Here is a 72,089-nt window from a genome sequence, read left to right as displayed (position 1 = left end):
ACAAAACTAAAATGATTATTCAAAATTCTCGCAACCAATAGAATGTTATGTATATAGGGGATACAACCTTCCCAGCTCTGCAGATTTTGCTGTGAAGAGAGTCATTGGATCATTTATTTTGGTAGTGTCCATTTGTGGCTTGTTTTTGGTCACAGGTCCAGGAATGGCTGAAGAATTGCAACATTTACCTGGAGCTAACGCTGCACATAGCAATACTGGGTGATTTGATCGATGAATAATATAATACTTTTAGCAAAAACGTTTATTACATTTACATTTACATTTAAGTCATTTAGCAGACGCTCTTATCCAGAGCGACTTACAAATTTAGATGCAGAATAACTGATCCTGATGGAACGTATGGAAGTTACACAACTTATTCTTGAGAAATTTCTGAGTACAAGTGATCTTGATCTCGTGATTGTAAACATATTCAGATTCTTTGTCTGTATGATTTGGCACACACACTTAAACAAAAAAACAAAGGCCTCAATGGCAGGTTCTGAGTACATTGATAGATTGGTGTCCTAACACCAAATCATTACAGAAGGATAAAGATCAATTACTCTGTGTGTCATCCCCAGTCACCAGTGTAAAAGCATGTGTCGTCAGCGTAGGGTACGCTGGGGCTTGAAGCAGTCCCATCCTGGCTTGGGGCTCAGGGTGTGTTCGGGAAGCAGGTACTCCTTCCTTCAGTCTGTCAGGTAAAGGCAGAGCCTTCACCCTGTCGTCCAGGGGCCAGGGCTGCAGGTGATCCCGGATGAAGGCCCTGCAGAGGCAGCGCAGGGGGGGGGGGGGGTGGTCTCCTGCTCCACCACACGCCGATGGAGGTCCCGCAATGTCTGCGCATTGGGGTCTTGGTCTGGCATAGGCAGGTCCAGGGGCAGGGCCAGATTTGGGGAGGACACCCGGGCCAAGTCCAGGAGGACCTCAGCCTGCTCCAGGAGCTCAGCCGCCTGCTCTGCATCAGAACAGTCCAGCAGGGCCGTCTGGAGCCTCTGGAATACCAGCCTGTACCCTGTCCAGCAGGAGGCTCCGTGGCGAGAGCAGTGGAAGGAGGCACCACTCTGCAGCAGCAGCACTGCCAGGGGAAAGAGCCGATCAAAGTGCTCCAGGCTGGTCACTGTCAGGGAGGGTTCCCCATCCTCCTCCCCGTCGGGGGTAAGGCAGCAGCTGGGGTCAGCCCCGTGGGCAAGAAGCAGCCGCGTGGCCCTCAGACAGAAGCGGCCGATCTCAGCTGCATCCTCCACAGAGCCCTCCAGAGCCTCCTTCACCAGAAAGACCAGCGAGGATACAGCCGTCTCTCCATCCAGTGTGGCAGCATGAACATCTGCACCTCTCAGAAGTAGCAGCCGGATGTTTTCTGTGTTATGCACAGTGAGTCCATCACTGCTAGCTAGGGCATGTAGCAAGGGTGATTTTCCATTTTTATCTCGCATTCACGTCAGCACCCATGTCCAGCAGTGTGCACATACAAGGCAGTCTCTCTGCCTCTTCACTAGCGAGATCCAAGGGGCTACTTTCATGGATCCGATCTCGCTTGTTAATGTCAGCTCCATGTCCAGCCAGCAACCTCACCATAATCGGCCTGTTCCTCAGTACAGCAATGTGCAGTGGGTTGTAATAAGAGACAGGGTCCTCAAAGTTGAGATCTGCTCCATATCGTAGAAGGACTTCTGCTGCACAGACTAGTCCCCGTTCAGCATCCTTAAACAGAGCATAGCTGATCCCCTCCTCAAACACCGCTGACTGGGACTCCTTCTCCAGTAGCTCCACTAAAGACCCGCATAGACTGTCCTCATCCTCCGGGCTACGGCTCCTCTCTCCAGTGCTTGTCCCTTCCTCCAGACCAACAACACACAGCACGGCGTCCACCAGGGGCTGATACTCATATATAATCCTGCGAAAGCCATGGAGGAAAGGCATGCTCTTGGCTGATGTGCCACTCTCTGCTGCTTGCGCTAGAACACTTCAACACTTTAGTTTACAATCTGTAGAAACTATGAGAATAGAAAGGTTCAGAACTTTTGTAAAGAATCACAGCACACTTTAAAAATATATGACAAATATAAATCCAATAAGGATGGTGTTACAAGATAAATGTGTCACGTTCTGTCCATCGTTCGTATGTGTTTTCCTTGTTTTAGTGTTGGTCAGGACGTGAGCTGGGTGGGTATTCTATGTTGTGTGTCTGGTTTGTCTATTTCTATGTTTGGCCTGATATGGTTCTCAATCAGAGGCAGGTGTTAGTCATTGTCTCTGATTGGGAACCATATTTAGGTAGCCTGTTTTGTGTTGGGTTTTGTGGGTGATTGTTCCTGTCTCTGTGTTTGCACCAGATAGGACTGGTTAGGTTTTCACTTTTCTTGTTCATGTATAGTTGTCTTTATTAAAAACATGAATAACCACCACGCTGCATTTTGGTCCGCCTCTCTTTCACCAGAAGAAAACCCTTACAGAATCACCCACCAACCAAGGACCAAGCGGCATGGTAAACAGAGGCAGCAGCAACAGCAGCAGTAGGAGAAGCGACAGGTGCAGCAGGAGCAACAGCAGCAGCAGCAAAGGCAGCAGCAGGAGAAGCAACAAAGGAAGCAGCAGCAGTGGGAGAGGCTGCACTATTTGGATAAATGGACTTGGGAGGTGATCCTTGACGGAAAAGGACCCTGGGCAGAGCCAGGGGAATATTGCCGCCCCAAAGCCGAGCTGGAGGCAGCGAAAGCAGAGAGGCGGCATTATGAGGAGCTAGCACGGAAGAGCGGCTGGAAGCCCGAGAGGCACCCCCAAAAATGTCTTGGGGTGGCACAGGGAGAGTGTGGCAGAGTCAGGAGTCAGACCTGAGCCAACTCCCCCTGTTTACCGTAAGGAGCCATGTATGGAATTGGAGCTGTCGGCGAAGCAGAGTGCTGAGTCTGAGAGTGTGGAGGATGTATTGGACAGAGTAGAAAGAAAGCTGTTGGTTTGGCATGGTATGCAAGGCATACCAGTGCCAGCACCATGCATCAGGCCTACAGTGCATCCCGCCTGTCCAGCGCTGCTGGAGCCTTCCTCCTCTCCAGCGCAGCCAGAGTGTCCGGTGCTGTCAGAGCTACCGCCCCTCATGCCAGAGGCGCCAGAGCCCCTCATTCCAGAGGCACCAGTGCTCCTCAGTCCAGCGCTGCCAGAGCATTTTTCTCCAGTCTGCCCAACGCCGTCTGAGCAACCCGTCTGCCCAGCGCCGCCAGTGCCGCCAGTCTGCCCAGCGCCGCCAGTGCCGCCAGTCTGCCCAGCGCCGCCAGTCTGCCCAGCACCGCCAGTCTGCCAGGATCCGCCAGTCGGCCAGGATCCGCCAGTCGGCCAGGATCTGCCAGTCAGCCAGGATCTGCCAGTCAGCCAGGATCAGTTAGATCCGCCATTCAGCCAGGATCCGCCAGTCTGCCAGGATTCACCAGTCAGCCAGGATCAGTTAGATCCGCCATTCAGCCAGGAACCGCCAGTCTGCCAGGATCCGCCAGTCAGCCAGGATCTGCCAGAACTACCAGTCGGCCAGGATCTGCCAGGATCTGCCAGTCGGCCAGGATCTGCCAGTCGGCCAGGATCTGCCAGTCAGCCAGGATCAGTTAGATCCGCCATTCAGCCAGGATCCGCCAGTCTGCCAGGATCCACCAGTCAGCCAGGATCTACCAGAAGTGCCAGTCAGCCAGGATCTGCCAGATCTGCCAGTCTGCCAGGATCCGCCAGTCTGTCAGTCAGCCAGGATCCGCCAGTCTGCCAGGATCAGTTAGATCCGCCATTCAGCCAGGATCCGCCAGTCTGCCAGGTTCCGCCAGGATCTGCCAGGATCTGCCAGTCGGCCAGGATCTGCCAGTCAGCCAGGATCCGCCAGTCTGCCAGGATCAGTTAGATCCGCCATTCAGCCAGGATCCGCCAGTCTGCCAGGATCCGCCAGTCTGCCAGGATCTGCCAGAACAACCAGTCGGCCAGGATCCGCCAGAACTGCCAGTCGGCCAGGATCTGCCAGTCGGCCAGGATCTGCCAGTCGGCCAGGATCAGTTAGATCCGCCATTCAGCCAGGATCCGCCAGTCTGCCAGGATCCACCAGTCAGCCAGGATCCGCCAGAGGTGCCAGTCAGCCAGGATCCGCCAGTCAGCCAGGATCCGCCAGTCAGCCAGGATCTACCAGTCAGCCAGGATCTGCCGGAACCACCAGCCAGCCAGGATCTGGTAGATCCATCAACCTGCCTGAGCTTCCTCTCACTCCCGAGCTTCCTCTCACTCCCGAGCTTCCTCTCACTCCCGAGCTTCCCCTCGGTCCCGAGCTACCTCAGTCCAGTGGGGCCGTTGTTAGGTTTCCTAGGCCAAGGTTAGCGGCGAGGGTCGCCACTCAAGGGACACTAAGGAGGGGGACTAAGACAATTATGGAGTGGGGTCCACGTCCAGCGTCAGAGCCGCCACCGCGGACAGATGCCCACCCAGACCCTCCCCTATATGTTTAAGTTGTGCGTTCGGAGTCCGCACCTTGGGGGGGGGGGGGGTTCTGTCACGTTCTCACCAGCTGGCAAGTGTCTTCACTGACATTTTCAACCACTAGACCACCATAGTCCCTGTGCTCAAGAATTCCAAGGTAACCTGCCTAAATGCCTACCATCCCGTAGCACTCATATGTGTAGCCAGGAAATGATTTGAAAGGCTGGTCAGGGTTCACATCAACACTATCATCCCAGAAACCCTGGACCACTCCTATTTACATACCACCACAACAGATCCACAGATTATCCCACATACCCAAATCTACACAGAGTACACCCACCACCCCCTCACCTGGCAGTAGGCTGATGGGCTTAATACAACAGAGTACACCCACCACCACCCTCACCTGGCAGTAGACTGATGGGCTTAATACAACAGAGTACACCCACCACCACCCTCACCTGGCAGAAGACTGATGGGCTTAATACAACAGAGTACACCCACCACCACCCTCACCTGGCAGAAGACTGATGGGCTTAATACAACAGAGTACACCCACCACCACCCTCACCTGGCAGAAGACTGATGGGCTTAATACAACAGAGTACACCCACCACCACCCTCACCTGGCAGAAGACTGATGGGCTTAATACAACAGAGTACACCCACCACCACCCTCACCTGGCAGAAGACTGATGGGCTTAATACAACAGAGTACACCCACCACCACCCTCACCTGGCAGAAGACTGATGGGCTTAATACAACAGAGTACACCCACCACCCCCCACCTGGCAGTAGACTGATGGGCTTAATACAACAGAGTACACCCACCACCCCCTCACCTGGCAGTAGACTGATGGGCTTAATACAACAGAGTACACCCACCACCACCCTCACCTGGCAGTAGACTGATGGGCTTAATACAACAGAGTACACCCACCACCACCCTCACCTGGCAGAAGACTGATGGGCTTAATACAACAGAGTACACCCACCACCACCCTCACCTGGCAGTAGACTGATGGGCTTAATACAACAGAGTACACCCACCACCACCCTCACCTGGCAGAAGACTGATGGGCTTAATACAACAGAGTACACCCACCACCCCCTCACCTGGCAGTAGGCTGATGGGCTTAATGCAACAGAGTACACCCACCACCCCCTCACCTGGCAGTAGGCTGATGGGCTTAATACAACAGAGTACACCCACCACCCCCTCACCTGGCAGTAGGCTGATGGGCTTAATGCAACAGCTCAATGTCCTGGTCAAACTGATGGCCTGCAGTCAGAACAACATTAAGATGAAGACAGAGCAGTCTGAGAGGGAGTTGAACAACTATGAAGGATTCTGATAGTTTGTGGTGCCAGTGAGAATGCATACACAGATATACTGTACACACTCAGACATTGATACATATGTATATACAGTGGTTCTTCCTTTAAAAGTTGCGGCATACTGCAGCATAGCTTGCGGGCTGCCGTGGAATTCTATGGCACGTTATTTAAGTGTCAGCCATTGTTGCTAGAATGACGCAATTTACCACAATCTGCCACCATTTACCACAAACGGTCACGGCATAAGCTCAAAACTTTTAAAAGAAGAACCACTGTATGTAAAGAAACACACTTAAACAGAAGACAGCCCAGAAAGACGGTAACTGGAACAGCAAGGATTGGCAGCCCAATCTGCATTTCCCAAGATGAAGAAACCCACAACCAAGCTACTATTGACCAGGGGTGCCTGAGAGGGGGTAGGATAAGCACCCCAGATGAACGGACCAAAGGACACCGACTCTTGGCAAAAGAATAATGACTATGACTACAGAATGAGGTTGCAGCATGATCTGCAAGAACCTGCGTGGCCTCAAAATGCGTGCATGTGGTGCATTCGACAGAGTGCACAGGAACCACTTCTGTTGAGACGCAGGAGGAGTCATGGCTCAAACTCACCCCACAGTGCCAAAACCTCCAAATACCGAAAGCAGCTGAAAGTGGCTGAAAACTTAAAACTCCATGCAGACCACCAGAACAGTGGCGGGTTAAGTGGCCTCTAGCCAAAAGGGAGAAATAGTGGCTCCAGATTCATGAAAAGCTAACCAAGTCCTTGAAGCAACAGCCAAAAGGTGAAGCAGATAAACGTCTCCAGACAATGACAACAATCATTGTTACCCTGGCTGCAGAGAGGTTTGACACGGAGGAGAAAACCAAAGTGAAGGCCCCATACATCATGAACAACAGAGCGGCAAAGATAAGTCAGATAAGAAATCCTGACGAACCATCAAACAGGCAACGCGTCAGTACAGCACTAAGTTTGAATCCTACTACAACAGCTCTGATTTGTCCTATCGGGCCGGACCTACCTGGTCGGCCTACCTACCTGACCTACCTATCTGGCCAGCCAGCCGGACCTACCTATCTGGCTGGCCAGCCTGACCTAATTGACCTGCCTGGCTGCCCAAACCGGACCTATCTGGCCAGCCATACCGACCCCACCTATCTGGTCGGATAGATCTGGCAGGCTGGCAGGCCAGCTGGATATACTATCTGGCAGGCCGGCCGGACCTATTTGGCTTGACCTACCTGGCCAGACTGCCAGCCAAACTGCCGGCCATACAGGTAGGGCCGGCTGGCCAGATAGGTAAGTCAAATAGGACCTATACGGCCTGCCGGCTGGACCTTACCTGTCTGACCTACCTATCTGGCCTACTTATCTGGCCTAGCTATCTGGCAGGCTGTTCCTACTTTCCTGGCTGGCCGGGCTGACTTAACCATCTGTCCGGCCGGCAGGATAAAACTTCAAAGAAGCAGCACATTCTCTTACTTTTCAACTGTGGCTTCACTGCTTAATTTCAGCACCTCTGGCCATTGCTAATAACAATGCCACACAGCCAGTCCTATGGACAAAAAATTAGTTTGCATTGGTCATCTAATATGAACGGGAGAGCATGGTATCCCAAACACTTTTAATGACAGTCAACTCGGCCGGACTCCTCTCACTGTCCCATAGCAATCCAATCTACTTCTTCTGATTGGTTTCTACCTGACACCCTGCCGCTCAAATGCCTTTCCTTTCTAGGTCTATAACCTTCAGTGGCGTATCTCCAAGAGGATGATCAATGTCCAGTTTGTTTGCCTTTTGTGTGGCGTGCATACTACAATGAAAATGCAATACACATTTTGTTAACATTTGTTCTAGTTAATGACACTGTGGCACAGAGCATTGCGGCTGTGCGGGGGTTGCTGCGCCTAGACTCTGGGGTCTTCAGGTAGCCTACATGTGGTGACACGTGCAACACAGCACCAAAACAAAAGTGCTTTTTGCGTCTCATGTTTGACAAATACTTTAAGCTGCAGTCAGCGGCTTAGCCCAGCACAAAACCAATCAGAGTTCTTGCCTTGGCTTCCCCGGAATTAAATCAAAGCAGATGGGGATGGCAGTAGAATAGCCTACATTTGGAGGTGTTAGTTATTAGGCCTAATGGCAGTGCTCAGCTCAGTGAAACGCATGGCGACTGGTGATGGTGAAGTAATGCCCAGTCCATTGGCCATTGAGGTAACCCACCTGCCTCTTATAAGAGCAGATATTCAGAGAGTGGTGTTTGCGTCGAGGACCACTGCAGAATAATACATCTGCAAGAACAGAATGCAGCATGGGATCCTGAGAGGAGAATATCAATGGTAAAAATGTTTTTTTGCTCTATCTATTACAATGTACTACCAGTTTACTGGACATGACACATTCATCCACTCAATGTCAATCCACTGATCTTGTCATTCCACCAAGAAAGTGTCAGCTGGAATGTGAAACAGGAATCTGATATGATGACACCTCATTGTTTCACAGCCTGAACAGTGGCGTTCCAGGCGGACTACATTGCAGATGTCTGCCAGATCTCTGAACGCCTTGATAGACATGTGTTTAACATATCAGCTAATCACATCATATGATATAGCAATCTGGTGCCCGACTGTGTAGTCAATGATATGGCACGCAACCAATAGTTGATGAAATACAAAATCTGCAATGTAATGGGCCTGGAATGTAATGAATCATGTCCTGGGTTTCTCAGTTGGTAGAGCATGGCGCTTGCAACATCAGGGTTGTGGGTTTGATTCCCATGGGGGACCAGTATGGAAAAGTATGAAAATGTATGCAATCACTATACGTTGCTCTGGATAAGAAGTCAAAAGTAAAAAGTAGAGATATATAGAGTCTGCAGGTGAGCAAGAAGAGGGTCAAAGAGCCAGTCAGCCCAGTGCAGGGTGGAATAAGTCTAGCAGTCTCTCCCATGCTAATTCCTGAATGGGCTTAACAAAGATGTAAAAGGGAGGCCACTCAGGCCAGGCAGCAGCACCTGAAAGGGAGAGGGAGCAGTAGGGATCCTCCCCAGGGCTGAGTTATGGCTGTATTGATTTCACCATGACCTTTCTCCCCCCCCCATGGTGAAACCATCCATCTCACATCTCCACCTCCCCGGCGGCAGGATTCACAGCTAGCTTCAGCCTGGCTCGGCTGGCTTGGACGGCTCCTCTGTCACTATTTATACCTGCTCACATAAATAAGCCTGTCACTTAGGCACTCTGAAGGACCAGAGAGGGGGAGGGGGTCTCTCTCCCACTACTGCACCTCCCTCCAGGGGATCCTACCTGAGTCAAGGATATAGTGCTGTGAGAAAGTATTTGCCTCTATTCTAATGTTCTCTACTTTTGCATGTTTTTGATACTGAATGTTATCAGATCTTCAACCAAAGGGAATGTGATAAAGGGAATGTGAGTTAACAAATACAACAATGACCTACATATTCCATTTTTTTCATAATCACAGTTATGCAACACCCAATGCCCCTGTGTGAAAAAGTAATTACCCCGTTACACTCAATAACTGGTTGTACCACCTTTAGCTGCAATGACCACAACCAAACACTTCCTGTAGTTGTTGATCAGTCTCTCACGTCTCTGTGGAGGAATTTTGGCCCACTCTTCCATGCAGAACTGCTTTAACTCAGCGACATTTGTGGGTTTTCAAGCATGAACTACTCGTTTCATGTCCTGCCACATCTCAATTGGGATTAGGTCTGGACTTTGATTAGGCAGTTCCAAAACTTCAAATGTGTTGCTTTTTAGCAATTTTCATGTAGACTTGATTGTGTGTTTTGGATCATTGTCTTGCTGCATGACCCAACTGCACTTCAGCTCACAGATGAATGGCCTGACATTCTCCTATAGGATTCTCTCATACCGAGCAGAATTCATAGTTCCTTCTATTAAGGCAAGTCGTCTAGGTCCCGAAGCAGTAAAGCATCGCCAAACCATCACAATACCACCACCATGCTTGACCGTTGGTATAAGGTTCTTACCTCGGAATGCAGTGTTTGGTTTTTGCCAGGCATAATGGTCCCCAAGTCGTCCAAAAAGTTATACTTCTATCGGTCCATAGAACATTCTTCTAAGAGTCTTGATGATCATCCAGCCTCTTGGCAATCTTGAGTCAACTTTTGGGACGAGATGGGTCCAATTAGGTCTGGCGAAAACCAAACACAGCATTCCAGAGTAAGAACCTCAGACCAACTATCATGCATGGTGGTAGTATGATGGTTTGGCCATCTGCACCCATTCAACAGCCTAGATTGTATTTTTTATTACTTCGAAACAAAATAACTTTTTTTTTTGTGGGGGGGGGGTTCCTCATACACTTACAATTATGTTTTGATTCTTGCTTGAACAGTCGCTAAGATTATATTTGTTTGTGATTTTAGCAAAATAACTATTTTGGATGCAACAGTTGTTAGCTAGAATGCTAACGCTCATTGATATAGGCTGTATCAAAAGCTAGCCAAAGAGGCATTTTACTGGTGGAAGTGTTTTTTAAGTATAACGCAGGTGATTTGCGATGATGACACAAACATTATATTAAGCAGGACATTCACAAGAGCCTTAAAATCCGATTATAATCCAAAAGTGGTGTGAAATGCACTCATAAGCAACATGTAAATAGAGGCTTTTTTTGCAGGGATTCCAGAAGAACCCTACCTTGTTCTGCCACCAATTTGCTGCAATGCAAACACAGAAAGCGCTATAGCTCCCCCTTGTGGTCAGAGGGCTGCATATCATTTGCAGAGGTTGTTTGGTTTTGGGTCTGCCTTATATTCTTCCACATTGGCTAAAATAAAAAGTAAAATGATATAATTCAGACTGTACATAGGTCTACCCTAAAAGGTATAATTCACACAGTGCCTTTGGAAAGTATTTAGACCCCTTGACTATTTCCACATTTTGTTAGGTTACAGCCCTATTCTAAAATTGATTAAATTGTTTTTGTCTAATCTACACACAATACCCCACAAAGACAAAATAAAAACAGGTTTAGAACATTTTGCAAATGTATTAAAAATAAAGCTGAAATATGGCATTTACATAAGTATTCAGACCCTTTACTCAGTAACTTGTTGAAGCACCTTTGGCAGCGATTACAGCCTTGGGTCTTCTAGGTTTGACACTACAAGCTTGGCACACCTGCATTTGGGGAGTTTCTCCCATTCTTCTCTGCAGATCCTCTCAAGCTCTGTCAGGCTGGATGGGGAGCATTGCTGCACAGCTATTTTCATGTTTCTAGAGATGGGCCACTCAAGGACATTCAGAGACTTGACCCAAAGCCACTCCTGTGTTGCCTTGGCTGTGTGCACAGGGTTGTTGTCCTGTTGGAAGGTCAACCTTCGCTCCAGTCTGAGGTCCTGAGCGCTCTAGAGCAGGTTTTCATTAAGAATCTCACTGTACTTTGCTCTGTTCATTCTTTGTCTCCATCCTGACTAGTCTTCCAGTCCCTGCCGTTGAAAGACATCCCCACAGTATGATGTTGCCACCACTAATGCTTCACCATAGGGATGGTGCCAGGTTTTCTTCAGACGTGACGCTTGGCATTCAGGCCAAATAGTTCAATCTTGATTTCATCAGACCAGAGAATCTTGTTTCTCATGATCTGAGAATATTTAGGTGTCGTTTGGCAAACTCCAAGCGGGCTGTCATATACATTTTACTGATAAGTGGCTTCCGTTTGGCCACTCTATCATAAAGGCCTGATTGGCGAAATGCTGCAGTGATGGTTGTCCTTCTGGAAGGTTCTCCCATCTCCACAGAGTAACTCTGGAAATGAATGAAAATTAATTACTTAAAAATCATACAATGTGATTTTCTGGATTTTTGTTTTAGATTCCGTCTCTCACAGTTGAAGTGTACCTATGATAAAAATTACAGACCTCTACATGCTTTGCAAGTAGGAAAACCTGCAAAATCGGCAGTGTATAAATACTTGTTCTCCCCACTGTATATATATATATAGACAGGTGTGTGCCTTTCCAAATCATGTCCAATCAACTGAATTTCACAGGTGGACTCCAATCAATTTGTAGAAACATCTCAACATTAATAAATGGAAACAGGATGCACCTGAGCTCAATTTCGAGTCTCATGGCAAAGGGTTCGATCCCCGGGACCACCCATACGTAGAATGTATGCACACATGACTGTAAGTCGCTTTGGATAAAAGCGTCTGCTAAATGGCATTTATTATTATTATTATAAACTATTTTAAATTTGGAACAGGATGCACCTGAGCTCAATTTCGAGTCTCATGGCAAAGTGTCTGAATAAACTATTTTAAATTTGGATTTTTAATAAATTTGCAAAAATGTCTAAAAACCTGTTTGCGCTTTGTGATTATGCTATAATTTGTGTCGATTGCTGAGGATTTATTTATTTGTAATACATTTTAGAATAAGACTAAGGTAACAAAACGTGGAAAAACTCAAAGGGTCTGAGTACTTTCCGAAGGCACTGTAACTCGTCTGTTTTATCGCCTACCAACATGGTCCTATTTTACTTTGGTTACAACTAACATATTGAATGCAATGCAGGAATACAATACATTCAGTAAAAGTATTTGATGTAGTAGGCTAGATCAAAGCCTGATACAGTAGCGAAGGTCCTTGGTCCAATCAGATTCTCCACATTTGTTTGGCGTAGCAACCACCTGCATCTGGCAGGCACACGTGCTGCCAGGCTCGGTTCATTTGGGATGCGAGGCTGCGGTCGCATTCCCATTCATAGTTTACGTCTCTCGACACCGAGCCGACCTGGGATCAGTTGAAAGTAGGGACTAGGACGAGTTTAGGCTTTTTTCATGACGGTCCAGGCACAGACAACGCATATAAAGGATCTGCAGGCTCCATAGCCCATGGAGTGTTTGTTAGAAATAATGTATCTTAATTCCGACAAATGGTTCCTGCTTGACAGAGATCAGTATCAATGGAAGAGGCCGAGCACAAGCAGACAGCAATCGATGCCACAGAAGGATGACAGTTCAAAGTAAGATTCCCTAAATGCATAATTTTAAGCTTTTTTTCCTTCTGATTTATCACAACCAAAAGTTGGAAATACTTTTGCTTTGTGGAATTATTTAAAATGTTGTGATACGCACCTTCCACTGTGTAAGTATTTGTTGTTTAATGTAAAGTTGATAGAACTATGGAGGTTAATGAAAAAAACGTATCATGTGCAGATGTCTTCTGACCCCTTTATTAATTTCCTCATCAACTGGTCTGCTCCATCTGTTCAGATCTGAGTTGTTTTACACACATCGGAATAGAAGCAGAAGCACTCTTTAAATTCTACAGATTTGTTTTATTCCTTTGGACAAATCCAAAAATAAATAAGGGAGAGTTGACCATGGTTCATTAGTAAGCCACTGACCAAGTCTAAAACTACAGCTCTCAATATTTCATTTATTTTGTCCCTCAATGGCATCTTGATATGACTAATTAATACAGGGCCAATGTCAGAGAATCAAGGTGTAGTCTTTCCTTTGCCACAGCTATATCTAATTGCTCCATGTACCCTGATAGCATGGTTAAGGCATAGTTACGGCTTAAATACCCCCTGAGTACCTCTCTGTCTCAGATAATGAGACGAGGGACTGCTATTGCATTCACTTAATTTGATTTGAAAAGAACGTTAATGCGGGCTATAATTTTAATCAATAAGGCCCGAGGGTGTGTGGTATAAGGCCAATATACCTTGCTAAGGGATAGTATTGTTATTATTACTATGCACGACGACAACAGCCCTTAGCCGTTGTATATTGGCCATATATCACAAACGCCAGAGGTGTCTTATTGCTACGTATTATAAACTGGTTACCAACCTAATTAGAGCAGTAAAACTAAATGTTTTGTCATACCTGTGGTATACGGTTTGATATACCACTGCTGTCAGCCAATCAGCATTCAGGGCTCGAACCATCCAGTTTATAATTGTTGTTAAATAGTCTCAGTTGTAGCCATTGCATGAATATGGATTTAAGTGAAATCACGGCAGTAGTATGTCTGCTATATTTTGTGTGGTAACGTAATGCATAGGGGTTAGGCAAAGTGACGCTCCAGCAGTTTGATAAATGGTATTTTAGTGACCTCTTGTGAAAAGAATAGAGAATGAGGGCTCTGAACTTTTCAAGGGAAATTTAAAAAATTCATCATTTCCAGCAACACGCCAGTCAAAAAGAGAGGAAGATAAGTGTTTCCAATGACATCAACAACCAATTAGTAGACAATTAGAAGGAAATTATTGCTCATAATTGGTTAAAATCACATGATGCACATTAACAGAAAGTAGCCTATGGGTGAGAGGCTCGGAGCCATTTATGTGTTGTATATTTTTTGTGATGTCACTTTTTCCACTGCGAAGGGAAGGATATCTAGTCAGTTGCGCAACTGAATGCATTCAACCGAAATATGTCTTCCGCTGCCTTAATCGACGTTGACTGGAGAGCAGGATGTTGTTGCATGGGGTTAGTTGCCTTGCTCAACGGCAGAATGGCAGACTTATCCACCTTGCCTTCTCAGGGATTCAAATCAGCAACCTTTCGGTTAATGGCTCAATGCTTCTAACCGCCAAGCTAATTGGACAGTAATGCATAAGGTGATGGGTCAGGTCATAGGTTACGTTATCTTTAAAGGTAGACTCAGAGAAATGGAGATTTAGCTGCACCAAGTACACTAGTAGTAGTGGATACATTTCCTCAAGAACCAGGAGCACTGAAGCGCGAGGCTAAACTTCCCAGCTGTTTTGGTCCTGTAGCTACCACATTGTAACAGTGTGTTGTGCAGTGGAGGCTGCTGAGGGGAGGACAGCTCATTCAAATGGCTGGAATGCAGTGTAATGGAATGGGATCACACATATGAAGACCATGTTTTTGATACCATTCCATTTTCTCCATTCCAGACATTTATTACGAGCCGTTCTCCCCTCAGCAGCCTCCACTGGTAAATGCACATATCCCAGGTATTCTTTCTGACTGTGTGAGATGAAAGCCTTGCATCGTGCTCATCTCAATGGCCGCTTTCGAGCGGATCATTTTTGCCAAGTTGATGACCGTCGTCGGTTACCGCTTTTCAAGGAGTGTTGCATTCTGGGGAGAACAATTGTCAGACTGAGGACTGCGTAGCACATGGGGATGTGTAAAACATATTCCGCAGCCTGAATTGCTAGCTTTTAGCCTGGCGCAGACTGGCAACACACTTCAGAAGGCCGGTCACTAGTGCTAGCAAGGCAGAGGTCCTGGGGTCGAGCCTCGGTGTGAGCTGAATCATGAGGAAGCAGCGAGACATCCTTTACACCTACATGTACTTTACAAATATCATGCAATTAAAGGACATGATGTTTTGACTGCCAGTTTCTGCAGCTGCTTCTCACCAGCTGCACCATGCAGCCGTCACCTGCACTGTGGGAGGCTCTATTGTCACGCATTAGGGAGTCTTTGTATAACCATGTGAACGTGACCAAAGACATGACTGAAACAAGAACAGATTTGCAGGGATTTATGTGGACGGTGGATATACTGTATACAAATAAATGTAATATTTGAGGCGCTCTCTCACTAATTGATTGTACAATGTACACACATACTATTATAATTTCAGTTTGTGAGTGTGTGATATGTTTATTTCGACGCCATCTTGCTGAGTCTACATTTTAAATGACAAAGTCAGTGTCCATGTGACCCGCCAGACTAAGAAGTTTGAAAACCCAATCAGAAAAAAAAACTTGAAAACCCCATTTGATTTTTGCCCCCTAAAAAAACTGAAAATACTTAATTTTGGTTTTTATTTTATTTGAATGGTTTTAGTGCCAAAGATAATAGTTTCAGTATAGTTTTAGTTATTCAAACCGGTTTGTTAATCATTTTATTTCAGTTAACTGAATAGTTTTATCATGATTTACTTTTCGTTTTCATTTACTATAATAACCTTGGTGGTCACTCAATTGACAGAAAAGCAGATATGGAGCAGCAGAGATCTCACAGGGATGGTTTCTCAAGCCCTATGAAATCACTGTACTATTGTTGCCTCACAAAGGCCTGGGAGAATATGACTCCATTTCAATTAGGTGGGCCTTTCTGTACCTGTGCTGTTGCTGAAAGTTTGATGAGCATGTGTTGGCTGGGTTGTGTTCGGCTGGGTTGTGTTCGGCTGGTTTGGCATTTGCTCTGTGAGGGAAATGTGAGCTGTCTGACTGCGACGTCCACCCTCCTCTTTGACCTCCACCAACCGTTAAGCCGCCTGCATCACTCTCTCGCTAATTAGTTTTCCTTTGCCATCCATACCACACAGGAGGGTTTTTGTTCTTGTTTACTAGAGGGTGGTAGTGTGTGGTGTTTACAGGAAGTATACAGGATCCCCCTCACATTCAAGTTAAGTTTGATTCCTTTTGCGGAAATGAAGCTTTTCCCCCACATGCATCTTTTTTTCTGTGCATTTATTATTTTAATGAACGAGCTTCTAGAAACATGATGAGGACAGCATTTTCTTTGTGCTGCTAGACTCTCTGCCCAGGGGGAGAAAATGACAAAGATAGCAAGGTGTGGTTTTTCCACATGAACGCTCTACTGAACCACAGGTGGGACCGACCGGTCTTCCACTCACTGGGGCTCAACTGTTGCTGTGGGAGCCAAGGAAATAAGGAAACAGAGAGAAAGATGTATGGGTAGCATTTGTTGCTATGGGATGGAGAAGGATTCAGGGAGAAAAGAATGAGAGAAAGATGTATGGGTAGCATTTGTTGCTATGGGATGGAGAAGGATTCAGGGAGAAAAGAATGAGAGAAAGATGTATGGGTAGCATTTGTTGCTATGGGATGGAGAAGGATTCAGGGAGAAAAGAATGAGAGAAAGATGTATGGGTAGCATTTGTTGCTATGGGATGGAGAAGGATTCAGGGAGAAAAGAATGAGAGAAAGATGTATGGGTAGCAATTGTTGCTATGGGATGGAGAAGGATTCAGGGAGAAAAGAATGAGAGAAAGATGTATGGGTAGCAATTGTTGCTATGGGATGGAGAAGGATTCAGGGAGAAAAGAATGAGAGAAAGATGTATGGGTAGCATTTGTTGCTATGGGATGGAGAAGGATTCAGGGAGAAAAGAATGAGAGAAAGATGTATGGGTAGCATTTGTTGCTATGGGATGGAGAAGGATTCAGGGAGAAAAGAATGAGAGAAAGATGTATGGGTAGCATTTGTTGCTATGGGATGGAGAAGGATTCAGGGAGAAAAGAATGAGAGAAAGATGTATGGGTAGCAATTGTTGCTATGGGATGGAGAAGGATTCAGGGAGAAAAGAATGAGAGAAAGATGTATGGGTAGCAATTGTTGCTATGGGATGGAGAAGGATTCAGGGAGAAAAGAATGAGAGAAAGATGTATGGGTAGCAATTGTTGCTATGGGATGGAGAAGGATTCAGGGAGAAAAGAATGAGAGAAAGATGTATGGGTAGCATTTGTTGCTATGGGATGGAGAAGGATTCAGGGAGAAAAGAATGAGAGAAAGATGTATGGGTAGCATTTGTTGCTATGGGATGGAGAAGGATTCAGGGAGAAAAGAATGAGAGAAAGATGTATGGGTAGCATTTGTTGCTATGGGATGGAGAAGGATTCAGGGAGAAAAGAATGAGAGAAAGATGTATGGGTAGCATTTGTTGCTATGGGATGGAGAAGGATTCAGGGGAGAAAAGAATGAGAGAAAGATGTATGGGTAGCATTTGTTGCTATGGGATGGAGAAGGATTCAGGGAGAAAAGAATGAGAGATGTATGGGTAGCATTTGTTGCTATGGGATGGAGAAGGATTCAGGGAGAAAAGAATGAGAGAAAGATGTATGGGTAGCATTTGTTGCTATGGGATGGAGAAGGATTCAGGGAGAAAAGAATGAGAGAGAGATGAGTGGAAACAGAACAGGAAAGGGTAGGAAGAGAGATGAAGACCGGATGCCAGACAGGAGACATAGCAGTGATATGATGTACTAGTAAGTGTGTGTGTCTGTGTCTGTGTGTTTGCACGTGCATGCAACTAATGAATCACTGAACTGCCTGTCACCAGCAGACCAATAGACATAGAAGAGACAGCAGGAAGGGGGAGAGAGAGGAAGAAGGGGGGGAGGATAGATGGAGGGAGGAGAGGGATAGATGGGATGAGAGGGATAGAAGGGAGGAGGTGATAGACGAGAGGGGAGGGATAGACGAGAGGGGAGGGATAGACGGGAGGGAGGGGGAGGGATAGAGGGATAGACTGGAGGGGAGGGATAGACGGGAGGGAGGGGGAGGGATAGACATGAGGGGGAGGGTTAGACTGGAGGAGAGGGATAGATGGGAGGGAGGGGATAGACGGGGGAGGGGAGGGATAGACGGGGAGGAGAGATAGACGGGAGGGAGGGGAGGGATAGACGGGAGGGGGAGGGTTAGACTGGAGGAGAGCGATAGATGGGAGGGGAGGGATCGATGGGAGGGAGGGGATAGACGGGGAAGAGGAGGGATAGACGGGGAGGGGAGGAGAGATAGACGGGAAGAGGAGGAGGGATAGGAGAGGGAGGGATAGACAGGAGGAGTAGACGGGAGTAGGGGGAGGGATAGACGGGAGGGAGGAGAGGGATAGACAGGAGAGGGAGGGGAGGAGGGATAGACGGGATAGGAGGGGGGATAGAAGGGAGTAGGGGGAGGGATAGATGAGAGGGAGGGGAGGGATAGACGGGATAGGAGGGGGGGAGGGAGTAGGGGGAGGGATAGATGAGAGGGAGGGGAGGGATAGACGGGATAGGAGGGGGGATAGAAGGGAGTAGGGGGAGGGATAGATGAGAGGGAGGGGAGGGATAGACGGGATAGGAGGGGGATAGAAGGGAGTAGGGGGAGGGATAGATGAGAGGGAGGGGAGGAGGGATAGATGAGAGGGAGGGGAGGGATAGATGAGAGGGAGGGGAGGGATAGATGAGAGGGAGGGGAGGGAGGGGGGGATAGGAGGGGGGATAGACGGGATAGGAGGGGGGATAGAAGGGACTAGGGGGAGGGATAGATGAGAGGGAGGGAAGGGATAGATGAGAGGGAGGGGAGGGATAGACTGGATAGGAGGGGGGATAGAAGGGAGTAGGGGGAGGGATAGATGAGAGGGAGGGGAGGGATAGATGAGAGGGAGGGAGGGATAGACTGGATAGGAGGGGGATAGAAGGGAGTAGGGGGAGGGATAGATGAGAGGGGGGAGGGATAGATGAGAGGGAGGGGAGGGATAGACTGGATAGGAGGGGGGATAGAAGGGAGTAGGGGGAGGGATAGATGAGAGGGAGGGGAGGGATAGACTGGATAGGAGGGGGGATAGAAGGGAGTAGGGGGAGGGATAGATGAGAGGGAGGGGAGGGATAGACTGGATAGGAGGGGGATAGATGAGAGGGAGGGGAGGGATAGATGAGAGGGAGGGGAGGGATAGATGAGAGGGAGGGATAGACGAGAGGGGAGGGAGGGATAGAGAAAGAGAGGAGAGACGTCAGCAGGGAGTTTCAACCAGGGTCAGACCGTAAGAAGGTATCAGAGTCATCTGGTGATCTGAAGGTGGGGCGTCGGAGGTGGGGGGGAAGATGAGAAGACCGTCACCTTGTGCGTGACCAGCACCCTGGGGTTTGCTTTGACCTTTACTGTACCAGCCAGAGAGGAGGCAGGAGAGGAGGCGGGGGAGGAGGAACCTTTGGCTGGAGATGCGTGAGTGTGGGCTGAGGTGTGCCGGGCAGAGTGCTGGGGTGGACAGCCGGGTCAGACAACTGAGGAGGAGGCAGTGGACAACCCCTGGCTCTTTGGCTCCAGGCACCTCTAGGGAGGGAGAGTAGATGCCTGCGGCTGCCGTTACCCAGGGTGTTTCCCTCAACCTGGGGGCCCTGCCTGGCTCCAGCCTCCCACTGCTGGTCCACCCGCTCCACACGGACTACTGTAGGCTAGGGGAACACAGCAGGGGCAGGGCACTCATCGTCATAGGGTAAGTCAAGTCATGTTTTTTTTGTAAGGAAGCTATAGTTAATTGATTATAAAAAAATGCATATTTGAGACATTTATCTCTACTCCATTCATCTGTATCACCTGATGGCGTCTAGTTTCAAAGACATTTTGTTCAGTGCTTGACTTGGGCAAGAGATCACCGGAGTTGAGAACTGGCACCTGACATTTTCCACAGCTTGAGCTCCTGTTCCTCTTTATAGAATATTAGCTCAAAGTATTTGTGTACCTCCTGCACCTAAATATAAATAGTACCAGCACCCAAAATGAGTACCGGCACCTATTTCAGCCAAGTCGAGCACTGATTTGGTTTCAGTTTCCATCTTGTAATGACTTTTCAGCGGTTTAACAGTTCCATTGCTCTATGACATAGTTCATTGTAATATTTGTAGTATGCTGTGTATGTTGCAATAGTGTCAGGACACGCTGTTCATTATCCCAGCCGAGAACTCAGCAGGGACTAGAAATGGCATTATCAGACAGTGTACATTTACCTCACACCAGTTTGTGCTATTCTCTCCTTAGATTACATTGTGTACAAGAGACATTTAAATGGAAATCCAGGGACATAGTATGCAAGAAATTGAAACAATATGACATGTGGATATGAATTTGAAATATATATTTCAATGTTTTTATCCTAATTCTGTCTATCCATCTTTATTTCAAACAAACAACAAAAGATGAAGTAGTAGACTAACTCATTCAGGCATGTAATTGTCAGCATATTTATTACCGTGCCTTGTTCAGGTTGAATTATTGATGTCATAACTAGCAGGAGGATTAGGGGGGTTAGTCAGTCAGTGGAAGAAAGCTGGCTGGGGTGCTGTTGTACGTCCTGGGTGGGGGTTTGTTACCATCAGTGTGCTAATGTTGCCGGTGTCCTTTTGAACGGGACATCTGTTTGGCACTGTCAACTCATCAGGTAAGTATGGAGGTGACGTATCGGGTGTGACTTGACTGTTATGTGGTATGTATAATGTATGCAAGATAATCACATAGGTATGGAACTTCCTCATCTGCCTTCCATCTACCTACCTACTATACTTCCGCGCGAAGCAAAAATTTTAAACATTGACAGCTTTTCTTTGCATTTGTTCCAGGAAAAAGCTGGTCAGCGAGAAGAGCATTTTCTCAAACCCGTCCCTCTTCACCCGAGGCAGTCAAGGAGTGGCCATTGCAAGTCAGCTAAGGTACTGTGCTTCAAATCAATCATGTGTTACGTTGTAATTTTCCATTGATAGAAATCGGTAGTAAATGTTTTAACAGTAGATTTAACAGCCATAAGTAACATTTTATATAACGACTTGTTTCATAATGGACAACCAGGTCTGCTTCTCCAATGGCACCCTATTCCCTCTATAGTGCACTACCTTTGACCACTACTTTTGACCAGAGCCCTTGGTCAAACATTGTGCACTATATAGGGAATAGAGTGCCAGTTGGGATGCAACCATTGTGGGTGAGGTCTTCTCTGATGCTAATGTATTCCTCCAGGGAGTTGTCTTCATACCAGTCTTCCTGTGGAGGAGTGACCCCTGAGAGACTCCTCACCTGCTGGTCTGAGACTCAGAGCTGTGATACAGGCCTCTCTACTGAACAGAGCTCTCTCTACTCATGGAGATATGATGTATGAGCACACACACACACACACACACACACACACACACACACACACACACACACACACACACACACAGGGTAGCCTAGTGGTTAGAGTGTTGGAAAACACTCCCGAGCTGGCAAGTCTGTCGTTCTGCCCCTGAACAGGCAGTTAACCCACTGTTCCTAGGCCGTCATTGAAAATAAGAATTTGTTCTTAACTGACTTGCCTCATAAAATAAAGGTAAAATAAAAATAAAATAAAAAACACACACACAGAGCCCTTTGCAGTAAAGAAGGTCTTGTGAGTGTGGTCCTCCTGTGGTTTATTCAGGAGTTTGACAGAGTGAACACCCAGCGTGTGCGTCAGCTATTCAGTGATGTGGACGAGCTGCTGTATGAAGGGAGGGTGAACAGCAGCTCCCTGGGACTGCAGGAAGAGTGTCAGGAGTGGAACGGACACTCCCCACACCTCAGGTACACCAACAGCATGGACATGTCCCAAATGCCTATCTATACTGCACTTCTTTACCCTATGGGCTCCTGTCAAGGGTAGTGCACTACATAGGGAATAGGGTGCCAGTTGGGATGCAAATAAAGTCATGTGAAAGTGTTTAATTGAATTGGCTCTCTGTGTCTCTTTCCAATACTTTCTTATATTGTTTCTGTCTTTCCTTCACAGAATTCTGGGTAATCAGCTGGAGTCGCCCAATCAGGAAGGGTTTCAGTACGTTCACAGGAGAGTGGAGGCCAGTGGAGGGAGAGGGAGTGCAGTGCTGTCCCCGTGTGTGGACAAGAGGGAGAACTCTGGAGAGTAAGGCCTGGCTCCTTGTGTATACTACACAAAAACAACAACATGACGCTAACATCTCACGGTGCTTCAGTTGGTTTCCCAATGCAACAGAGCAGACATGAGAATTTTGGAGGAGTGGTATTATGGTTGTGTGTTCAGGTGTGTGTTGTGGAGGTGAGCTCTGTGGCAGTGGGCCAACGAAGGGACAGATGGCATAATGAGCAATCTGCCATGGTTCTGGGAATAACATCCAGGCAGTCTGTCTCCAGGCAACACAGTTGTTTGTTTACTAATCAATTCCAAACTAATACCTTATTAAACACACCTACTTAAACACACCTATTACAGCCTTGTTTGTTCAGGATTCAGTGAGGGAGCCAGACTAGTGGGAGAATGACTGTCTGGCTGCATAAATACACATACTGTAGTATGGTATGAATACAATGCAAGTGGTAGCACAGTATGCTTTCAAAGGTGATCCAAAACAATGATCTAGAAATGATCTAGTAAGGAGAAATGCCAAAAGACCTAATCCAAGTACACGTCAAGATGAACTCTGAAAGATTTAAACAACCGTGATGTTTTCTCAGACCATAGCGAACTAAAATCCCTTTTATATCAAAACCTGACTTTCTTTACCATACTGTCTGCCTTATACAGTGCCTTCTGTTTTTTTTATCTGAAAGGGGCAGGGAGTAAAACATGTGGTACATGAAAACCCGCATCGAGACACAGTCATGGTTGTGTTATTTTCTTACAAAAAAATCCTTCGATGCCTCTGAAAACTTGTCCCAGCTTTTTATTTGATTGTTTTAGCCAAAAAAAAGTGCATATTTTTTATTAACAACAAATCAATACAAAAAGTACATGGGTAACACCGGTACAGTTGAGGTCGGAAGTTTACATACACTTAGGTTGGAGTAATTAAAACTCGTTTTTTTCAACCACACCACAAATTTCATGTTAACAAACTATAGTTTGGCAAGTCGGTTAGGAAATCTGCTTTGTGCATGACACAAGTAATTTTTCCAACAATTGTTTACCGACAGATTATTTCACTTATAATTCACTGTATCACAATTCCAGTGGGTCAGAAGTTTACAGACACTAAGTTGACGCTGCCTATTAAACAGCTTTCAAAATTCCAGAAAATTATTTCATGGCTTTAGAAGCATCTGATAGGCTCATTGACATCATTTGAGTAAATTTGAGGTGTACCTGTGGATGTATTTCAAGGCCTACCTTCAAACTCAGTGCCTCTTTGCTTGACATCATTGGAAAATCAAAAGAAATCAGCCAAGACCTCAGAATTATTTTTGTAGACCTCTACAAGTCTGGTTCATCATTGGGAGCACTTTCCAAATGCCTGAAGGTACCACATTCATCTGTACAAAAAAATAGTATGCAAGTATAAACACCATGGGACCACGCAGCCATCATAATGCTCAGGAAGGAGACGCGTTCTCTCTCCTAGAGGTGAACGTCTTTTGGTGCGAAAAGTGCAAATCAATCCCAGAACAACAGCAAAGGACCTTGTGAAGATGCTGGAGGAAACAGATACAAAAGTATCTATATCCACAGTCAAATGAGTCCTATAACCTTAAAGGCCGCTCAGTAAGGAAGAAGCCACTGCTCCAAAACTGCCATAAAGAAGCCAGACTACGGTTTTCAACTGCACGTGGGGACAAAGATCGTACTTTCTGGAGAAATGTCCTCTGGTCTGCTGCAGGAGGGACTGGTGCACTTCACAAAATAGATGGCATCATGAGGTAGGAAAATGATGTGGATATATTGAAGCAATATCTCAAGACATCAGTCAGGAAGAACTTCTTAGGGATAGGGTCTAGTTTCCTGAATTTCTGCCTGACTGATGTGCCCCAAGTAAACTGCCTGTAACTCAGGCCCAGAAGCCAGAATATGCATATAATTGGTAGCATTGAATAGAAAACACTATCTGAGACTATAACAGAATTGATATGGCAGATGAAAATCCGAAGAAAAACCAACCAGATATTGTTTTTTTTACAATGGAAAGCTATGGGCCCTATGTAATTCCGTCTCCCAGATTGCAATTCCTATGGCTTCCACTGGATGTCAACAGTCTTTATTGAAGGTTTCAGGCTTGTCTTTTGAAAAACAAGCAAGAATTTGGAGATTTGGTGAAGAGATCACCGGAACAATATCAGTCTTTCGGCGCGCGAGGGAGAGGGCGCGCTTACTAATTTTGCTTTCCTATTTAACGTACTACTTTCCGTATTAAATATTATAGTTTATTTACATTTTAGAGAACCTGAGAATTAAATAAAAAGGTCGTTTGAATTTTAGCGGTAGCTTTTTGGACTCCTTTGAACGAGTGGATGTTGAACGAGTGGATTACTGAAATCCATGGCGCCAACTAAACTGACTTTTTGGGATATAAAGAAGGATTTTATCTAACAAAACGACCATTCATGTTGTAGCTGGGACCCTTGGGATTGCAAACAGAGGAAGATCTTCAAAGGTAAGTGATTTATTTCATTGCTATTTGTAATTTTCTGAAGCCTGTTCTGGTTGAAAATATGTTGATGTGGTCGCCTTCCTCAGACAATCGCATGGTATGCTTTCGCTGTAAAGTCTATTTTAAATCGGACAACGCAGTTAGATTAACAACAATGTAAGCTGAACAATAAAAGCTGAAATAAATCATTCTCTCTACTATTATTCTGACATTTCACATTTTTAAAATAGTGGTGATCCTAACTGACCCAAGACAAGGAATTTTTACTAGGATTAAATGTCAGGAATTGTGAAAAACTGAGTTTAAATGTATTTGGCTAAGGTATATGTAAACTTCTGACTTCAACTGTTTATATAAAGAACATACAAAGGACATTTGGGCTAGGAGGTACAGTATGAAAAGCAGAGTTTCACTGGAAATGTGCCAATATAATTCCAAACCAACATGAAGTTAAGGGCACCAAAAGTAGAGAAGACATGATGAGGAATACATTTCCACATAGAAGGGGGTCTTCTTAGGAATTAATTTATCCAATTGATTTCAAAAGTATTATTTAAGGTAGTAAAGTCCAGATAATTCAGCCCACCATACTCATAAGTGTTCATTACAACAGTTCGGTTTCTCCACAGAAAGTTGAAAAGCATCTGGTCTATGTCTTTGCTTATTTTACCCCCAAGATAAAATAGATACCTTCAGCCTTGGTTATTAGGACTCTTCCTTTTAAAGATACATCCCTCTGTAGACATTGATTTAGCTTCTTCTGGGTTTTTAAATAAGAAGGTTAACATTTAGCCTCTACAGTTATGCCTAAATATCTAAGCACTTCTTTCACTGGCATACCATAATATGAGGGTGTCACACAATATTTATATTTATATTCGTAGGTTCACATGTATTAATGTTAAGTAAAAAATGTAAATGCTAGAGTAGTTAGCAAGTCTTGTTTGGTCATCTGTAATAACACCATCAATGTTTAAATTATGAATAGTGTTATTTGTAGAATGAAATAGGATGAATTCTGTTCTCCCTCACCAAGCCATTTTTTCCTAGATCTAATAAAGGCTCCTTCTGCTTTTAATCTATATATATTATCCAGTTTATTTAATCATATATATGTGTGTGTGTGTGTATTTATTATCCATATTATTTTGTAACTCAATCAGTTCCATGTTCTACTCCCCTGAGAGGCCGGCTGGGGACCTCTGAGAAAAGGAAGTTATCTTAATGATCACCTTTTCCTCCTCAGCTCTTCTGGTCTTAGCAAGATTACCACCAGATTTTCTAAGGTCTTTGGCCACTTCAAATTTAAAGAGCTCCCAGTTCTTGCGATAAGATTGTTCTTCACAAGCTCTTTCCCAAAAGTGTGAGAGCAGAGGTTTAACCTCAAACTTAATTATATCATTATTTAACAAGGAGCTATTTAGCTTCCAGTAGGACACTCGACCTAGGTTAGTATCAGGGGTAAATATTTTGGCATCAATGTAAATAGCCCTATGTTCTGTGAAGAGCTATTGTACTTCACATTGTTTCATAACCCTCTGAAGGCTTCGCTTGGGTCATTACAATGAAAAATACCTTTGGTATATAAACAGTGACATTTTTTTTACTGGCAACATAGCATGAATTCTGTCTGAAATAGGTATACTGTGGCCTGTGAAAGTATTCACCCCCTTGGCATTTGTCCTATTCTGTTGCCTTGCAACCTGGATTTAAAATTATTTTGTATCATTTGATTTACACAACATGCCTACCACTTTGAAGATGCAAAATATTTTTTTCTTGTGAAACAAACAAAAAAATAGAACTTGAGCGTGCATAACTATTCACTCCCCAAAGTCAATACTTTGTGTAGAGCCACCTTTTGCAGAAATTACAGCTGCAAGTCTCTTGGGGTATATCTCTATAAGCTTGGCACATCTAGCCACTGGGATTTTTGCCCATTTTTCAAGGCAAAACTGCTCCAGCTCCTTCAAGTTGGATGGGTTCTGCTGGTGTACAGCAATCTTTAAGTCATACCACAGATTCTCAATTGGATTGAGGTCTGGGCTTTGACTAGGCCATTCCAAGACATTTGAATGTTTCCCCTTAAACCACTCGAGTGTTGCTTTAGCATTATGCTTAGGGTCATTGTCCTGCTGGAAGGTGAACTCCTGTCCCAGTCTCAAATCTCTGGAAGACTGAAACAGGTTTCCCTCAAGAATTTCCCTGTATTTAGTGCCATCCATCATTCCTTTAATTCTGACCAGTTTCCCAGTCCCTGCCGATGAAAAACATACCCACAGCATGATGCTGCCACCACCATGCTTCACTGTGGGGATGGAGTTCTCGGAGTTGATTTATTTATTTTTATTTCACCTTTATTTAACCAGGTAGGCTAGTTCAGAACAAGTTCTCATTTACAACTGCGACCTGGCATGGGTGATGAGAGGTGTTGGGTTTGCACCAGACATAGCGTTTTCCTTGATGGCCAAAAAGCTCAATTTTAGTCTCATCTGACCAGAGTACCTTCTTCCATATGTTTGGGGAGTCTCCCACATGCCTTTTGGCGAACATCAAACATGTTTGCTTTTTCTTTAAGCAATTGCTTTTTTTCTGGCCACTCTTCCGTAAAGCCCAGCTCTGTGGAGTGTACGGCTTAAAGTGGTCCTATGGACAGATACTCCAATCTCCGCTGTAGAGCTTTGCAGATCCTTCAGGGTTATCTTTGGTCTCTTTGATGCCTCTGATTAATGCCCTCCATGCCTGGTCTGTGAGTTTTGGTGGGTGGCACTCTCTTGGCAGCTTTGTTGTGGTGCCATATTCTTTCCATTTTTAAATAATGGATTTAATGGTGCTCCATGGGATGTTCAAAGTTTCTGATATTGTTTTATAACCCTACCCTGATCTGTACTTCTCCACAACTTTGTCCCTGACCTGTTTGGAGAGCTCCTTGGTCTTCATGGTGCCACTTACTTGGTGGTACCCCTTGCTTAGTGGTGTTGCAGACTCTGGGGCCTTTCAGAACAGGTGTGTGTATATATACTAAGATCATGTGACACTTAGATTGCACACAGGTGGACTTTATTGAACTAATTATGTGACTTCTGACGGTAATTGGTTGCACCAGATCTATTTAGGGGCTTCACAGCAAAGGGGGTGAATACATATGCATGCACCACTGCACCACCATTTAGAATTTTTTTAGAATTTGAAACAAGCTTTTTTTTTCACTTCAACAATTTTGACTATTTTGTGTTTGTCCATTACATGAAATCCAAATAAAAATCTATTTAAATGACAGGTTGTAATGCAACAGAATAGGAAAATGCAAAGGGGATGAATACTTTTGCAAGGCACTGAACTCATAATAATCTGCTTTCCTGACTGCAGGTTATGTGTTGAAGGTCACGGTCTTACCCCAACTCCCTGCACATTGCAGGGGGCAACCCCTCTCTCCCACTCTCTCTGTGATCACTCATCCCTTCTACAAGAAGAGGTCTACGAGGCAGAGGGAAGGATGGAGGAATTTCTTGCCTATGATGCCAAAGACACGTAAGGCATTTGAACTTTACTTTCTAAGCATAATATTTCAAGATTACGTGGAAGCATATAACAGCCTGTGGGAGAGAGAGAGGGAGTGTGCGTGTGTCTGTGTGCAAGCCTGTGGGTGGAACAAGGGCCTTATTGCTCCAGTGTGTCGTGACGTCAGTGTTCTCTCCCCAGGGAGGATGAGTGGGTGAGTCAGAGAGGAGTCTCGGGATCTGTGGGGGCAGCAGGGAGATCCGGGGTACCCCCTGTGTCTCCCCACACCTGTATCAGGGATGCCGTGGCTGACGAGGCCTTTGATGACATGTGGAGGGAGGTGGTGAACTCTCTGGGGGAGCTCCTCCACAAACACTGGCAGAGACAAATCACTGGTCTGTCTAACTACAAACCACTGTATTACAGAGCTGCCATAGAACTACATGAATACCAATGACGATATGCCTATTATACACAGCAATCATGGTACTGCACACCAACTCTGTTATAACTAATGCTTTTTGTTATGCTGTGTTATGACTAGGAGTTAGACCTGATCACTTGACCTGGCCAGGATAAACTCTGGGTCCTAGTTAAGAATCAAAGTATTTTGTTTTTACCGGAGGTGGAGCAGGTCACAGAGGAGTGTTGGAGGCTCTTGGTGGAGTCTTGGGTGATCCCTCTCCTCACATCAACAGTAAATGTCAGCGTGTCCCTCTCTCCAGGGGCTCCAACACACGTAGCATGCTGCTGTGGTCCAACTGTTGCCCCACTACACAGGTGAGAAGTCTGCCAGCCACCAAAACAGTGTCAGCTGCTGCCATTGACTCTCTAGAGGAGCTTGTGCACTTCTGGCAACAACACCATTCAATTGAATTAACATTTATCTCAAATACAATTATTACAATGGCCTCAAAAGAGGAGCCAAGGCCCCCTTAAAACAAGCCTTGAGCTATATTTATTTACTTGTTTTTTTTCTAGGCCTCTCAGGTATCAAGTACCTACAAGATTAATTTAAATGGTGTTATGACAATCCAAGCTAAGCCTCTTCAACAAAGACAACATGGATTTGCAGAGAAGTCTCAGTAAGTCTGTCTGAATCCCCAGCTATAAGCTCGGGTCTGATCCTGAACAAACAAAACCATTCCTGTTTCTCTTTGGGGCTGGACAGGGTACCATTTGGGATGCAGCCTTTCTGTTAGGCTTTGAGATGAGTACAAATAAGAACTCCAACATCTAAAATAGATTAGAAAAGAAATTGACACACTGGTATGACTTTAAGTAATGTCATTAGTATCACTACTTTTTAAAACTTTTCTGTAGTTGTGATCTGGAGGACAGACCCAGCAGAGCTCCAGCCCCCACTATGTCTCCATCCAGGAGAGCATGTAGTACGCCCTCCCACAGAGCCCCAGGCCCAGCCCAGCGAGGCCTGCCCCTGCCCAGGCTCCATATCTGCTCCACCTCCAGAAGTACCAGCTCCAGGGGCAGGGCCAGGAGCTGCCTCAGCCCCAGACACACTGTCCCCAGACACCAGGTCATCAGAGGAACCAGACTGTGAGATATCTACTGTATATATTAATAAGTAAGCTAGGCTGATGTTTAATTGCAACAAAATAATAGGTATATGCAACTACATTAAATTATTAGGACTTGGTTTTGGTAATATTTACCTTTTTAGGTCAATAAAATTGCAGTTTTGTTATAGAGAAGTGTTACATCATTTAGCAGACTCTCTTATACAGAGCAGCTAGGGTTAAGTGACTTGCTCATAGCCATACCGAGAGATTTTTCACCCAGTTGACTCTGGGATTTGAACCAGCAACCTTTCAGTTACTGGCCCCATTGCTACCTGCCGTCCAACTATCATAACAAGGCTGTAATTGTCCTGGTTTGTACTATAGGACCACAGTGACAGAAGGACAGCCGTCCCCAATCCTCAGTTCAATACAGAACCAGAGGCTCCTCCCTCTCCTCCATGCTGACCAATCAGAGCTGGAGACCTCAGTGTGTACTGCTGCACCCATGCAGGTACCAGGTGACCTACTGTTTCGTCAATGTACTCAAATGTCAGTACAGGAAGTTAGTATATCAATGTGTCAATTCTAATGCAGGTTATAGTAAATTACATTTGCCTGAATACCATAATAAATGGGTAATGATGACATGTCTTTTAAATTACTTGTCATTCTGACCGAACGTAAATGACCATATTGATTCCGCTTCTTGCATTTGCATGGACATGGAAAGCAAATATGTGTTGGCTTGGCTGACCTTGCAAACATGCGTATTTCCAGTACAAAGAGCAGGTGTGTGCTGCTGTAGGGCAAGTGAACTTTGGTCTCTCTCTCTCTCTCTCTCTCTCTCTCTCTCTCTCTCTCTCTCTCTCTCTCTCTCTCTCTCTCTCTCTCTCTCTCTCTCTCTCTCTCTCTCTCTCAATTCAAGGGCTTTCTCTCTCTCTCTCTCTCTCTCTCTCTCACAGCTCAGGGGGAGGATTCTGCAAGGAGGACATACCACTGTACCCATCTCCATCCTTCCACTCCTCAGAGAGCCCACTCTGCTTTTGGAGTCCCTGTCTCGTCCCAACACCACACACATACTCCGGGTACGAGACACACACAGTGGTGGGGTTGTCTGTGGGAGTGGCAGTAGAAGAGATTGTATTACTGTCTGTTGCAGAACAGATGCCCTTATCATTATATCAAGGGAACAGAGCTGTCTGCTTTGCAGCGGGGTTTATTGCTCGACTTGGTCAACTCGTTATTGGAAAAGATGTGTTCTTAATGCCCCCTAGAGTCGATGTCTGCACCCCTGTGGAAATCTAATTAGCATAATAAAAACATCCCCATTCAAATCTGTCAATTTAAGTTAGAGATCAGTTTTTGCATTGGATGCGTCTCAATCCACCACATCCGCCGATATTTCACTTCTGCATCTGAGGTGAAAGGTGGCAGAGCTAGAGCGGTGTTTGTCAGACCATGATGTAGCATACGACCCCTCTATGGAAAGACGAGACTCTCACAGACACAATGGTGTTCTCCGTTTTACTCTGAGGTACAGCCGATCTGTCATGTCTGTAGCGCCTGAACAGCTTGGGCTACACACAAATACAACTGTCACGGACACGTACATGTCGGTTGTTTTACTCCAGGACGCCCACAGGCCTCACAAGACTTGTCTGAAGGTCCCCCGGTACCAGTTTAAAAAATGAATGGAAGTATATGTGGAGACAGTTTACTGGCAAGAATAAGGGTTTAAATACATGTAAAATAATTTGGTTTTATATCTATCAGTAGGACTGATTTTTTTTGGGGGGGGGACTATCTTTCGTTCCATGTAGTGAAAATGTTATTCAACGTGTTTATGTGGGCTAATAGCAGTAAGTGTCACGCATACTCCCTCTCCGACCTCTAGATCATCAGGCTGCTGATTATCCCGCACACCTGTCACCATCGTCTTGCGCACATGCACCTCATGACACTCACCTGGACTCCATCACCTCCTTGATTATCTTCCCTGTATCTGTCACCTCCCCTTGGTTCTTTCCTCAGGTGTTATTGACTCTGTCTCATGACACTCACCTGGACTCCATCACCTCCTTGATTATCTTCCTTATATCTGTCACTCCCATTGGTTCTTTCCTCAGGTGTTATGTTTTCATGTCGGTGCGGTGTTGCGTGGTCATTGAACTTGCTTCCCGACTCTCAGTGCACTCGTTACAGTAAGGCTTAGTCTGTAGAGGGTTCATTTACCTGGTTAAATAAGGGCTAAATAAATAAAAGCTGTCTATCTTTTTGTACAATGCCATGGTAACATAATACATTATTATCCTTGTTTTAACTTGGATTACTTTAGTGTAGGTTGCATATTACCACTATTTATCTAGGTGTTTGCTCAAATAGTATCCTTTTTCTTTTAACATGTGACTTGAAAGCAGCTATTTGTTTTCTAGTCAGACACACCCATGAAGCGATTGTTCACTCCCATGGATTTCACCTGCCACATGAAGACTGGGAAAGGAACTCACCCAGGTGACCGCAATAGTACTGTGTACTCATGTGTCTAGCCAACAAATGACAGGACAGGTGTCCAGTGCAGGGGGATCTATAAGTATTATGTACATTGTAAATATTGTTTTAGATTTTTCAGTGCGTGTTCATAGCCTCGTGTTGTCGGAATTCATTATTTATTATTACAGCCTTTGAGGAAAGTGGAGGTTAAAGGCAGAGGCAGAATGTGTCATCGTCCCCATTGGCCCTGGTTCAAAGTAGTGCATTAGACAGAGGCTGCGGTTCAACTCATAAAAGACACCCTTGTCCACTTACCCTCGCCTTATGCCCTTGGGGGAAACCCCACGGCCATATTTGTTGTTGGTCCAAATTATTAGCCAAGAAAGGGAAGTTTGCAACCTAAGCACTTCAGCCCTCGTTCTTAATGGAGTTTGCGAGTATACAATTATGTTGGGGCTGAAACACCCCATAATTCAATTAGCGATGATTGTACATTCACTAAGAAAAGTCCGCCGAAACCTCAACGTCAATATGGAGTCAACATACAAGGTGTAAGTAAAAACATAAGTAAGTTAGAGATTGTGCTACTAATGCACAAACACGTCTCGTAAAATGAATTATGTTTTTGTTTGTTTAGCTTTTGGAAATTGTGGAAAACATTTTCCTTCATACAGTAGCCGTACATTAATAGTTCTATAGTAGACATGCAATCATAATTGACTGTAGCACATATAACGCACCCACAAACTACCGGTGGCTGAAAACCCAATCATCGCAGGATGAATGAATTTCCAGCCAAGGGCAGTCAATTTAAAAATAATTTCCTCCTCCTTTTCCCTGCAAATGTACTCGTCAGACGTCATGATACATCATCAGAAGTGTCCACTTAATTTGAGCGCTGAGGGGCGAGGGTGTGTCTTAAGTGTTGGAATGCAGCCAGAGAATAGGGTGCCATTTGGGACGATATCTGTGTCGGCGTTAGACGGGCATGTCGTAATGCGTCACCTCTGGTCTCCTAGGTGACTGTGCTCCGATTGGAGTGACAGGCTTTGGCGTGGGTATCACCTGCTCCGGCTCCAGTGGCTTCTCCGAGAGCACCATGGCAACGATGAGACGCCAGCGCCCGCTATCCTCCTCTGTGGAAGGAGAGAGTGGGACCGAACCACTGCTGTTAGGTAAATACTGTATAAAGGGCAAATGACTACATGGAGTTATTAGGAGGAAAGTGGAGAGGGTACTGCATAGGCCTGGGAATTGCTAGGGACCTCACAATACCATATCACCATACTGAGGGACCTCACAATACCATATTATCACCATACTGAGGGACCTCACAATACCATATTATCACCATACTGAGAGACCTCACAATACCATATTATCACCATACTGAGGGACCTCACGATACCATATCACCACCATACTGAGGGACCTCACAATACCATATTATCACCATACTGAGGGACCTCACGATACCATATCACCACCATACTGAGGGACCTCACGATACCATATTATCACCATACTGAGGGACCTCACAATACCATATTATCACCATACTGAGGGACCTCACAATACCATATTATCACCATACTGAGGGACCTCACAATACCATATTATCACCATACTGAGGGACCTCACAATACCATATTATCACCATACTGAGGGACCTCACAATACCATATTATCACCATACTGAGGGACCTCACAATACCATATTATCACCATACTGAGGGACCTCACAATACCATATTATCACCATACTGAAGGACCTCACAATACCATATTATCACCATACTGAGGGACCTCACAATACCATATTATCACCATACTGAGGGACCTCACAATACCATATTATCACCATACTGAGGGACCTCACAATACCATATTATCACCATACTGAGGGACCTCACCATACCATATTATCACCATACTGAGGGACCTCACCATACCATATTATCACCATACTGAGGGACCTCACGATACCATGTCACCACCATACTGAGGGACCTCACAATACCATATTATCACCATACTGAGGGACCTCACAATACCATATTATCACCATACTGAGGGACCTCACAATACCATATTATCACCATACTGAGGGACCTCACAATACCATATTATCACCATACTGAGGGACCTCACAATACCATATTATCACCATACTGAGGGACCTCACAATACCATATTATCACCATACTGAGGGACCTCACAATACCATATTATCACCATACTGAGGGACCTCACAATACCATATTATCACCATACTGAGGGACCTCACGATACCATATCATCACCATACTGAGGGACCTCACGATACCATATCACCACCATACTGAGGGACCTCACGATACCATATCACCACCATACTGAGGGACCTCACGATACCATATCATCACCATACTGAGGGACCTCACGATACCATATCACCACCATACTGAGGGACCTCACGATACCATATCACCACCATACTGAGGGACCTCACAATACCATATTATCACCACACTGAGGGACCTCACGATACCATATCACCACCATACTGAGGGACCTCACAACACCATATTATCACCACACTGAGGGACCTCACGATACCATATCACCACCATACTGAGGGACCTCACGATACCATATCACCACCATACTGAGGGACCTCACGATACCATATTACCACCATACTGAGGGACCTCACGATACCATATTATCACCATACTGAGGGACCTCACGATACCATATTACCACCATACTGAGGGACCTCACGATACCATATTACCACCATACTGAGGGACCATACCATATCACCATACTGAGGGACCATACCATATCACCATACTGAGGGACCATACCATATCACCATACTGAGGGACCATACCATATCACCATACTGAGGGACCTCACGATACCATATTACCACCATACTGAGGGACCTCACGATACCATATTACCACCATACTGAAGGACCTCACAAAACCATATTACCATCATACTGAGGCACCTCACGATACCATATCACCATACTGAGGCACCTCACGATACCATATCACCATACTGAGGCACCTCACGATACCATATCACCATACTGAGGCACCTCACGATACCATATCACCATACTGAGGGACCTCACGATACCATATCACCACCATACTGAGGCACCTCACGATATCATATCACCACCATACTGAGGGACCTCACGATACCATATCACCACCATACTGAGGCACCTCACGATACCATATCACCACCATACTGAGGCACCTCTATCATATTATCACCATACTTAGGTGTCGATACGATATGTATTGCGATTCGATACTGCGTTTTTTCCCTCCGATTTGATGTTCCAGACATATCGCTCACCAGAGGGCCATGAGAACATGAGTTTTGATCAGTCAGGGAAATATAAAAGTGGCGATGGAAAACAAGCTATAGGATGAAAAACACCAGAGTTTTGGCACAGGTACAGCCAACTAGCGCTAGCTAACGCTACCTAGCAAAAAAAGGCTCATGTAACCATATAATAAACTATATTGTGATATGTAACTATTTTTTTTTCTCTCCATCACTAGTAAGGTTTAGTGCAATGTGCTGCTCGTAGATTGATGTGCACAGGAAAATTGCTAGTAGGTAGATAAGTAGAGGGAAATGAGAAAAGTGAATTGAATGGGAAAGGAAATTAAGCAGTAATTAAGCATGTGTCATTTCTACTGTAGTTTAACAGAAGTATAAAACTTATCCAGGTGTTCCTCATCAACGTAAAGTGTTTGGTCGGTTTCCTGGTCATGTGAAGAAGAGACTCCAGGTGGTGTTGTCATAGGAGCACAGTCCAGACAGGAAGACCAGAATGCATCAGGAACACCAACAATTGGAATTAATGGGTGTGACTTGATGAAGTACAGCTACGGTGAGATTTACCATAGAACTAAAACAAGAGTTTGGACTTACGTTTTGAAGCCATTGCTGTGGTGATAGTTAGCTAGCCTCCCTGACAGTGGCTATCTAGAGGTAAGACCGCAATGTGCAGATAAGGGGGGGACAATAAGGACAAGGTTTTAATTTGAAAATACCACATTTAGGTTGCAATGGCATTTAGCAGGACAAATCTGCTTGGTTATATTTTATATCTGCCGTTTTAATTAGATACATTGTAGTTTATTTATGTGGCAAGAGCGATTACAGGATAGGACAAATGTGATTTAAATACATTGTCCATTACTGTTTGTTTACCTAGATGTTGATTTTGCAAGCTAGCTAGCATTGTGAAGCAGTGTCTATGCTTACAAGCAATCGTACGCTGATATTTCATCCAAAATCAACAATCGCCAGTGAAATATTGATTGTTTTTTTGTGAAAATCTAAGTGATATCAAATACAGTACAATATGAGGCCTCCCGAGTGTTTCAGCAGTCTTAGGCACTGCATTACAGTGATTGAGGTGTCACTACAGACCCAGGTTAAATCCCATGCTGTGTCGCTGCCGGCTGCGACTGGGAGACCCATGAGGTGGGCACAATTGGCCTAGCGTTGTCCGGATTAGGGGTTTGGCCGGCTGGGATGTCCTTGTCCCATCACCCTCTAGCGACTCCTTGTGGCAGGCCGGGCAATTGCAAGCTGACTTCAGTTGCCAGCTAGACAGTATTTCCTCTGACACATTGGTGCGGCTGGCTTCCGGGTTTAAGCAAGCAGTGTGTCAAGAAGCAGTGCGGCTTGGCAGGGTCGTGTGGTAAAAAAAAAGTGCTAAAAAAAAGTATTTAAAATAAAAAGGCAAAAACTGCTTCCCCAATAGCCTTCAACTGTGATCCGGGATTTCTATGTCATGGCGACGTTGGCTAGCTAAGCTCGTTCAGAAACACATCATCAAGTTTAACGGTCGCCACGTGCCGAACTGCGCAGGTGCATACCATCAAATCAAAGGGACTCCTTTAATATAAATGTATTTTTGACTAAAATGAAAACGTGTCACTTTCACTTGGTTGGAGTAATAACATGTTCAACTACTTAAGACATTGTCTCATAAGTTGTGCCTTTAGATTTCGAGAACTAAGGAAGAATTTCTCTTCTCTCATGGACCCCAAACCCTGGCCTGGTCTGCTTTGTCTTCTATAAACCCCAAAACCTGGCCTGGTTTGCTTGGTCTTCTATAAACCCCAAACCCTGGCCTGGTCTGCTTGGTCTAGTTCTCAAGCATTCCCGGAAGACTTGCGATGTTGCGCATGTTGCGATATCCAACTCAGACTCATCATCTGGCTTCAAAACGTAAATCCTAACTCTTGCGGTAGTTCAATTGTAAATCTCATCCGTAGCTGTATTCTATGTTGTCATAACCGGGATTTATGGAAACAACAGGAAGAAGGGTCCAATTGGATTTCCATTTGGCTAAACTATTCTCAATACAATGTTTTTTATTATTACATTGATTGATGAAACCATAACATTTATACAGATTATTAGCTGCTTCTTAACACGAGGTCATTACTAAATCTGAATTAAATGCATTTGGTAAATGAGCCATGTTAGGAGGAAAAAGATGAGCTAGGTCCTACTTCCTACTATGTTTTCTACAGAAATGTCAGTGTCTTGAAAACCCTAGGTTTTTCAAGGAATGATCATTCATTCAAATATTGTTTTGAAATTGTAACAATATAATTTTGTTATGCAATAAATGGCTATTTCTGTTACATGCACATTTGTATTTCTGGAGTGGAATGAGCTTATCTAATCAGTGTGCAAATGATACTGTAGTTGTGGTTTAGTTACCTCATGAGTCAATGTCAGAGGAGAAGAGAAAATAACTATTAACTACTACATGCACACACACACACAGATTGTGTAATTGCTATCATTACACAGCCAACCTTTGTTTTCACATTACCCATCCCCATCATTCCACCCCTCACTTAACTGCTGCAACCAACATGACCCAGTTTCTCACACTGTAGCTGCATGAGAGTCGAGGTTCCAGTACCCGTACGGTTAACTGTGCCAAAGGAGAAGTGCATAACCAGTCTAAAGTCCATCAAAAGCTGCTCCGCATACAGATCAGAGGGATTTCACAACATAGCAGACTGCTACGTTAAACCAAGATGGTGATTATGTCTGGAACATACACACTGGGGATCATATGTCTGGTCCTTCTGATTGTTCTGTTGGCCTGCATCATGTACCATCCACTGAAGAAATACTTTCAGGACTGGAACGATTTGAAGCCAATCCCTGGAGTGGATGGAGCTTATCCAATCATTGGGAATGCACTTCTGTTCAGCACTAATGCAGGAGGTAAGATCCTCTCCTCTGAGCTGTATTTAGGTTAGGCTATCTAATATTTCCCAAGTAACAAATGCAATAGCAGTACTTTTTCTTTTTTGGTAGATTTCTTCAACCAGATTATTGAAGGCACTAAGGAGTTCAGACATTTACCATTGCTGAAGGTTTGGGTTGGACCCCTGCCATTGGTGGTCTTGTTTCATGCAGAGACTGTGGAGGTAATCACCACACTGCTGGGACTTTTTTACTACCTGTATTACTGCTGATGCTGACTGGATAATCATCAGATACTGTCAGAGATATAGCACATTACCTATCCATTGAGCATAACTTGAATGTTTAAACTTAATTCGGATCCCCATTAGCTGACGTCATGACGACAGCTAGTCTTCCAATCTTTTGTTAATTCTGGTCTGTTTTTCTGGATCTGTTCTCATTTCATTTGTTCTCTTCCAAGGGGATTCTGCACAGTTCCAAGCACATAGACAAGGCCTATTTCTATAGGTTTATGCAGCCTTGGCTTGGGACTGGCCTGCTCACCAGGTAGGTCATTTTCCTCTTCCTTCCTTCCCCCATTATCAAAAACAGTATTGGGACTGAGGACTTTAAACTGATTACATAAATATCGCTGTCGATTTAAGGCAGCCCTCTGATTCAGTGTTGGTTGCATCCCAAATGGCACCCTATTCCCATTATAGTTGAATTATAGTCACAAATTATTTTTGTTATATCCAATTGGTAGTTAGTCTTGTTCCATCACTGCAACTCCCGTACTGTCTCAGGAGAGGCGAGGGTCAAGAGCCATGAGAGCCAAACACGATCCTGCCAAGCCTCACTGCTTCTTGACCCACTGCTCGCTTAACCCACAACCCAGCCGCACCAATGTGTCAGAGGAAACACCATCTAGCTGGCAACCGACATTCCAGCCGGCCAAATCCTCCCCTAACCCGGACGACACTGGGCCAATTGTGCACCATTTCATTGGTCTCCTGGTCATGGCCGGCTGCGACACAGCCCGGGATCGAACCCGGATCTGTAGTGTTGCCTCTAGCACTGCGATGCAGTGCCTTAGACCGCTGCACCACTCAGCAGGCCATAGTGCACTACTTTTAACCAGGGCCAATTGGGCTGTATGAACAATTGGGCTGTATGAACAATTGGGCTGTATGAACAATTGGGCTGTATGAACAATTGGGCTGTATAAAGAATAGGGCTGTATAAAGAATTGGGCTGTATAAACAATTGGGCTGTATAAAGAATAGGGTGTCATTTGGGAAATACTCGAGGTAATTCTCTGTCCTGCCTCTAACAGCACAAGGGTAAGTGATTTTTCTCTCTGTCCTGCCTCTAAATGCACAGGGGTAAGTGATGTTCTCTCTGTCCTGCCTCTAACAGCACAGGGGTAAGTGATGTTCTCTCTGTCCTGCCTCTAACAGCACAGGGGTAAGTGATGTTCTCTCTGTCCTGCCTCTAACAGCACAGGGGTAAGTGATGTTCTCTCTGTCCTGCCTCTAACAGCACAGGGGTAAGTGATGTTCTCTCTGTCCTAACTATCAGCACAGGGGATAAGTGGCGTGGCAGAAGGAAGATGTTGACCCCGACATTCCATTTCTCCATCTTGGCTGAGTTTCTGGAGGTGATGAATGAGCAGGCTGAGGTTTTAACACAGAAACTGGAGAAGCAGGCTGGAGGAGATCCATTCAACTGTTTTAGCTACATCACACTCTGTGCTTTGGACATTATTTGTGGTGAGTGACTGATTTTGGAATGGCCCTGTAAAAATCAACTCTCCAAATCTGATCAAAGTCATTTGTAAATAAATGCTAATGATGTGACACAATGTTTCCTATTGTTTGTTTTTGTTTTAGAAACGGCAATGGGAAAGAACATCTACGCACAAAGTAACAGCGAGTCTGAGTACGTCCGCAGTGTGTACAAGTAAGTATTAACATGTTAATAAACCATCATGACATAGTCTTATACCCTGTCTACACCCTGTCTACACCCTGTCTACACCCTGTCTACACCCTGTCTACACCCCTTGGTGTTTCTGTTAGATTTACTGAGCTTTCTTTACAGAATGAGTGACATCATCGGACGTCGCCAGAGAGCTCCCTGGTATTGGCCAGACTTCATCTACAGTCTGTTATGGGAGGGGAAGGACCATGACAATAGACTGAGGATCCTCCATTCATTCACTCAGAGTGTGAGTAGATCTACTGAGGTCTTTAAGGAACCTATTGTATGTCTAAGTGTTTGTGGTTTGGACTGCCAAAAATGATCATGCTAACAAAATGGACATGACAATATATATAAGTCGCTCTGGATAAGAGCGTCTGCTAAATGACTTAAATGTAAATGTAACAGGTCAGAAAGGATTCCAGTCGACTGACTATCATCTGTTATATATTGTAATAATCATCTTGTTAGCATGGCTATTGGCACAGATTTATTTTGAACAAACATGAAATCTAAAAGTATGGTATTAATGTTTGTGTAAATCTCCAGGTGATCAAGGAGAGAGCAGAAAGCATGGAGAATGCATGGAGAATGACCATGGCATCAAAAGGAGAAGACTTGCCTTCCTGGACATGCTGTTAAAAGCCACTGATGACGAGGGAAATTACTTGAGCCATAGTGATATCCAAGAGGAGGTGGACACATTTATGTTTGAGGTAGTGTAACGAAACCCAACACCAATATGCTCACACATTTAGCATGTGACTCCACTGAGGCCCTTTGCAATCGAACAACATTTCATACTGTAGGTGGGATAGTTCCTCTTTTACTTGAAATGACTTGATGTACATTAGACAACTGCACATGGGTTATGTCCCAAATGGCACACTGTTCAACACAACCCTAATGCGCTCTTCTGAATGATTGTGTGTTCGTAGGGCCATGACACCACAGCAGCCTCTATGAACTGGGCCCTTCACCTACTGGGATCCTACCCTGAGGTCCAGACCAAGGTCCAGGAGGAGCTCCAAGTGGTGTTTGGTAAATATACTCCTTTTCATTCATATTCCTGTTCTCTCCTCATCCCATGTGACAGTTGTTTTACATATAGCCACGTATCTCTCTGTCTCACTACTGCTTTACATTCATATTCCTGTTCTCTCCTCATCCCATGTGACCATTGTATTATGAAATCCCATCCATATGTCCCTCTTTTACCCACCCAGGTTCCTCCAACCGTTCCGTCACCGTCGATGACCTGAAGAGGTTACGTTACCTTGAATGCGTCATCAAGGAGACCCTTCGCCTCTTCCCCGCCGTGCCCATGTTCGCACGCACCGTAAGCGACAACTGTCACATCAGTAGGTGGCAGCAGATTGTCCCAAAGTGCACCTTTACCTGTAAAATGGCAGCAGACTAAGATCCTCACTGTTTGAATCCACGGGTGTCATCTCCATCTCATTGAAACAGCACATCTCAGGACTTGTATTTGTCAGCTCTGGCAGCCTGTTCTCCATTCTCTCCACTTGCGGAAGGGTAGCCTAGTGGTTAGTGTTGGACTAGTAACTGAAAGGTTGCAAGTTCGAATCCCTGAGCTGACAAGGTACAAATCTGTCGTTCTGCCCCTGAACAGGCAGTTAACACACTGTTCCTAGGCAGTCATTGAAAATAAGAATTTGTTCTTAACTGACTTGCCTAGTAAAATAAAGGTAAAATAACAATTAAATTGCAGTAAAAGCATTTTCTGATAGTGTAAAACCAAGGCGGAAGCAGATGGATGGATTTCACTGTTAGACTAATTAGAAAATTATATGCACTTCCTGTTATCTCTGAATATAAGCATAACTGTAGTTTTAGAGGAAATACAGATTTGTCGACTCAGTGGCCAAATCACAGTGTTAGTAATCCGGTCTTCCTTCTCAGGGTGGGCAAGCATCTGTTAGTCTGAGTATGTCACTCTTTGCCAAAGGACTGAGCTTTGATTCCACTGTGTGACCAAGCAACATCCTTGCTTAATACAAGTCAGTGTTTTTACTGCAGGTAGAAAATATTGACATAATGTTCAATGCAACTGTCAGTACAATGAGCCCACAGTTAGAAATGAATTACATTTAATTCCATGACTGATACTTAATATCCTCCCATTGCAGATGGCTTTAAAATTCCTAAAGGAGTGAATGCCCTGATCATTCCCTTCGCCCTGCACCGCGATCCACGATACTTCCCGGATCCCGAGGAGTTCCGGCCAGAGCGTTTCCTGATAGAGAACAGCACAGGACGACATCCCTACGCATACATCCCCTTCTCCGCTGGACCCAGGAACTGCATCGGTATGCTCAGGACATATTACCATTCATATCCCTCTCTCCTCTTAATATGGGTCTAATATACGAACCATTATATATCAAAATGATTGCAATGGTACAGACAAAGGGCAAGGACCCAGCTAAATGATTTTGACCCACAGTCTGGCTTCAGGAAGTGAAAAAGAAACTGAAAGGAGAAGCTCAATTTAGAAGCAGGGCGCTGCATCTTCCCTGATGGGTCACATTGCAATAAAGCCAACACTTATTATGAAACAGCTTCCTCACTTACCTCATTTACGCTCCCATTCCCTTTAAGAGCTCACACTTCCTCAAGAATCAATCATCCATTTAGCGAGGAGGAGCAAAGGAGCACTGACTCTCCATCTCCTGAGAGTAGAGCCGCTGCCGCCAATCAGCCCTGTCTCCCACACACTGAATGAGACAGATTGTCTCTCTCCTCAAGATGATAGTGGGGGGGGGGGGTAGAGAGGACCGAGAGAGTGACAAAGAGAGAGACTCACAAAAGCTGAATGAAAGGAAACAGTTGTCTGATTTTACGGTCAGATTGTTGTCTACTCTATGTCTGAATCTGTATTGCCTACTACTTACTAAAACTACAGACTGTGTACTAATACTACATACTATTTTGAACATACTTTTCAGTAAAAAAGTATGCAGTAAGCAACAAATATAATCCTACCACTCACCCATACTGAGAAGGCTTCATCTGAATGCGCAAGTGAGCTTGATTCCCGCCATTCATTCATTTTTGTACATTACATTACATTACATTTAAGTCATTTAGCAGACGCTCTTATCCAGAGCGACTTACAAATTGGTGCATTCACCTTATGACATCCAGTGGAACAGAGCATGTCCCCTATTTTGATTATCAGCTGTTTGAAACACCTGTGAGGGTGCAGCAAATTCTACTTGATAAAAATACAAAATTAGTATGACATTTAAAGCATACGCAAATTTCTAAATGTCTCATACACAAAAAGCCTACTATTTAGAACACAAGTATGGGTATTCGGAAAAGGCCTATGTCAGTGTATGGTGTCCTCACATGCATGTCTGTATGTCCTTTGTCTCCAGGCCAGCGGTTTGCCATGATGGAGGAGAAGGTGGTGCTGTCTTCAGTGTTGCGTCACTTCTCCGTGCGGGCCTGCCAGAGCCGAGAGGAGCTGAGACCTCTGGGTGACCTCATACTCCGACCAGAGAAGGGTATTTGGATTACGCTAGAGAAGAGACAATGCTAGAGAAGAGATGCTAGTCTCCCCCGGCAAACAGCTCTACTATAATACTATGGTACTTTGTCATGCTAGAGAAGAGATGCTAGTCTCCCCCGGCAAACAGCTCTATTATAATACTATGGTACTTTGTCATGCTAGAGAAGAGATGCTAGTCTCCCCCGGCAAACAGCTCTACTATAATACTGTGGTACTTTGTCATGTCGTAATACATTGTTTTGTTGTAGCCTCTTTCTCAATCTTGTGTCTATATTATAGCAAGTGTTTTTTAAATAAATACAAATGATGTATGAAGGTTAAATTATTTTCTTTAGTTGAATAAAGTAAAACAAAGGGATTCTGGTTGGATAAATATATTTGCTAAATCAGTGTTTCTGACCTAATGATTCAGCTCCAGTGGCGACCCTTAATTCAGGGAAGGTGTGGCAGAGCCCCGTTCAGCAAAAATTTAAAAGTGCCTGTTATTTTGGCCTTAATATGTATCACATCAGTTTGCAAACAATGTAAAATAAAATAAAAACATAATTGAGTTAATAAAGCCGCTTACAAACATGGTCTCTTTTGCTTTCTTGAGTAAGGCAGCTCCAAAATGCAGGTGTTTCAGCCTAGCTCAGTGCTTTCTGTGGTGGTGGTTCAGCTAGTGGAAAATACGGAGCGTTGGGGTTGGTAATGTTCTCTAGTTGCACCATGGTTGGCTCAGTGTTCTGTTACTCATGGGAACACTACGTCACAGTAAAATCTATGGGCAGAGCTCGAAAAATCAGGCCCCTTGGGTGCTGCCATATAGTTACATTACAAGTGCCCATCCAAGAAGGCTCAAGGTGATTGGCCACAGACAAAATTGTCAAATCACGTTAAATCTACCGTAGCTTTGATTGGACTGTCAACATCATACATTCAATCTCTAGCAGTCATCATCATGAATGAAGATGACAATCTACTGGCAAATCTTTTTTTAATCCTTGTCATATGTAGAGAAATTATAGATCAAAGGTATCTGTGCTCATAGGCCATTCGACAAACATTACACAAGTTGGAAATCGCAAATTCAACAATGAGTGTTGTGGAAGGAATCCGTGGCTAACTGCAAGCGTTGCAAATTAATCACTAGCCTGCTATTCAGTGGAGCGGGGGGGGGGGGGGGTACGAGCTCCGACTGGGAAAATACGTTTTCAATGGTCATCCAACTCAGAATTCCAAGTCAGGAAATCGGGCTTCTTTCTAGAGCTCCGACCTAAAGATCACTGACGTCAGTGTTCCCAGTTGTCTTGAAAGCACGGTAAATCCAGAAAATTTTTGACTTTGACAAAGTTTGACAATTTGCCCACAAAGGACCGCTGCACCACCTTCCTGTTCAAAGCACAGCACAAGGTGAGCCCAACAATGTCTTGTATGCTGCTGCATAAATTATGTAAAATGCCAGGGAGCTATGTATACTGTAGCTAAGAAAGTCCTACTAAGTGTATGTTGTGTAGTGCACCACCAACAGCTAACAGCTTACATGTAGCCTGTTTTAGAGAAATGTCAGAATATTGTAAGAGCTCTCATTGTCTGCTTATATGCCCCCTTTATTTATCCTACGGTTCTGACTTGATGTACATGAAGAATACTCTAAGAACGGCCCATGTTCTGAATTCTGTCACAGTATATTTCAGAAGTGCTGAACAAATAGTTATATTGACTATGTCCGTTCAAGCTCGCTCATTAATGTATTAATGGAAATTATGAATTGCCTCTTATCTGCTCATCGTCCCCGTATGCCATAGTTTGTACATCTCAATTCACAGTAGAAACCATATTTGTTTCAGCAAGTCATCCATATCATATCATATAAGGATTCACTCCATGGTGCTGAAAAGAGAGCTCTGCTGTTGGTACAGCTTTATGTGCCCAAACAGTTTGTGGGAACCTTTTTTCACTGTTATGGTACAATTAATGTGTTGTGTTGTGTAATGGCGTAGCTGGCATGCTTCACATTTTTTGTTGTTGAGTTTGCCCGAACCAATATTTACATGCTGTTCAGCTCTGAGATGCTGGGTATTACCTGTAATGAATTCCATCATGATGGGCTTCAGATTGGCAGCTCTGCCCTCCCTGGCTCTCTGATGCCCCATTTCCAACATAATTTGCAGGATGTCCAAGTAATAAAGAGACTGGCAGGAATATTCCATCATTAGTTGGATTCCGGGTTGTGAATGCCTCAGGTGAGAGCTGGTCTCCTGGGAAACTGATCTGACTGAGCTGACTAATGCAAAACTCAGTATGCCCACTTCACAGTGGCCATGCACCACCAAACTTTACCACACTCTAGACACCAGAGTGAACGTTTGAAGATTGATTAGTTCACCAGAGTGAACGTTTGAAGATTGATTAGTTCACCAGAGTGAACGTTTGAAGATTGATTAGTTCATTGGAACCCATCCAAACGGATCAGAATGGCACCCTCCTGAGAAGGCTTGTTTGAATAACGCAGATGTCCACCGTGGGCCAGTATTGCACCTCATCAGCAGTGATGTAGTGGTTAAAAATAATTGTTGGGTAAACTAATCGCCGGTCACAGTGAAAAAAGCTCCCTATACTCACAATTCATTTTCCCACAAAATGTGGTTAAACTGCATTACAACACTGCTCATCAGCTGTTCACTCTTCTCAAGGCAACAGATAGGGTGCAAGTCAGGGTCCATATCCACAAAGCATCTTAAACTAGAAGTGCTGATCTAGGATCAGGTCCCCCCCAGTCCATGTAATCTTACTCATTGTGATATAAAAGGTAAAAGTGATCCTAGAACAGCACTCCCACTCAGACACACTAGCCCAGTTTATACCTGATTCAAACGTGTCCTTTGTCCTGATCTTGTCCACATTCTGATTCTGCCCGTCATTCTTAGACAAGTGCAGCCAATCAAAAGACACATTGTGATCAGATCTCCCTGCCAACCTCCGGAGGAAGTCAGGGACTCATTGTGTCTAGATATCTTACAAGTCAAGACAGATCTGGACAATGAAACCATTTAAATCATCATTGTTTCACTCTCTAAAATCATTGACCGGTGGCACCATTGACTTGATTTCTCTTTAAAAATATATATATATATTTGACAGAATACCTACAAAAATAATGTGCATACATGGAGGGACCAGGAAATCCTTTCATAATGTGGATGCAGTGGGATGGATAAGAGAGACATTTTAATACCATGTGTAAATGCACTGGCTTATTATATGTGGGCACAATCAGAGTGTGGATGAGATCAGGACAAAAGACGAATGTTAGAACCAGGTATAAACAGGACTTTTGTAATCCAGGTCAAGGGCTCCGGTCTTACTCATACCCAACTGGGCATATTTGTCAATTTAACATCTATTCCACGTTGGTTCAACGTCATTTCATTGAAAGGACATGGAAACATTGTTTCAACCAGTGTGTGCCCAGTGGGAAATGGACACTCCAAATCAGCAAAAGTTGAATGTGAAGAGCGGAGTCCCACAGTCAATCAATGTAATGCATTAGTTTCAGTGGCTGGCTAACATAATGCCTCTTCGAGGAAGTATAAAGCTGACAACATTCCAGATCCCTTGAATGGATTTCTCGAACCCTGTTGAAACAAAAGACAAGATCCATGGCCATGACAATGTTTACAGGGGCCTATTCATTATGCCCATTCTGTTGGAAAACTGTTCCTAGATAGAAGCAAACGGAACGAGGAGGGACCTGCCTGAATTTGTCCAATGGAGACTCTTGTTTTGCAGTTTGCTACCATTTGGTTGTAAAATGGTCAATAGTTTCCGTAATGAATACACCCCAGGTAGTGAAGTGATGCTCATGCAGTAAAAGGCTCTATGTTGTTGTATGGTGAAAAGCTGTTGTTTCATGACACCTCCTCTACAACATCCCCTCCCCTAAAATAATGTGAGGCCCAACCGAACAACTACACAATAAAATGAATAACACAATGAATAGGGTCAGGTAGGGCCTCCTGAGTTGCACAACAGTCTAAGGCACTGCATAGCAGTGTGAGAGGTGTTACTACAGACCCGGGTTCATTCCCGGGCTGTGGCAAAGGAAAGTGCACAATTGGCCCAGCGTCGTCCAGGTTAGGGGAGGGTTTGGCTGGTGGGGCTCATTGTGCCCTAGCAACTCCTTGTGGCCTGCAGGCTTGACCCCGGTCGCCAGTTGAACAGTGTTTCCTCCAACACATTGGTGCTGGCGGGTGTTAAGGAGCGTGGTTAGGTGGGTCATGTTTCGGAGAACGCATGGCTCCTCTCCCGTGACCGTTGCAGCAATGAATAGGGTCAGGTGTTAGCAGTGTTGTGGTGTTCTAGGCATTAGCACAACCTCAACACCGTCCCTTTGGTAAAATGAGATTTGTTCCAGACAGACTGCTGAAAGCACAGAGAAAAGAGATTGATTTAGAGTGGAACACACAGCCTGATTCTTTTGAAATGTGTTTGAAGGACAGCTCAGATCACTGAGCCGCATGCAAACAGTTCACAACCTGTGATACTGAGTGGGTAGGGTAGATGTGCCTCCCAAATTTCACCCTATTCCCTATATAGTGCACTACTTGTAACCATGGCCAATACATGGTGCCAATTGGGAGCAACCTCTGTGACCAAGACCCAGTGCTAGCTGCTGCCTGGTTAGGAGGTAGCCCGTCATTACCCCATTAGGAGATTACAGCAGATAACACCAGGACTTCAGTCTTCTTCATCAAACGCCTCTACATACGGCTGACACTGCACAACGAGGGGAGATCAATGCCATCCAAAACATAGAGGGAGGATGTTAAATCTCCCAAAATAACTAGCTGGAATACCTCTCTCTGTTGATTGTTCTCTTCAAGGGAGAATCCATCTTCAAACTTTTAGTTCACAGGATTTTTTGAAATAGCAGCAGCGGAGTTGTGAAAAGAATGTGTAACAGCGTTCACAGCATTATACAGGTACCTGCCAAAATAAAGTGCTTATGGTGTCCCAACGCGCTATTACGACCCGTTATGTTGGTATTTCCATTATTTTGGCAGTTACCTGTACATATCAAGTGAGGAGTGACTCAGGTTTGTGTTTTGATGAATGAACAGCTACGGATCTTAATTTAATCACTATTTTGTTGCTGAGAATCTTCCTGTCAGTATTGATAGTTTGTGGAGAGCGATTTCTCCAACTTTGTACAAGACAACAAAACCTGACCTTGCTGAATGAAAATTCCTTTCAGTGAATGTATGAGTAGGAAGAATGTTCAATCAGCTTTCATACCCACTTCTAGTAGTTGTCTTATGTTATTCCCTCCACAAAGCAATCAAGCAGGCTAAATGTCAGTATAAGGGGCAAAGTTGATTCCCAGTTAAACTGCTCAGACACGAGACGTATGTGGCAGGGTCAACAGACAATCACCGAATATAAAAGGAAAACCAGTCACGTTGCGGACACCAACGTCTTGCTTCTGGACAGTCTGAACACATTCTTCGCTCGCTTTGAAGATAATACAGTGCCACCAACATGGCCCGCTATCAAGGACTGTGGGCTCTCCTTCTCCATGGCCGATGTGGGTAAGACGTTTAAGTGTGTTAACCCACACAAAGCTGCCGGCCAAGAGGGTATCCCTAGCCATGTCCTCAGAGCATGCGCAGACCAGCTGGCTGGTGTGTTCACAGATATATTCAATCTCTCCCTATCCCAGTCTGTTGTCCGCACATGCTTCAAGATGGCCACCATTGTCCATGAACCTAAGTAAGTAAAGGTAATTGAACTAAATGACTATTGCCACGTAGCACTCGCCTCTGTCATCATGAAGTGCTTTGAGAGTCTAATCAAGGATCATATCACATCCACCTTACCTGTCACCCTAGACCCACTTCAATTTGCTTACCGCCCAATGGATTCACAGACTATGCAATCGCCACCACACTGCACACTGCCCCCTGTCCCATCTCGACAAGAGGCACACCTATGTAAGAATGCTATTCATTGACTATAGTTCAGCATTCAACACCATAGTACTCTCCAAGCTCGTCATCAAGCTCGAGGCCCTGGGTCTGAACCCCACCCTGTGCAAACTGGTCCTGGACTTCCTGACGGGCCGCCCCCAGGTGGTAAAGATAGGAAACAACACCTCCTCTTTGCTGATCCTCAACACTGGGGCCCCACAAGGATGCATGCTCAGTCCCCTCCTCTACTCCCTGTTCACCCATGACTGGGTGGCCAAGCACGCCTCCAACTCAATCATCAAATATGCAGACGACACAACAGTAGTAGGCTTGATTACCAACAACGATGAGGCTCTAGGAGTGTGGTGCCAGGAAAATAACCTCTCATTCAACGTCAACAAAACTAAGGAGATGATGGTAGACTTCAGGATATAGCAGAGGGATTACCCCCATATCCACACTGATGGGACCGCAGTGGAGGAGGTGGAAAGCTTCAAGTAACTCTGCGTACAGTACACATCACTGACAAACTGAAATGGTTCACTCACACAGACAGTGTGGTGAAGAGGCGCAACAGCTTCAACCTCAGGAGGCTAAAGAAATTTGGCTTAACACCTAAAACACTCCTGGACACCTACAACACCCGATGCCATAAGAAGGCCAAAAAGATCATTAAGGACATCACCTGAGCCACTGCCTGTTCGCCCCATTATCTTCCAGAAGGTGAAGTCAGTATAGGTGTATCAAAGCTGGGTCCAAGAGACTGAAAAACAGCTTATATCTCAAGGCCATCAACAGCCATCACTAGCACATCAGAGGTGGCTGCCTATAGACATAGATTGGGATTCACTGGACACTTTTAGTAATGGATCACTAGCAACTTTAATAATGTCTCCGTATCGAGCATTACTCATCTCATATATATAAACTGCACTCCACACTATTCAATGGTATCTTAGTCACTTTTAAATTGTGTTTACATATTGCATCACCTATTTCATATGTATATACTTACTGTATTGTATTCTATACTATACCACTGACTGTTAAACAGCCATCTCCAATACAGAGGCTGCTGCCTATAGACATAGATTAGGAATCACTGGCCACTTTAATAATGTCTCTGTATCTTGCATTACTCATCTCATTCGTGTAAAATGAACTATTCTACGGTATCTTAGTCACTTTAATTGTTTGTAAATATTGCATCACTCATCTCATATTTATATACTGTACTTTATACTATGTCACTGTATCTTAGTCCAATGCTGCTCTGACATACAGTGGGGCAAAAAAGTATTTATTTTCTGGATTTTGTTCTCTCATAGTTGAAGTGTACCTATGATGAAAATTACAGGCCTCTCTCATCTTTTTAAGAGGGAGAACTTGTACAATTGGTGGCTGACTAAATACTTTTTAGCCCCACTGTACACTACCATTCAAAAGTTTGTGGTCACTTAGAAATGTCCATGTTTTTGAAAGAAAAGCAAAAATGTTTGTCTATTAAAGTAACATAAAATTGATCAGAAATACAGTGTAGACATGGTTAATGTTGTAAATTACTATTGTAACTGGAAACGGCATATTTTTAATGGAATATCTACACAGGCGTACAGAGGCCACCATCAGCAACCGTCACTCCTGTGTTATAATGACACGTTGTGTTAGCTAATCCAAGTTTATCATTAAAAAAACTGATCATTAGAAAACCCCTTTGCAATTATGTTAGCACAGCTGAAAACGGTTGTTCTGATTAAAGAAGCAATAAAACTGTCCTTCTTTAGACTAGTTGAGTATCTGGAGCATCAGCGTTTGTGGGTTCGATTACAAGCTCAAAATGGCCAGAAACAAAGCACTTTCTTCTGAAACTCGCCAGTATATTCTTGTTCTGAAAAATGAAGGCTATTTCATGCGAGAAATTGCCAGGAAACAGAAGATCTGGTTCAACGCTGTGTACTACTCCCTTCACAGAACAGCGCAAACTGGCTCTAACCAGAATAGAAAGAGGAGTGGGAGGCCCGGGTGTACAACTGAGCAAGAGGACAAGTAGATTAGAGCGCCTAATTTGAGAAACAGATACATCACAAGTCCTGAACTGGCATATTCTTTAAATTGTCACACCCTGATCAGTTTCACCTGTCCTTGTTATTGTCTCCACCCCCTCCAGGTGTTGCTTGTTATCCCTTGTGTATTTATCCCTGTGTTTCCTATCTCTCTGTGCCAGTTCGTCTTCTATGTTTCAAGTCAACCAGCGTGTTTTTCCCACGTTCCTGCCTTTTCTATTCTCTTTTACTAGTCCTCCCGGTTTTGACCCTTGCCTCTTTTCGAGACACTGTACCTGCCTGTCCTGACCTTGAGCCTGCCTGCCACACTGTACCTCCTGGACACTGAACTGGTTTTGACTTTTTGCCTGTCCACAACCATTCTCTTGCCTACCCCTTTTGGATATAATAAATATCAAAGACTCAAACCATCTGCCTCCCGTGTCTGCACCTGGGTCTCACCTTGTACCCAGTACGAACTGGCCATGACAGACCCAGCAGACTTGGACCAGCTCCCTGCAGGGAGCCACCATTGGGAAGCATGGGTGCTGGACGGGCTTCGTTCCCTGACGGAACGTCACGACCAAGGTTTCAAGGCTATCATGGAGCAAATCAGTGAGTTAGCTCATAGGTAGCCTGCCACCTCTGAGACCTCCCAACCACCCAGTAACCGGCTCCTCAAGAACCCTGCTTTCCTCCTCCGGAGTGATATTCTGGGGATCCTGGAACCTGCCAGGGTTTTCTTTCTCAATGCTCCCTTATTTTTAAGGTGCAGCCATCTTCGTTCCCTTTGGAAAGGTCAAAGATAGCGTATATTATTACATTAATGTCATATAGGGCGCTCTCCAGGGCTACGATAGTTTGGGAGCAACAATCCGCCAGTTGTTGTCATCTGGAGAATGTCATGGCAGAGGTGAGGAAGGTGTTCGATTCTCCGGTATCCGGGAGAGAGGCGGCCAGTAAACTTCTTGAATTACATCGAAACTCCCATAGTGTGGCAGAATATGCGGTTGATTTTCGCACGTTGGTCGCCGAGAGTGCCTGGAATCTGGAGTCTCTTTTGATACCTTTCTTCACGGATTATCTGAGGTGGTAAAAGATGAGCTAGCTGCTCGGGAATTACCGGTGGGCCTCGACTCCCTCATCGACCCTCACCATTAGAATTGATGGACACCTAAGGGAATGCAGGAGTGAGAGGAGGTCTGGTCTCAGGCACACTCGTTCATCCACTATTACTCGCTCATCTTCGAAGGAATCTGAAAGTTCCCAAAGGCAGTTTTTCCGAGAAGATCTGAAGCCACCCGAGCACTCTCGTGAATCATCAACGATGGGTGAGTTGGATATCCCTGAGCCTATGCAATTGGGAAGAGCTAGGTTATTGGTTGGGGAACGCTCACGTAGGCTGATTTCAAACTGTTGTCTGTACTATGGAGGGGCAGGACATTATATAGCTACCTGCCCTGAGAAACCCTTGTCTCTGGTGGGTACAAGTACTCTGGTGATCCAGACTGGGAGTTCCCTAATTCCCATCAAACGCACACTTTTTTTGTGCTTTTGCTGTGGGAGACCAATCTAAGTCTCTCCGAGTGCTCATTGACTCTGGGGCTGATGAAAGTTCTATGGAGGCTACTATTGTTTCTGCGCTAGGGATTCCCACTCAATCTCTCTAGGTTCCCGTAGGTGCTAGGGCACTGGACGGCCACTCCATAGGTAGAGTCACCCATAGTACTGTGCCCGTTCATATATGGGTTTCAGGTAACCACAGTGAGACCATACAGTTCCTCCTCATTGAATCTCCCCATGTTCTGGTTGTCTTAGGATTTTCATGGCTCCAAAAACACGAACTCTGTTATTGACTGGACCACAAGCTCCATCCTGGGTTGGAGCCCATTTTGCCATTCCCACTGTCTTCAAGCTGCACAGCCTTCCGCGAGACATCTTCCTCAGGACGTTAGCAAAGCTTTGGATGTTTCTGCCATTCCCACTGAATACCATGACCTCCTTGAAGTTTTCAGTAAGGCACTTGCTACATCCCTTCCCCTGCACCATCCTTATGATTGTGCCATTGATCTTCTCTCAGACACCACCTCGGAGTCGGCTATATTCTTTATCTGGGCCGGTGACCAAAGCTATGGAGGAGTACATAGAGGAGTCTCTGGCTACTGGGGCCGTCCTTCAGTTTGCATCTCCTGCCGGCGCAGGGTTTTTCTATGTGGAGAAGAAGGACAAGACCCTGGTCCGTGCATTGACTACCGGGGACTGAATGACATTACGGTTAAAAATCGGTACCCCCTACCACTCCTCTCAATGGCTTTTGAACCTCTCCAGGGGGCCACCATTCTTTCTAAGCTGGACCTTTGCAATGCCTACCACCTGGTTCGAATACGCGAAGGGGATGAGTGGAAAACAACCATCGACACAGCCAGTGGACATTATGTCTTCCAGGCTTTGCTAAACGATGTGCTCCGACATGCTAAACTGTTTTGTGTTCGTCTACCTTGACGACATCCTGTTTTTTTTCCCGGTCGGCCCAAGAACATGTTCTTCACGTCAGGCAGAACCTTCAGAACCAATTGTTTGTGAAAGCCGAGAAGTGTGAGTGCCACCGCTCTACAATCGCCTTTCTGGGATATGTCATTGCTGAGCATAATGTCCAGATGGATCCTGAAAAGGTGAAAGCAGTGGTGGATTGGCCTCAACCTTTGTCTAGAGTGCAGTTGGAACGATTCCCAGGCTTCGCTCATTTCTACCGCCGTTTCATTCGGGTTTACAGCACGCTGCCTTGGCCAAGTCGATGAATACAGCTGCACAGTAATGTCTCTTATCGATGGTGTGTCATGTTTTGTCTTAGATTGTCTTGTCATTATGCTTTCCCTTCTGTTCGTTTCCCCCTGCTGGTCTTATTAGGTTCGTTCCTTTTTTCTATCCCTCTCTCTCCCCCTCCCTCTCTCTCCTCTCTCTATCGTTCCGTTCCTGCTCCCAGCTGTTCCTATTCCCCTAATCATCATTTAGTCTTCCCACACCTGTTCCTTATCTTTTCCCCTGATTAGAGTCCCTATTTCTTCCCTTGTTTTCCGTTCCTGTCCTGTCGGATCCTTATCTATTGTTCACCGTGCTGTGTCTATGTATTGCCCTGTCATGTCGTGTTTCCCTCAGATGCTGCGTGGTGAGCAGGTGTCTGAGTCTGCTACGTTCAAGTACCTTCCCGAGGCAACCTGCAGTTCTTGATCAAGTCTCCTGTCTGTTCTCGTCATTACGAGTAGTATTATGCCTTTTGTTTGTAAAGTAACTTTACTGGATTAAATACTCTGTTTTCGCCAAGTCGCTTTTGGGTCCTCATTCACCTGCATAACAGAAGGATCCGACCAAGGAATGGACCCAGCGACTACAGATGCTCGTAACACTGCCGTCGAGATCCAAGGAGCCATGCTCGGCAGACACGAGCAGGAATTGTCTGCTGCTCGCCATGCCGTGGAGAACCTGGCCGCTCAGGTTTCCGACCTCTCTGGACAGTTCCAGAGTCTTCGTCTCGTGCCACCTGTTACTTCCTGGCCTGCCGAGCCTCCGGAACCTAGGGTTAATAACCCACCTTGCTACTCCGGGCAGCCCACGGAGTGCCGCTCCTTTCTCACCCAGTGTGATATTGTGTTCTCTCTCCAACCCAACACATACTCTAGCGAGAGAGCTCGGGTTGCTTACGTCATTTCACTCCTTACTGGCCGGGCTCGAGAGTGGGGCACAGCTATCTGGGAGGCAAGGGCTGATTGTTCTAACAATTACCAGAACTTTAAAGAGGAGATGATTCGGGTTTTTGACCGTTCAGTTTTTGGTAGGGAGGCTTCTAGGGCCCTGGCTTCCCTATGCCAAGGTGATCGATCCATAACGGATTACTCTATAGAGTTTCGCACTCTTGCTGCTTCTAGTGACTGGAACGAGCCGGCGCTGCTCGCTCGTTTTCTGGAGGGACTCCACGCAGTGGTCAAAGATGAGATTCTCTCTCGGGAGGTTCCTTCCAGTGTGGACTCTTTGATTGCTCTCGCCATCCGCATAGAACGACGGGTAGATCTTCGTCACCAAGCTCGTGGAAGAGAGCTCGCGTCAACGGTGTTTCCTGCTCCGCATCGCAACCATCTCCCTCCTCTGGCTCAGAGACTGAGCCCATGCAGCTGGGAGGTATTCGCATCTCGACCAAGGAGAGGGAACGGAGGATCACCAACCGCCTGTGCCTCTATTGCGGATTTGATGGACATTTTGTCAATTCATGTCCAGTAAAAGGCCAGAGCTCATCAGTAAGCGGAGGGCTACTGGTGAGCGCTACTACTCAGGTCTCTTCATCTAGATCCTGTACTACTATGTCGGTCCATCTACGCTGGACCGGTTCGGGTGCTACATGCAGTGCCTTGATTGACTCTGGGGCTGAGGGTTGTTTCATGGACGAAGCATGGGCTCGGAAACATGACATTCCTTTCAGACAGTTAGACAAGCCTACGCCCATGTTTGCCTTAGATGGTAGTCATCTTCCCAGTATCAGATTTGAGACACTACCTTTAACTCTCACAGTATCTGGTAACCACAGTGAGACTATTTCTTTTTTGATTTTTCGTTCACCTTTTACACCTGTTGTTTTGGGTCATCCCTGGCTAGTATGTCATAATCCTTCTATTAATTGGTCTAGTAATTCTATCCTATCCTGGAACGTTTCTTGTCATGTGAAGTGTTTAATGTCTGCCATCCCTCCCATTTCTTCTGTCCCCACTTCTCAGGAGGAACCTGGCGATTTGACAGGAGTGCCGGAGGAATATCATGATCTGCGCACGGTTTTCAGTCGGTCCCGAGCCAACTCCCTTCCTCCTCACCGGTCGTATGATTGTAGTATTGATCTCCTTCCGGGGACCACTCCTCCTCGGGGTAGACTATACTCTCTGTCGGCTCCCGAACGTAAGGCTCTCGAGGATTATTTATCTGTGTCTCTTGACGCCGGTACCATAGTGCCTTCTTCCTCTCCGGCCGGGGCGGGGTTCTTTTTTGTTAAGAAGAAGGACGGTACTCTGCGCCCCTGCGTGGATTATCGAGGGCTGAATGACATAACGGTTAAGAATCGTTATCCGCTTCCCCTTATGTCATCAGCCTTCGAGATTCTGCAGGGAGCCAGGTGCTTTACTAAGTTGGACCTTCGTAACGCTTACCATCTCGTGCGCATCAGAGAGGGGGACGAGTGGAAAACGGCGTTTAACACTCCGTTAGGGCATTTTGAGTACCGGGTTCTGCCGTTTGGTCTCGCCAATGCGCCAGCTGTTTTTCAGGCATTAGTTAATGATGTTCTGAGAGACATGCTGAACATCTTTGTTTTTGTCTATCTTGACGATATCCTGATTTTTTCACCGTCACTCGAGATTCATGTTCAGCACGTTCGACGTGTTCTACAGCGCCTTTTAGAGAATTGTCTCTACGTAAAGGCTGAGAAGTGCTCTTTTCATGTCTCCTCCGTTACTTTTCTCGGTTCCGTTATTTCCGCTGAAGGCATTCAGATGGATTCCGCTAAGGTCCAAGCTGTCAGTGATTGGCCCGTTCCAAGGTCACGTGTCGAGTTGCAGCGCTTTTTAGGTTTCGCTAATTTCTATCGGCGTTTCATTCGTAATTTCGGTCAAGTTGCTGCCCCTCTCACAGCTCTTACTTCTGTCAAGACGTGTTTTAAGTGGTCCGGTTCCGCCCAGGGAGCTTTTGATCTTCTAAAAGAACGTTTTACGTCCGCTCCTATCCTCGTTACTCCTGACGTCACTAGACAATTCATTGTCGAGGTTGACGCTTCAGAGGTAGGCGTGGGAGCCATTCTATCCCAGCGCTTCCAGTCTGACGAGAAGGTTCATCCTTGCGCTTATTTTTCTCATCGCCTGTCGCCATCTGAGCGCAACTATGATGTGGGTAACCGTGAACTGCTCGCCATCCGCTTAGCCCTAGGCGAATGGCGACAGTGGTTGGAGGGGGCGACCGTTCCTTTTGTCGTTTGGACAGACCATAAGAACCTTGAGTACATCCGTTCTGCCAAACGACTTAATGCCCGTCAAGCTCGTTGGGCGTTGTTTTTCGCTCGTTTCGAGTTTGTGATTTCTTACCGTCCGGGTAGCAAGAACACCAAGCCTGATGCCTTATCCCGTCTGTTTAGTTCTTCTGTGGCTTCTACTGATCCCGAGGGGATTCTTCCTTATGGGCGTGTTGTCGGGTTGACAGTCTGGGGAATTGAAAGACAGGTTAAGCAAGCACTCACGCACACTGCGTCGCCGCGCGCTTGTCCTAGTAACCTCCTTTTCGTTCCTGTTTCCACTCGTCTGGCTGTTCTTCAGTGGGCTCACTCTGCCAAGTTAGCTGGTCATCCCGGTGTTCGAGGCACTCTTGCGTCTATTCGCCAGCGCTTTTGGTGGCCGACTCAGGAGCGTGACACGCGCCGTTTCGTGGCTGCTTGTTCGGACTGCGCGCAGACTAAGTCGGGTAACTCTCCTCCTGCCGGTCGTCTCAGACCGCTCCCCATTCCTTCTCGACCATGGTCTCACATCGCCCTAGACTTCATTACCGGTCTGCCTTTGTCTGCGGGGAAGACTGTGATTCTTACGGTTGTCGATAGGTTCTCTAAGGCGGCACATTTCATTCCCCTCGCTAAACTTCCTTCCGCTAAGGAGACGGCACAAATCATTATCGAGAATGTGTTCAGAATTCATGGCCTCCCGTTAGACGCCGTTTCAGACAGAGGCCCGCAATTCACGTCACAGTTTTGGAGGGAGTTCTGTCGTTTGATTGGTGCGTCCGTCAGTCTCTCTTCCGGGTTTCATCCCCAGTCTAACGGTCAAGCAGAGAGGGCCAATCAGACGATTGGTCGCATACTACGCAGCCTTTCTTTCAGAAACCCTGCGTCTTGGGCAGAACAGCTCCCCTGGGCAGAATACGCTCACAACTCGCTTCCTTCGTCTGCTACCGGGTTATCTCCGTTTCAGAGTAGTCTGGGTTACCAGCCTCCTCTGTTGTCAACCCAGCTTGCCGAGTCCAGCGTTCCCTCCGCTCAAGCGTTTGTCCAACGTTGTGAGCACACCTGGAGGAGGGTGAGGTCTGCACTTTGCCGTTACAGGGCACAGACTGTGAGAGCCGCCAATAAACGCAGGATTAAGAGTCCAAGGTATTGTTGCGGCCAGAGAGTGTGGCTTTCCACTCGCAACCTTCCTCTTACGACAGCTTCTCGTAAGTTGACTCCGCGGTTCATTGGTCCGTTCCGTGTCTCCCAGGTCGTCAATCCTGTCGCTGTGCGACTGCTTCTTCCGCGACATCTTCGTCGCGTCCATCCTGTCTTCCATGTCTCCTGTGTCAAGCCCTTTCTTCGCATCCCCGTTCGTCTTCCCTCCCCCCCTCCCGTCCTTGTCGAGAGCGCACCTATTTACAAGGTACGTAAGATCATGGACATGCGTTCTCGGGGACGGGGTCACCAATACTTAGTGGATTGGGAGGGTTACGGTCCTGAGGAGAGGAGTTGGGTTCCGTCTCGGGACGTGCTGGACCGTTCACTTATTGATGATTTCCTCCGTTGCCGCCAGGATTCCTCCTCGAGTGCGCCAGGAGGCGCTCGGTGAGTGGGGGGTACTGTCATGTTTTGTCTTAGATTGTCTTGTCATTATGCTTTCCCTTCTGTTCGTTTCCCCCTGCTGGTCTTATTAGGTTCGTTCCTTTTTTCTATCCCTCTCTCTCCCCCTCCCTCTCTCTCCTCTCTCTATCGTTCCGTTCCTGCTCCCAGCTGTTCCTATTCCCCTAATCATCATTTAGTCTTCCCACACCTGTTCCTTATCTTTTCCCCTGATTAGAGTCCCTATTTCTTCCCTTGTTTTCCGTTCCTGTCCTGTCGGATCCTTATCTATTGTTCACCGTGCTGTGTCTATGTATTGCCCTGTCGTGTCGTGTTTCCCTCATATGCTGCGTGGTGAGCAGGTGTCTGAGTCTGCTACGTTCAAGTACCTTCCCGAGGCAACCTGCAGTTCTTGATCAAGTCTCCTGTCTGTTCTCGTCATTACGAGTAGTATTATGCCTTTTGTTTGTAAAGTAACTTTACTGGATTAAATACTCTGTTTTCGCCAAGTCGCTTTTGGGTCCTCATTCACCTGCATAACATGGTGGTTATGATATCGTTTAGGACCTTGAGCGTGGCTGAGGTGCACCCATGACTAGCTTGGAAACCAGATTGCATAGCAGAGAAGGTGCGGTGGGATTCGAAATGGTCGGTGATCTGTTTGTTAACTTGGCTTTCGAAGATCTTAGAAAGGCAGGGTAGAATAAATATAGGTCTGTAGCAGTTTGGGTCTAGTGTCTCCCCCTTTGAAGTGGGGGATGACTGCGGCAACTTTCCAATCTTTGGGGATCTCAGACGATACGAAAGAGAGGTTGAACAGGCTAGTAATAGGGGTTCCAACAATTTTGGGGGATAATTTTAGAAAGAGAGGGTCCAGATTGTTTAGCCCGGCTGATTTGTAGGGGTCCAGATTTTGCAGCTCTTTCAGCTATCTGGATTTGGGTGAAGGATAAATGTGGAAGGCTTGGGCAAGTTGCTGTGGGGGGTGCAGTGCTGTTGACTGGGGTAGGGGTGGCGAGATGGAAAGCATGGCCAGCCGTGGGAAAAATGCTTATTGAAATGTTCAATTATCGTGGATTTATCGATGATGAAAGTGTTTTCTAGCTTCAGTGCAGTGGGCAGCTGGGAGGAGGTGTTCTTATTCTCCATGGACTTTACAGTGTCCCAGAACATTTTCTGGCTACTCCTACCCCGGTCAACAGCACTGCACCCCCAACAGCAACTCGCCCAAGTCTTCCCCATTTCTCCTTCTCCCAAATCCATTCAGCTGATGTTCTGAAAGAGCTGAAAAATATGGACCCCTACAAATCAGCCGGGCTAGACAATCTGGACCCTTTCTTTCTAAAATTATCTGCCGAAATTGTTGCCACACCTATTACTAGCCTGTTCAACCTCTCTTTCGTGTTGTCTGAGATTCCCAAAGATTGGTAAGCAGCTGCGGTCATCCCCCTCTTCAAAGGGGGGGACACTCTTGACCCAAACTGCTACAGACCTATATCTATCCTAAAATGCCTTTTTAAGTTCTTCGAAAGCCATGTCAACAAACAGATTACCGACCATTTCGAATCTCACCATACCTTCTCTGCTATGCAATCTGGTTTCAGAGCTGGTCATGGGTGCACCTCAGCCACGCTCAAGGTCCTAAACGATATCTTAACCGCCATCGATAAGAAACATTACTGTTCAGCCGTATTCATTGATCTGGCCAAGGCTTTCAACTCTGTCAACCACCACATCTTCATCGGCAGACTCGACAGCCTTGGTTTCTCAAATTATTGCCTCGCCTGGTTCACCAACTACTTCTATAATAGAGTTCAGTGTGTCAAATCGGAGGGTCTGCTGTCCGGACCTCTGGCAGTCTCTATGGGGGTGCCACAGGGTTCAATTCTTGGACCGACTCTCTTCTCTGTATACATCAATGAGGTCGCTCTTGCTGCTGGTGAGTCTCTGATCCACCTCTACGCAGACGACACCATTCTGTATACTTCCAGCCCTTCTTTGGACACTGTGTTAACAACCCTCCAGGCAAGCTTCAATGCCATACAACTCTCCTTCCGTGGCCTCCAATTGCTCTTAAATACAAGTAAAACTAAATGCATGCTCTTCAACCGATCGCTACCTGCACCTACTCGCCTGTCCAACATCACTACTCTGGACGGCTCTGAGAATACGTGGACAACTACAAATACTTAGGTGTCTGGTTAGACTGTAAACTCTCCTTCCAGACCCATATCAAACATCTCCAATCCAAAGTTAAATCTAGAATTGGCTTCCTATTTCGCAACAAAGCATCCTTCACTCATGCTGCCAAACATACCATTGTAAAACTGACCATCCTACCAATCCTCGACTTTGGCAATGTCATTTACAAAATAGCCTCCAATACCCTACTCAACAAATTGGATGCAGTCCATCACAGTGCAATCCGTTTTGTCACCAAAGCCCCATATACTACCCACCATTGCGACCTGTACGCTCTCGTTGGCTGGCCCTCGCTTCATACTCGTCGCCAAACCCACTGGCTCCATGTCATCTACAAGACCCTGCTAGGTAAAGTCCCCCCTTATCTCAGCTCGCTGGTCACCATAGCATCTCCCACCTCTAGCACACGCTCCAGCAGTTATATCTCTCTTGTCACCCCCAAAACCAATTCTTTCTTTGGCCGCCTCTCCTTCCAGTTCTCTGCTGCCAATGACTGGAACGAACTACAAAAATATCTGAAACTGGAAACACTTATCTCCCTCACTAGCTTTAAGCACCAACTGTCAGAGCATCTTACAGATTACTGCACCTGTACATAGCCCACCTATAATTTAGTCCAAACAACTACCTCTTTCCGAACTGTATTTCATTTATTTATTTATTTATTTATTTGCACCCCATTATTTTTATTTCTACTTTGCACATTCTTCCATTGCAAATTTCCCATTCTAGTGTTTTACTTGCTATATTGTATTTACTTTGCCACCATGGCCTTTTTTTGCCTTTACCTCCCTTCTCACCTAATTTTCTCACATTGTATATAGACTTGTTTATACTGTATTATTGACTGTATGTTTGTTTTACTCCATGTGTAACACTGTGTCGTTGTATCTGTCGAACTGCTTTGCTTTATCTTGGCCAGGTCGCAATTGTAAATGAGAACTTGTTCTCAACTTGCCTACCTGGTTAAATTAAAGGTGAAATAAAAATAAATAAATAAAAACCCCGGATGATTACTCCTGGCTAGCGTTTCCACCCACTTAGCTTGAAGCTAGCCCGGCCAGAGCACCTGTGCTACCACCGTAGCATACTCCTGGGCTACAATACCCGGGCCCACGACCGGTCTATCGATGTCACCGCATGAAGAGGAATAAACAGACTCACCCCATCGCGACGTCCCCCAAAGGCTAACTCTCTAGCCCTCACTATCTCCTTGCTTGCTAATTCGGCCTGCTAACTGCTAGCTTGTCTAGCTCCGGTCCGCTAACTGCTACCTTGTTTAGCCCGGGCCTACGAACTGTTAGCTTGTTAGCACAGGCCTGCTAACCGTCTGAATCGCCGCGTCCCAAACACTCACTGGACCCATATTTACTTTCTATCTCTTTTCGATTTTTTAATTTGTTTATACCTTCAGGAAACCTGCCTCACCAAATGTGATACGGAATCGCTATTATTAAAATTTTTTAGAACACACTCTAGAACCTCCAGAAGCTAACCAGCTAACTCGCTACAAGCGATTTAGTCATTGTTAGTTTTTTTTAACCTGGATAACACTCGCCAGTCCAGCTTCCCTGCCCCATCCACCGCTGCCCCCTGGACACTGATCTCTTGGCTACATAGCTGATGCACGCTGGACTGTCCATTAATCACGGTACTCCATTCTGCTTGTTTGTTTTATCTGTCGGCCCCGTTGCCTAGTCAACGCCATTTTACCTGCTGTTGTTGTGCTAACTGATTAGCTGTTGTTGTCTCACCTACTGTTTGAGCTAGCTTTCCCGATTCAACACCTGTGATTACTGTATTCCTCGCTGTATGTCTCTCTCAAATGTCAATATGCCTTGTATACTGTTGTTCAGGTTAGTTATCATTGTTTTAGTTCACAATGGAGCCCCTAGTTCCACTCTTCATACCCCTGATACCTCCTTTGTCCCACCTCCCACACATGCGGTGACCTCACCCATTACAAACAGCATGTCCAGAGATACAACCTTTCTCATCATCACCCAGTGCCTGGGCTTACCTCCGCTGTACCCGCACCCCACCATACCCCTGTCTGCGCATTATGCCCTGAATATATTCTACCATGCCCAGAAACCTGCTCCTCTTATTCTCTGTCCCCAACGCTCTAGGCGACCAGTTTTGATAACCTTTAGCCGCACCCTCATACTACTCCTTCTCTGTTCCGCGGGTGATGTGGAGGTAAACCCAGGCCCTGCATGTCCCCAGGCACCCTCATTTGTTGACTTCTGTGATCGTAAAAGCCTTGGTTTCATGCATGTCAACATCAGAAGCCTCCTCCCTAAGTTTGTTTTACTCACTGCTTTAGCACACTCTGCTAACCCTGATGTCCTTGCCGTGTCTGAATCCTGGCTCAGGAAGGCCACCAAAAATTCAGAGATTTCCATACCCAACTATAACATCTTCCGTCAAGATAGAACTGCCAAAGGGGGAGGAGTTGCAGTCTACTGCAGAGATAGCCTGCAAAGTAATGTCATACTTTCCAGGTCCATACCCAAACAGTTCGAACTACTAATTTTGAAAATTACTCTCTCCAGAAATAAGTCTCTCACTGTTGCCGCCTGCTACCGACCCCCCTCAGCTCCCAGCTGTGCCCTGGACACCATTTGTGAATTGATCGCCCCCCATCTAGCTTCAGAGTTTGTTCTGTTAGGTGACCTAAACTGGGATATGCTTAACACCCCGGCAGTCCTACAATCTAAGCTAGATGCCCTCAATCTCACACAAATCATCAAGGAACCCACCAGGTACAACCCTAACTCTGTAAACAAGGGCACCCTCATAGACGTCATCCTGACCAACTGGCCCTCCAAATACACCTCCGCTGTCTTCAACCAGGATCTCAGCGATCACTGCCTCATTGCCTGTATCCGCTACGGAGCCGCAGTCAAACGACCACCCCTCATCACTGTCAAACGCTCCCTAAAACACTTCTGTGAGCAGGCCTTTCTAATCGACCTGGCCCGGGTATCCTGGAAGGACATTGACCTCATCCCGTCAGTTGAGGATGCCTGGTCATTCTTTAAAAGTAACTTCCTCACCATTTTAGATAAGCACGCTCCGTTCAAAAAATGCAGAACTAAGAACAGAAACAGCCCTTGGTTCACTCCAGACCTGACTGCCCTCGACCAGCACAAAAACATCCTGTGGCGGACTGCAATAGCATTGAATAGTCCCCGTGATATGCAACTGTTCACGGAAGTCAGGAACCAATACACGCAGTCAGTCAGGAAAGCTAAGGCCAGCTTCTTCAGGCAGAAGTTTGCATCCTGTAGCTCCAACTCCAAAAAGTTCTGGGACACTGTGAAGTCCATGGAGAACAAGAGCACCTCCTCCCAGCTGCCCACTGCACTGAGGCTAGGTAACACGGTCACCACGATAAATCCATGATTATCGAAAACTTCAATAAGCATTTCTCAACGGCTGGCCATGCCTTCCACCTGGCTACTCCAACCTCGGCCAACAGCTCCACCACCCCCCCCCCCGCAGCTCCTCGCCTGAGCCTCTCCAGCTTCTCCTTTACCCAAATCCAGATAGCAGATGTTCTGAAAGAGCTGCAAAACCTGGACCCGTACAAATCAGCTGGGCTTGACCATCTGGACCCTCTATTTCTGAAACTATCTGCCGCCATTGTCGCAACCCCTATTACCAGCCTGTTCAACCTCTCTTTCATATCGTCTGAGATCCCCAAGGATTGGAAAGCTGCCGCAGTCATCCCCCTCTTCAAAGGGGGAGACACCCTGGACCCAAACTGTTACAGACCTATATCCATCCTGCCCTATCTAAGGTCTTCGAAAGCCAAGTCAACAAACAGGTCACTGACCATCTCGAATCCCACCGTACCTTCTCCGCTGCGCAATCTGGTTTCCGAGCCGGTCACGGGTGCACCTCAGCCACACTCAAGGTACTAAACGATATCATAACCGCCATCGATAAAAGACAGTACTGTTCAGCCGTCTTCATCGACCTTGCCAAGGCTTTCGACTCTGTCAATCACCATATTCTTATCGGCAGACTCAGTAGCCTCGGTTTTTCGGATGACTGCCTTGCCTTGTTCACCAATTACTTTGCAGACAGAGTTCAGTGTGTCAAATCAGTCGGGCATGCTGTCCGGTCCTCTGGCAGTCTCTATGGGGGTGCCACAGGGTTCAATTCTCGGGCCGACACTTTTCTCTGTATATATCAATGATGTTGCTCTTGCCGCGGGCGATTCCCTGATCCACCTCTACGCAGACGACACCATTCTATATACTTTCGGCCCGTCATTGGACACTGTGCTATATAACCTCCAAACGAGCTTCAATGCCATACAACACTCCTTCCGAGGCCTCCAACTTCTCTTAAAAGCTAGTAAAACCAAATGCATGCTTTTCAACCGATCGCTGCCTGCACCCGCATGCCCGACTAGCATCACCACCCTGGATGGTTCCGACCTTGAATATGTGGATGTCTATAAGTACCTAGGTGTCTGGCTAGACTGCAAACTCTCCTTCTAGACTCATATCAAACATCTCCAATCAAAAATCAAATCAAGAGTCTGCTTTCTATTCCGCAACAAAGCCTCATTCACTCATGCCGCCAAGCTTACCCTAGTAAAACTGACTATCCTACCGATCCTCGACTTCGGCGATGTCATCTACAAAATGGCTTCCAACACTCTACTCAGCAAACTGGATGCAGTCTATCACAGTGCCATCCGTTTTGTCACTAAAGCACCTTAAATCACCCACCGCTGCGACTTGTATGCTCTAGTCGGCTGGCCCTCGCTACATATTCGTCGCCAGACCCACTGGCTCCAGGTCATCTACAAGTCCATGCATTTACATTTACATTTAATGCTAGGTAAAGCCCTGCCTTATCTCAGTTCACTGGTCACGATGGCAACACCCATCCGTAGCACGCGCTCCAGCAGGTGTATCTCACTGATCACCTCTAAACCAACACCTCATTTGGCCGCCTTTCGTTCCAGTACTCTGCTGCCTGTGACTGGAACGAATTGCAGCTAACCGATCGCTGCAGCTGTACATAGTCTATTGGTAAATAGCCTACCCATTTTCACCTACCTCATCCCCATACTGTTTTTATTTATTTACTTTTCTGCTCTTTTGCACACCAATATCTCCACCTGTACATGACCATCTGATCATTTATCACTCCAGTGTTAATCTGCAAAATTGTAATTATTCGCCTACCTCCTCATGCCTTTTGCACACATTGTATATAGACTCCCCCCTTTTTTCTACTGTGTTATTGACTTGTTAATTGTTTACTCCATGTGTAACTCTGTGTTGTCTGTTCACACTGCTATGCTTTATCTTGGCCAGGTCGCAGTTGCAAATGAGAATTTGTTCTCAACTAGCCTACCTGGTTAAATAAAGGTGAAATAAAAAAAATAAAAAACAACAACAATTCCCTATCTTAGGTCAGTTAGGATCACCACTTTATTTTAAGAATGTGAAATGTCAGAATAATAGTAGAGTGATTTATTTCAGCCTTTATTTCTTTCATCACATTCCCAGTGGGTCAGAAGTTTACATATACTCAATTAGTATTTGGTAGTGTTGCCATTAAATTGTTTTACTTGTGTCAAACGTTTCAAGTAGCCCTTCACACGCTCCCCACAATAAGTTTGGTGAATGTTGGCCCATTCCTCCAGACAGAGCTGGTGTAACTGAGTCAGGTTTGTAGGCCTCCTTGCTCGCATTCGCTTTTTCAGTTCTGCCCACAAATTCTCTATAGGATTGAGGTCAGGGCTTTGTGTTGGCCACTCTAATACCTTCACTTTGTTGACCTTAAGCCATTGTGCCACAACATTGGAAGTATGCTTGGGGTTATTGTCCATTTGGAAGACCAATTGGTATCAAGCTTTAACTTCCTGACTGATGTCTTGAGATGTTGCTTCAATATATCCACATAATTTTCATTTTCTCATGATGCCATCTAGTTTATGAAGTGCACCAGTCCCTCCTGCAGCAAAGTACCCCCACAACATGATGCTGCCACCCCCGTGCAACACAGTTGGGATGGTGTCTTCGGGTTGCAATAATTACTCTTTTTCCTCTAAACATAACAATGGTCATTATGGCCAAACAGTTCTATTTTTGTTTCATCAGACCAGAGGACATTTCTCCAAAAAGTACGATCTTTGTCCCCATGTGCAGTTGCAAAACGTAGTCTGGCTTTTTTTATGCCAGTTTTGGAGCAGTGGCTTCTTCCTTGCTGAGCGGACTTTCAGGTTATGTCGATATAGGACTCGTTTTACTGTGGATATAGATACTTTTGTACCAGTTCCCTCCAGCATCTTCACAGGGTCCTTTGCTGTAGTTCTGGGATTGATTTGCACTTTTTGCACCAAAGTACATTCATCTCTAGGAGACAGAATGCATCTCCTTCCTGAGCAGTATGACGGCTGCGTGGTCCCATGGTGTTTATACGTACTATTGTTTGTGCAGATGAACGTGGTACCTTCAGGCGTTTGGAAATTGCTCCCAAGGATGAACCAGACTTGTGGAGGTCTAAAAAAAGGATTCTTTGGTCTTGGCTGACTTCTTTAGATTTTCCAATGATGTCAAGCAAAGAGGCACTGAGTTTGAAGGTAGGCCTTGAAATACATCCACAGGTACACCTCCAATTGACTCAAATGATGTCAATTAGGCTATCAGAAGCTTCTAAAGCCATGACATCATTTTCTGGACTTTTCTAAGCTGTTTAAAGGCACAGTCAACTTAGTGTAAGTAAACTTCTGACCCACTGGAATTGTGGTACAGTACAAAACTATAGTTTGTTAACAATACATTTTGTGGAGTGGATGAAAAATGAGTTTTAATGACTCCAACCTAAGTGTATGTAAACTTCCGACTTCAACTGTATATGTCAATGGTCTATTTGCATGTAGACCTACTGCAGCTTTGATTGGTTATGGGTCACCGGTCTATGTAGAGTACTATCTTGCAAGTCCTACCTGTCAATACAGTAGAATCCTACTCGGATGAGTTCTACCTACAACAAAATCTCCTGCATAGTTAGTTTTGTTTAGTTGTTTTGTTCAGGTGTAATGTTGCATCGATTCAATCACAATTCCCTCAGGAAAGGGAAACGTTGATAGTGTTAACTAATGGAAAAAAACAGCAAGTTGAGTGAAATTCAATCTTGCGCTTCTCTGCGCAGGCTGATATTTCATCTGCAGCTTAGAGGGAACTTTTCTCATAAGGTAATATATATTTTTTACATTACATTTAGAAGATATTCTTCTACAGAGCGTGTTACTACGCCACCTGTTCTGTAATGGTCTTGATAAAACAGCTGGTCTACATGCTGTCTATGAAAATGAAAATCTTAGTTTTCTGCCCTGTGATGGAATAGGTCATCCTTATTGATGAGGGTGTGAGCATAGAGATCAGGAGTGTCTGAACAGTCAAGCAGAGGACTCTTCAGGCCCAGAGGAGGAAAGGCTGATTTAAACTTTCAATACAAAGATTCTGCAACATGAAAGGAGAGGAATTCTGTAACATGAAAGGGGAGGACTTCTGTAACATGAAAAGGGAGGACTTCAGAAACATGAAAAGGGAGGACTTCAGAAACATGAAAGCAGAGGAATTCTGTAACATGAAAGCAGAGGAATTCTGTAACATGAAAGGGGAGGACTTCAGAAACATGAAAGCAGAGGAATTCTGTAACATGAAAGCTGAGGAATTCTGTAACATGAAAGGGGAGGACTTCAGAAACATGAAAGCAGAGGAATTCTGTAACATGAAAGCTGAGGAATTCTGTAACATGAAAGGGGAGGACTTCAGAAACATGAAAGCAGAGGAATTCTGTAACATGAAAGCAGAGGAATTCTGTAACATGAAAGGGGAGGACTTCAGAAACATGAAAGCAGAGGAATTCTGTAACATGAAAGCTGAGGAATTCTGTAACATGAAAGGGGAGGACTTCAGAAACATGAAAGCAGAGGAATTCTGTAACATGAAAGGGGAGGACTTCAGAAACATGAAAGCAGAGGAATTCTGTAACATGAAAGCTGAGGAATTCTGTAACATGAAAGGGGAGGACTTCAGAAACATGAAAGCAGAGGAATTCTGTAACATGAAAGGGGAGGACTTCAGAAACATGAAAGCAGAGGAATTCTGTAACATGAAAGGGGAGGACTTCAGAAACATGAAAGCAGAGGAATTCTGTAACATGAAAGGGGAGGACTTCAGAAACATGAAAGCAGAGGAATTCTGTAACATGAAAGCTGAGGAATTCTGTAACATGAAAGGAGAGGAATTCTGTAACATGAAAGGAGAGGAATTCAGAAACGTGAAAGCTGAGGAATTCTGTAACATGAAAGCTGAGGAATTCTGTAACATGAAAGCTAAGGAATTCTGTAACATGAAAGAAGAGGATATTTCTTTCTGGATGCTACTTTCCATAATTAGACTATTTAAATTCCTTCAAATCCCCCTTCTTTCCTCCACCCCTTTCTATCTCTCCACCACCCACCCCTCCATCCCTCGACGACACCCCTCCATTCCCCCATCATTCCATTACTCCACCCCTCCTTCCTCCACATCTTCCCATTCAACTCCTCCACCACGGCATTCCCTCCACCCCTCCATTTTCCACACCTCTCCACCCTCCATCCCTCCGTTTCCTCCACATCTTCCCATTCAACTCCTCCACCACGGCATTCCCTCCACCCCTCCATTTTCCACACCTCTCCACCCTCCATCCCTCCATTTCCTCAACATCTTCCCATTCAACTCCTCCACCACGGCATTCCCTCCACCCCTCCATTTTCCACACCTCTCCACCCTCCATCCCTCCATTTCCTCCACATCTTCTCATTCAACCACTCCATTCCCTTCTGAAGACACTGGTCAAAAGTCTATCCACACAGACTATTATGGACGTATAGTCTCTGATTGGCTGATCATTGGTAAACATCATGGATCGATTACACTAAAAGAGAAGTTTAGAGTGAGCTCATCAACAAGTGGTGTCCCAAGTGTCACCCTGTTCTCTATATAGTGCACTAATTTTGAACACAAATGTGCTGGGGCGAACAGTGGTGCTGTTTCACCTTATGCAGATTTCAGCTTTAAGATAATCCACTTCAACGACTAATGATTTGAAATGTGTGTTTTTGTCATGTGATAAGAGGAAGGGCTTTGACTCAGAACATAAAGGTCCCTCTATCTATAGATACTGTTTCATCAGTATTGTAATGTAATCATTCTGAGATGACGTAAAACAAGTGCTGCATGCCGGGATGCATTTTGAGGATATATAGAGGATATATACTTTTCTTACACAAACTAAAAGAGATATTAGTAAGGCCCTCACATGCAAAAGGTAACGTCATACAGAGGGAATCTGCTGCAACCTTTCCCCCCGGAGACAAGCATGAGATCAGGGCTGGCATTTGGAAGGTTACAGTGCTGCTGAACACCTAAGAGCAATGTCATCGCCTCTGTCACAAAGAAAAGGTCAAATTCTCCCAAGTACAGCTTCATAATTGTCTACCCCATCCATTTTCCCAACTTCTACTACTAACCCTTATCTTAATCCTTATCTTAACCTTTATCAGGTTACTACTGGATTATAGCCGTGTCACTTTATCGTAAACCATCATTTTCAGTTACTGTAGCTTTGCTCCAGATCTTTGCCTTGGTGATGAATTGACTGCGATTTAAAAGAGAATAGGTCATGAGGAAGGCTGATGAGATCAAATTAGAACTTGTGGTTCACATTTGTCACACCCTGATCTGTTTCACCTGTCTTGTGATTGTCTCCACCCCTTCCAGGTGTCACTTATTTTCCCTGGTGTATATATCCCTGTGTTTCCTGTCTCTCTGTGTCAGTTTGTCTTCTATGTTTTTCAAGTCAACCAGCATTTTCCCCGTACTCCTGCTTGTATTCTCTTTTGCTAGATTATACTGTAGTTTGTATGTTTCTTCTTCTTGGGATAGTGGTGATCATTATACTGAGGCAGTAACGCACGCACGTACAGTGAGCTAGCTAGTGTAACAGTTTTGCTTCCATCCCCCTCCTTGCTACAACCAGGGACAACGCTGAACACATCAACCTATCGTTCCATTAAACCCGCAGCCATTACAGAGCAAGGGAAACAACTACTTCAAAGTCTGACGCCACCAGTTGAAACACTATTAGCACACACCGCTAACTAACTAGCCATTTCACTCCAGTTATAGTAGGTTAGCTTTCGCCTTGCAGCATGGGCTAACCACATCTACTAGCGCACTGCTAACTAGCTAGCCATTTCACTCCGGTTACACTAGGTTAGCTTTCGCCTTGCAGTGTGGGCTA

The 72,089-nt window shown here is 45.4% G+C and overlaps 2 protein-coding genes and 1 pseudogene across 4 annotated transcripts; 2 read left to right on the top strand and 1 right to left on the bottom strand.

Moving 5' to 3' along the window:
* Nucleotides 1–379: 379 nt before the first annotated feature.
* LOC124011453 lies at nucleotides 380–1,972 on the bottom strand (annotated as a pseudogene).
* A 10,364-nt stretch (nucleotides 1,973–12,336) lies between these two features.
* fam149a (family with sequence similarity 149 member A) lies at nucleotides 12,337–37,882 on the top strand. 3 transcript variants are annotated; one of them, XM_046324143.1, is made up of 15 exons: nucleotides 12,337–12,814; nucleotides 20,905–20,994; nucleotides 21,299–21,431; nucleotides 21,738–21,880; nucleotides 22,086–22,217; nucleotides 28,063–28,224; nucleotides 28,396–28,589; nucleotides 28,820–28,974; nucleotides 29,176–29,279; nucleotides 29,518–29,751; nucleotides 30,099–30,225; nucleotides 30,677–30,799; nucleotides 32,147–32,225; nucleotides 33,224–33,379; nucleotides 35,945–37,882. In XM_046324143.1, the coding sequence occupies exons 1-15, from the start codon at nucleotides 12,684–12,686 to the stop codon at nucleotides 36,019–36,021; spliced, it is 2,040 nt and encodes a 679-aa protein (XP_046180099.1). In that variant the 5' UTR covers nucleotides 12,337–12,683; the 3' UTR covers nucleotides 36,022–37,882. The 3 variants fall into 3 exon arrangements, with proteins under 3 accessions (XP_046180099.1, XP_046180100.1, XP_046180098.1); XM_046324142.1 differs by lacking the exon at nucleotides 12,337–12,814 and adding an exon at nucleotides 19,375–19,784; XM_046324144.1 differs by lacking the exons at nucleotides 12,337–12,814; nucleotides 35,945–37,882 and adding an exon at nucleotides 19,374–19,784 and having other exon boundaries at nucleotides 30,099–30,232; nucleotides 33,224–33,362.
* A 134-nt stretch (nucleotides 37,883–38,016) lies between these two features.
* Nucleotides 38,017–44,541, top strand: LOC124011109 (cytochrome P450 4V2). Its single transcript, XM_046324145.1, is given in 12 exon segments — nucleotides 38,017–38,480; nucleotides 38,574–38,686; nucleotides 38,926–39,011; nucleotides 40,026–40,216; nucleotides 40,337–40,406; nucleotides 40,548–40,674; nucleotides 40,977–41,010; nucleotides 41,013–41,143; nucleotides 41,366–41,468; nucleotides 41,654–41,788; nucleotides 42,578–42,757; nucleotides 43,832–44,541. Coding segments are annotated over 12 exon segments (1,527 nt in total). The 5' UTR covers nucleotides 38,017–38,287; the 3' UTR covers nucleotides 43,996–44,541.
* Nucleotides 44,542–72,089: the final 27,548 nt, after the last annotated feature.

Source organism: Oncorhynchus gorbuscha, linkage group LG23 (genome assembly GCF_021184085.1).
Source record: "Oncorhynchus gorbuscha isolate QuinsamMale2020 ecotype Even-year linkage group LG23, OgorEven_v1.0, whole genome shotgun sequence".
NCBI classification, from domain to species: Eukaryota; Metazoa; Chordata; class Actinopteri; order Salmoniformes; family Salmonidae; genus Oncorhynchus; species Oncorhynchus gorbuscha.
The sequence above is the reverse complement of the archived record's forward strand: the minus strand, read 5'-3'. Positions and strand labels throughout refer to the sequence as shown.

What these genes read in the sequence shown, in the direction of transcription:
- fam149a (XM_046324142.1), top strand. Translation starts at nt 19,639, where the DNA reads ATGCCTGCGGCTGCCGTTACCCAGGGTGTTTCCCTCAACCTGGGGGCC. An exon ending in GTACTGCTGCACCCATGCAG is followed by an intron (nt 30,226 to 30,676) that starts GTACCAGGTGAC and finishes TCTCTCTCACAG; the next exon opens with CTCAGGGGGAGGATTCTGCA. An exon ending in GACCGAACCACTGCTGTTAG is followed by an intron (nt 33,380 to 35,944) that starts GTAAATACTGTA and finishes AAACTTATCCAG; the next exon opens with GTGTTCCTCATCAACGTAAA.